Here is a 72,089-nt window from a genome sequence, read left to right as displayed (position 1 = left end):
GGCACGGGAGCCCGATCCTGGTGGGAGTCCTCCGGGGCGGATGTATGTGCCCAATGCTGGCGTGCTCGTGACTGCTGCAGTCGGCACATACCTCTTCACTCACCGGCCACCCTGGGGCCACCAGGACCCTGGAGTTTATCCGTAGGAGGTTCTGGTGGCCTACATAGGAGGGGGATATGCGTTCCTTTGTGGCGACCTGTCCAGTGTGCGCGCGTAGTAAGACCTCTCGCCGTGCACCGGCGGGTCTCCTCCGGCCGCTTCCTATTCCCAAACGTCCCTGGGCGCACATATCCCTGGATTTTATTTCTGGCCTTCCCCCGTCAGATGGGCTTCTCCAAGGCGGCCCATTTCATTCCCCTTCCCAAACTTCCTTCGGCTTGAGAGACTGCTGACATGGTGGTGCAGCACATCTTTCGGGTTCACGGGTTGCCAGTGGATATTGTGTCTGACCGCGGTCCTCAGTTCGCCTCTAGGTTCTGGAAGGCATTTGCCTCCGTCAGCCTGTCGTCTGGGTTTCATCCGCAGTCTAACGGGCAGACGGAGCGCGTCAACCAGGATCTGGAGGGGGTTCTGATGTGTTACGTTGCCGGTTGTCCGGCGACATGGAGTAGGAGGTTGGCGTGGGCTGAGTACATGCATAATACCCTCCTCTCCTCCTCTACTCGTATGTCTCTCTTTGAGTGTCAGTATGGTTTTCAACCTCCTGTTTCCCGAACATGAGCAGGAGGCTGAGGTACCTCCGGCTCCAGTTTTCCGTCCTGGGCAGCGGGTTTGGCTTTCCACCCGTGATCTCCCTCTCCGGGTGCAATCCAAGAAGCTAGCCCCCCGCTTCATAGGACGTTTGGGCTTCTCCAAGGCGGCCCACTTCATTCCCCTTCCCAAACTTCCTTCGGCTCGAGAGACTGCTGACATGGTGGTGCAGCACATCTTTCTGGTTCATGGGTTGCCAGTGGATATTGTGTCTGACCGGGGTCCTCAGTTCGCCTCTAGGTTCTGGAAGGCATTTGCCTCCAGCCTCGGCGCCTCCGTCAGCCTGTCGTCTGGGTTTCATCCGCAGTCTAACGGGCAGACGGAGCGCGTCAACCAGGATCCGGAGGGGGTTCTGATGTGTTACGTTGCCGGTTGTCAGGCGACGTGGAGTAGGAGGTTGGCGTGGGCTGAGTACATGCATAATACCCTCCTCTCCTCCTCTACTTGTATGTCTCCCTTTCAGTGTCAGTATGGTTTTCAACCTCCTGTTTCCCGAACATGAGCAGGAGGCTGAGGTACTTCCGGCTCCAGTTTTCCGTCCTGGGCAGCAGGTTTGGCTTTCCACCCGTGATATCCCTCTCCGGGTGCAATCCAAGAAGCTAGCCCCCTGCTTCATAGGACCCTTTAAAGTGGTTCGTCGGGTGAACCCTGTCGCTTACAGGTTACGGCTTCCGGTCTCTATGAGGATTCATCCGACGTTTCATGTGTCCCTGTTGAAGCCATTCCTCTCATCGCTCTTGTCCCGCCTCTTCTTGCGGTTCCGCCGCACCGCATTCTTGACGGTCAAACTGTCTACACGGTGCGGATGATCATGGGTTGTAGGCGGAGGGGGAGAGGGTTGCAGTTCTTGGTGGATTGGGAGGGGTACGGGGTAGAGGAGCGTTCTTGGGTGCCTCAAAGGGATATTTTAGATCCCAGCCTGATCGACGATTACCGGCGGCTGTATCCCGAGGCCCCTAGGTGAACGTCAGGTGCTGTTCGTCGGGGGGAGGTACTGTAACATTCTGGGTTCTTGTCTTAGGAACCCTACTGTCATTCTGGAGTTATTTCACCTGGTGGTTGGTATCTGCACACATTGTTGGTGACGCCCTATTCCTGATGTGTCACTGATTGTTCTGTCACCACTGGTTGCTGTCACGAGCTGTCAATTACCTGTCATTGATTGATGCATTGGAATGTTTGGTATTTTACTATATATTCACTTCTTGTTTCTCTCTGTCCTTGTCGAGGCTTCAGACTGTCGAGCGTGTGGAAGGAGCTGGAGAAAGTGCTGACCTTCTCGCTGTTTATTTATCTGCTGTTACCTTTCTCTCAGTTGACGCTCAGCGTCTTTTCCTGGTATCCCTTTTGCTCAGTGTTCTTATATTAAAAGACACCTCGAAGAAAGAATACAGAGATATAGAGACATAGAGGGATACATAGATATAGAGAGAGGGCGAGAGAGAGAGGGAGAGAGAGTGAGACAGAGATATAGAGAGATGATGAGAGATATAGGGGGAGAGAGGGATAGAGAGATATATAGAGAGGGAGACAGATATAGGGATACAGAGAGAGAGGGAGAGAGAGTGAGACAGAGCGAGAGGGTGAGAGAGATATAGGGGGAGAGGGATAGGGAGATATAGATATAGATAGAGAGAGACAGAGATATAGAGAGATACAGAGAGAGAGACAGAGAGAGAGAAAGGAAAGGATGCACTGGAGTAAGGGATGACAGAGAGGGAGGGTATGCACTGGAGCGAGGGATGACAGATGGATGAAAGGAACAATATAGGGATGACAGAGAGGGATGGGAGAAACGATATAGGGATGACAGAAATGGAGGATAGGAATGATAGATGGATGACAGAGAGGGAGGAGAGGAACGATAGAGGGATGACAGATAGGGAGGAGAGGAACGAAGAGAGTGAACAGTTTCAAGTACCTCGGAGCCCACATATCCGAGGACTTGACATGGACCACACACATTGACAGTGTTGTGAAGAAGGCACGACAATGCCTCTACTTCCTCAGGCGCCTAAGGAAGTTCCGGTAGCACTTTATAATAACACCCTGTTATAATACATTTATAAGGTATTTGTAGATAATGAACTAATCATGAACAAACCATTTATATACATTCATAAATGATTATTAAATCATTTATAACTATATTTGTATAACATTTACAGATTAGTTCTACATTATTTATAACTCATTATCAACATTGTTTGTACTTGATTTGTTCATCATTAAATAATGTTGTTTAATGTGTAGTAACACATTTGTAGATGCTTTGAAAAATGGATATGAAAAAACGACTATACTGTATCTCCATTTATTTTTCATGTTCAACAAATGATTTGTTAATACATTCATAAAACATCTATAAATCATTTGCAGATGCTATTGTGGGGGCCATCTGAAGTGAAGCCTATTCATCATTAACAAATGTCTAATACAGTTAATTATTTGTTAACTTTTTCATCAAATGGTAAATGGTAAATGGCTGCTTTTTTATATAGCGCTTTTATCCAAAGCGCTTTACAATTTGTTACTCACATTTTACCCATTCACTCACACATTCACACACCGACGGCAGAGGCAACCATACAAGGTGCCAACCTGCTCATCGGGAGCAATTAGGGGTTAAGTGTCTTGCTCAAGGACACATAGACACGCTGCCCGGGAGGAGTGGGAATCGAACCGGGAACCTCCGGATTGCCAGACGACTGCTCTACCTCCCAAGCCACTGTCGCCCCCTGTTACAAATGTTACAAATGTTGTAGACAGCTTTCGGATACACCCTTCTTTGTGACATCAAACAGTGACAGAATTAGGACTAAAGATAAATGCAATTGTATTAACATATAAAATACATGTGCATGACATATAGTGTAACATGGGGGGCACTAGGACCCAGGAGTACCCTGGCCAGGTGGGTATCTAGAGAGGAAGTCTGTGTGTTGCCGTCTGCCGTGCCGACACACAAGGGCAATAATTATTTGTATAGGCACGGATACAGCCTGAAAATACAAATAATTATTACCCTTGTGTGTCGTGTCATCATCACATACCGCAATATACTGAGCACACATTAGGAACAAATGTAACGTTAGCGCCCACCACATCAAGTACGTCTACACAACATATAAGAGTTGTTTGTAGATCGGAAATGGTGGAATAGATTTACAAACAAAAAAGGTGTTTAAACTGCTCATACCTTATTAAAAGCGTGGGGCAGGAGCAGCACGGATAACTTGTTTCTGCATGTATCATGCTTCCATTCAAACAGACGGCAACACACGTGAAGTCAAGTCTCACTCTCGTGAGACTTCCTCTCTAGATACTCTACCTGGCCAGGGTACTCCTGGGTCCTAGTGCCCCCCCACCCAGTTACACTATAATTATGTCATGCACATGTATTTTATATGTTAATACAATTGCATTTATCTTTAGTCCTAATTCTGTCACTGTTTGATGTCACAAAGAAGGGTGTATCCGAAAGCTGTCTACAACATTTGTAACATGTGATGAAAAAGTAAACAAATAATTAACTGTATTAGACATTTGTTAATGATGAATAGGCTTCACTTCAGATTGGCCCCCACAATAGCATCTGCAAATGATTTATAGATGTTTTATGAATGTCTTAACAAATCATTTGTTGAACATGAAAAATAAATGGAGATACAGTATAGTCGTTTTTTCATATCCATTTTTCAAAGCATCTACAAATCTGTTACTACACATTAAACAACATTATTTAATGATGAACAAATCAAGTACAAACAATGTTGATAATGAGTTATAAATAATGTAGAACTAATCTGTAAATGTTATACAAATATAGTTATAAATGATTTAATAATCATTTATGAATGTATATAAATGGTTTGTTCATGATTAGTTCATTATCTACAAATACCTTATAAATGTATTATAACAGGGTGTTGTTATAAAGTGCTACCGAAGTTCCAAGTCAGTCAGAAGATCATTAAGAACTTCTACTCATGTACAATAGAGAGCATCCTGATTGGCAACATCACCTCCTGGTTTGGGAATAGCACTGCACAAGACCGTAGCAGACTACAAATAGTGACACGTTCAGCCGAACGCACAATGGACCTGTCTCAAAACCCTGCCCTCTTTTCTTGATCCTCCAATCACAGCTGTCGCTTACCTCTGACTTCCTCGTACAAACAAAGTTTGTACGAGGAAGTCAGAGGTAAGCGACAGCTGTGATTGGAGGATCAAGAAAAGGGGCAGGGTTTGAGACAGGTCTATTGGAGGGGGGCTTCCCACCCTCCAGAACATTTACAACAAGCGGTGCAGGGGTAAGGCTAAGAGAATCATCAAGGACTCCAGCCACCCGAACAATTGCCTCTTTGAACTGCTGCGGTCAGGCAAGCGATACCGGAGTCTTAAGGCGAGCACAGAAAGACTCAGAAGAAGCTTCTATCCCCAGGCCATCAGGCTGCTCAACGAACAATAAACACTATGCAACAACCATCAAATGCACACAGCACACACACACACACCCATACGCACACACTCACTTTAAACAAACAACACACTACAGCACCCACTCTCCACACTTTAGATCACCTAAACACACTTTATATTTATTGGTAAAGGATTTGCACTACAACTCGTACACCTTACTGTAAATTGTACCTAAATTGTACCTCATCCCATTTCTGCTTTGCACTATATAGTATTGTATATTAGTACATTGCATAGTATATTGTATATTGTATGGCAACTCAGTTACTGCTATTCTGCACCGAGCATTGTACATATGTCTATACTGAACACTGTGACCTCTATTTTTACTTCTATTTTACATGCTATACCATTTTATTTCATACTTATCTTGTCTAGCACAGTCTCTGGAGCGTAACAGTAAGAAGCATTTTGTATAAAAGTATTCTGTACTTCTGTATGACAACTATTAAAGAAACTTGAAACTTGAACGATAGAGTGATGACAGATAGATAGGCGAGGAATGATAGAGGGATAACAGAGAGGGAGAAGATAAATGATAGAGGGATGACAGATAGGGAGGTGAGGAATGATAGAGGGATGACATATAGGGAGAAGATAAATGATAGAGGGATGACGGAGAGGGAGGAGAGGAACGATAGAGGGATGACGGAGAGGGAGGATATGAATGATAGAGGGATGACAGAGAGGGAGAAGATAAATGGAGGGGGGCTTCCCACTCTCCAGAACATTTACAACAAGCGGTGCAGGGGTAAGGCTAAGAGAATTATCAAGGACTCCAGCCACCCAAACAACTGCCTCTTTGAACTGCTGCGGTCAGGCAAGCGATACCGGAGTCTCATGGCAAGCACAGAAAGACTCAGAAGAAGCTTCTATCCCCAGGCCATCAGGTTGCTCAACGAACAATAACACTATGCAACAACCATCAAATGCACTCACAACACACACATCCACACGCACACACTCACTTTAAACAAACAACACACTGCAGCACCCACTCTCCACACTTTAGAACACCTAAACACACTTTATATTTATTGGTAAAGGATTTGCACTACAACCCATACCTGAATGAATGAATGAATGAAAACTTTATTTAACAGATTGCAGAATGGGTACAATACAGTACGGCTCAATACATACAATTGTTAAGGGGATGCAGACCTGAGAAAGACGTTTGTCTTGTTTCCATCAGGGTCCCCCATTTTCAATTCATATAGACATTTATGACATACACAACATACATGACATTTATGGCATAGGGACATATAGGTATTTAGTACTGATACATTTGTGACATAGGCGGTATTCAAATATACAGTACTGTTACCCCTAGATCCTGACAGAGTATATACATATGATGGGGAGGGGACTGTACATTAGGAGGGGGTGGGTGGGTGGGAGGGAAATATACATACGGCGGGGAGGGAATATATACATGCGGTGGGGAGGAGACTGTCTATTAGGAGGTGGTGGGGGTTTTGGGCATTTACGGTGGCCAGTTTCGAATTGCAGCCTCCCGTAGGTGCTCTTTAAGGGCGGTTTTGAATGTGGGCAGGGATTCACATTCCTTTACAGCTTTGGGTAGGGCGTTCCACATTGTTGTGGCATAATTGCGAAACGTGTTTAGTCCCTTGTTTGAGCCGAATCTGGGTTTAACATGATTTGTTGAGCTTCCTCTGGTACACCTTACTGTAAATTGTACCTAAATTGTACCTCATCCCATTTCTGCTTTGCACTATATAGTATAAAGTATATTGCATAGTATATTGTACAGCATATTGTATGGTAACTCAGTTACTTCTATTCTGCATTGAACATTGTACATGTATATACTGAAGACTGTGTCTACGTACGTGCCTTCTATTTTTTACTTCTATTTTTACATGCTATACTATTTTATTCCAGCGAGAGATGAAGGAATGCAATATCCTGTGCTTCACGGAGACCTGGCTGAAATCAGTGACTCCCGATCACAGCATCTCTCCCTCCAACTCCTTCACCATCTTCAGAGCGGACCGTACAGAAGCCTCCGGGAAGAGCATCGGCGGGGGGCTATGCCTTATGACCAACAATGGCTGGACTAGCCCCGGGGAAGTGAAGATACTCTCCCGTTCATGCTCTCCCGACATGGAACACCTCACGATCCAATGTCGCCCGTTCCATCTTCCGCGCAAATTCACTGCAGTGATCATGACTGCAGTGTACATCCACCCCCAGGCGAACGTCGGCAGGGCGCTAGGGGAACTACACGACCATCTGAACGCGCACCAGATCAAGCATCCGGACGCAGCCATGATCGTAGCCGGGGACTTCAATCAGGCGAATCTGAAGAAAGTCATGCCGTCTTTCTTCCAGCACATCGTCTGCTCCACAAGGGGAGGAAAAACACACTGCTACACCCCGTTCAGAGCCGGATACAAGGCTGTACCGGCTCCACCATTAGCGGGAGCAACAAACACGTCGGATCATGCCGCCATCTTTTTGGTCCCAGCATATAAACATAGATCACGTGACGCCGTCGTGTCACGTGAGGTAAAAAAATGGGACGACCAATCAGAGGCCACGCTTCAGGACGCACTAGACATCGCCGACTGGGGAATGTTCAGGAGGAGTAACAGTGACGTCAGCGATTACACAGACGCTGTGGTGTCATTCATAACAACACTGGCTGATAGTATCGTCCCCACAAAGAAGGCGAGGGTGTTCCCAAACCAGAAACCATGGGTGGACAGTACCATCAGAGCAGCCCTGAACTCTCGCACCACTGCTTATAACCGGGGCAGAGAGTCAGGAAACATGAAAGAGTACAAGACAACAGTCTACACTCTGCGCAAGGCTGTCAAACTTGCTAAGAGGGCGTATGCCGACAAGATGGAGGCACAAATGGCACAGAATGACACAAGAGGCTTATGGCAGGGACTGAGGGCTATAACTGACTACAAAGTCAGTGCCCCCTCAATGGGGAGCGACGACGCCTCCCTTGCGGACCAGCTCAACATCTTCTACGCGCGGTTTGGTGCAAACAGTGGCACTGCTAGCCCAACGGCTAGTGACGTCACTGGTGCGCCGGCTGTTGTGGAGGGGGCATCCGCGGGGGGGCGGGGACGCTCTCTCATTGACGGTACACAGTGTGAGAAGAGAATTTATGCAGGTGAACACCAGGAAGGCTGCTGGCCCAGATGGTATAACAGGACGCATACTTAAGTCCTGTGCCAACCAGCTTGCCCCGGTGTTCACCGCCATATTTAATCAATCCCTGGCGGAGTCGGTGGTCCCTGCCTGCTTCAAGATGTCTACCATCATCCCTGTACCGAAGAAACCCTCCCCAACATGTCCAAATGACTACAGACCGGTGGCACTCACCTCTGTGGTCATGAAATGTTTTGAGAGGCTGGTCAAGGACCACATTTGTGCCTCCCTCCCCAGTGATATGGACCCTATGCAATTTGCATACAGGACAAACAGGTCCACTGACGACGCGGCCTCCCAGGTACTGCACAGCACCCTCTCCCACCTTGACCGTCAGAAGGGGGGCTATGTGAGACTGTTGTTCATTGACTACAGCTCAGCGTTCAACACCATAGTCCCCACCAGACTGGTGGACAAGCTGATCGAGCTGGGTCTGAGCTCCGCCCTGAGCGCCTGGGTACTGGACTTTCTGAGTGAAAGACCCCAGGCGGTCAGGGTGGGGGGTCAGACCTCCAACACCATCACCCTGAGCATCGGGTCCCCCCAGGGCTGTGTTCTAAGCCCCCTGCTGTACTCACTCTACACACACGACTGTGTGGCCAAGTTCAGCTCCAACTCCATAGTGAAGTTCGCAGACGACACGGTGGTGGTGGGGCTGATCTCGGACAACGACGAGAAGGCCTACCGGGAGGAGGTTGAGGTACTGGAACGCTGGTGCCAGGACAACAGCCTGATCCTGAACATTGGTAAAACCAAGGAGCTGATCGTGGATTATATGAGAGGACAGCAGGAGACGCACACACCACTGATGATTAACGGGGCTACCGTGGACAGGGTGAGCAGCTTTAAGTACCTGGGGGTCCACATCTCAGAGGATCTGACATGGTCAACACACATAGACACAGTAGTAAAGAAGGCAAAACAGCACCTCTACCACCTGAGACAGTTAAGGAAGTTCAGAGTATCGGGGAAGATACTCCAGTCCTTCTACTCAGGAGCTGTAGAGAGCATATTGACCGGAAACATCACTGCCTGGTATGGAAACAGCATGGCACAAGACAAGAAGGCCCTACAGAGAGTGGTGCGCTCAGCCGAGCGTACCACGGGTATTGCACTACCTCCCCTGCAGGTTCTATACAACAAGAGGTGCAAATCCAGAGCCTGCAGGATACTGAAAGACCCTCACCACCCCAATAACAGCCTGTTCCAGCTGCTGAGGTCAGGCAGACGCCTGCGAACCCCAGCTACTAGGACAGAGCGGCTTAGGCTCAGCTTCTTCCCCCAGGCCATCAGAGCCCTGAACAATGAACATTGAGTGCCACAGAACACTGAACTATCCACACACAAGCACACATGAACACACACACGACACGCACGCTGTGCACGCTCACACACTAGCAGCCACTTAACACTTTAACATGAGCGGGCACACACTCATGCCGCACACTTATGGCGAAAAGGAAAGGCCACTTTAAATTAGAATAACAGGAACAGTGTATTGCACTACCAAAGCTACCTAGCACGTCATATATGCTCTGTAAATAACTATGTACAGATACCGAGATGTCACACCATGTTACCTGTTACCTGTTTATTGCACAATGTTGTTTTTTTATTGGATTCTATTATATGTTGTAACACTGTATTGCACATCGTTGCGGGCAAGACCACCCGCATTTCATTGTATACTTGTATGCCGTGACAATTAAAACTCTTGACTTGACTTGACTTGATTTTATTTCATACTTATCTTTTGTCTAGCACAGTCTCTGGAGCGTAACAGAAAGAAGCGTTTTGTATAAAAGTATTCTGTACTTCTGTATGACAACTATTAAAGAAACTTGAAATGATAGAGGGATGACAGAGATGGAGGAGAGGAACGATATAGGGATGACAGAGTGGAGAGACTCTCTGGGGAAACTGAGCAGAATTAATGTCCAATAAATGAAATATTGAATCTGTGGCGATATTTTATTATTCTGGATGTAATTGAAGAATAGAGAAGATAAACAGAGAGGCCATTTCACTGTAAACATAAGATGAGGAGAACACCCCAGTGCCTCATGGGAGTAAAACTGTGACAAATTAAAAGCCTCTGGTATGAAGAGAGAGAGAGAGCAGACAGATAGAGATAGAGAGGAGAAAGAGAGAGGGAGTGTAGACTTTGCCGTGAGGCCCAATGAAGGTTTTCTGTCATTTAATTTACAAACTGAATATTCATCGTTGTCACATTTTTCAAAGAAGCACGCATGCACACATGCACACACACACACACACACACACACACACACACACACACACACACACACACACACACACACACACACACACACACACACACACACACACACACACACACACACACACACACACACACACACACACACACACACACACACACACACACACACACACACACACACACACACACCTGCTGTGTCTGGCTGGCCTTGAAAAGAAAATTGTTATTTTATCTTTTTCTCCACCCCAAAACCAGATGACCTTTAAAGCAAATTCTACACTTTTGTGTGACTGTGTGTGTGTTTGTATATGCGTGAATGTGTGTGTGTTAGAGCTGTCCCCGAAGCCAGTTTTTGGGATTTGAACATTCACCAGCATTTTTCGAACGGACGTTCGAACCATTGTTTTTAATCAGGCAAAAAATGAGCTCCTAAATATTTTTTCTGGTTCAGTACTGTCGAGTCTTGACTTTAGGCTCGTAGTGCACATTTACGCATAACGTAGTGCAAATGCGCATATTGCTGCGGTTATTAAGAGTAGTAGTACCTACTCACTGATCACGGGATGCTTCGATAACGTTTAGATGGTAATCCCTTTTGTGAATCCATTTGTTGAAACAACATCTTTGTTGGCGGACGGCTCCTGTTATCTTAACGTTAGCAAGCTAAAGGGCTGCGCTCTGCAGAGCTTAATTAACGTGCATAACATACCTGTGTAACATTAAGTAACTTGTGGTTCCGCTGGTATGTTCAGCATCACTGCATACACTTGGTTTAATCCAAATGTCCATTCCGAAATGTTGTATTATGAATAGTGCTGTCAGGCGATTAAAAAAAGTTATCTAATTATTTACAGGATTTGTAATTAATTAATCTAATTAATCACATTTCATACACATAACCATTTTATGCCTGATATTCTATATTCTATAATTATATTTCAAATTGCTTGTGTCCGGATGGCAGAATTCAGTACTGTATCTACAAAACCTTCTGTTTAATCATCTTCCATCTATTAATTTGCTTAGATTTTTCAGGTCTGGTCAATTTTAGCATGGTGTTATTTACAGTCAAATATAAACAACATTTAATTCATATTCTCATTTGGTTCATTACAATTTACTCAACTTCAACTTCAACTTCAAATCACTTTATTTTCCTTTCGGAACTTCATTTGTGCAGTGGTTGAAAGACAAACATACAGTCACAATACATAGACACTCACCACTATATATAAAAAAAATAGTTAAAACTACAATACAAAGACCACTATATAAAAAAACACCAACTACATTAAAACTACAGTACTTAAAGCATGATATATTAAAAACCATGTGGAGCAGTTCTGTATATAAATAATAAATAATAGTAGTACAGGACAGGTACATAGTATATGTCCATCAGGTGGAAGGGGGAGTCTATTTTAAGTAGTCCAAAGTCCTTGGAGGGGGGGGGGGGGGCAGTCCGGCCTCCACCAGACCTAGGTGTTCAGCTGTCTGATGGAGGTTGGCACGAAGCTACCTAAGCCCCTTTTGTTCAATGATGAAGCTCTGTATCGAGAGCCTGAGGGCATTCGTTTGTAATGGGTGTGAAGGGTGTGTGTGTTATCTTCAACTATTTGGGAGGCCTTTTTAACTGTCCGTTTCTTGTGGATGCTGCTGAGTGGCTCCTGGTCCTTGCGAACATGATGGATATTAGAAAGTTTTTTTCATCAAAGCAGGCGCCACTAACTGCTGCAGACAACAACATCACCACCAATGATGAAACGGATGATGTTTCAGGTTTGTGAATCTTATTTGAAACTGAAAGGAAGGTGACTGCTGACATTGCTGCTGCTAATGTTATCTTAACTTAGCTATGCTATCCATCACAATATGTTACAATAAAAACTAAAGATTACAATGTAATGTTACCTTACACAGTAAGAATCCAAACAAGCCAGACATTTTAGTAGAGCTGCTTGTATGTATTATGGGCAGGGCCGTCTCAGGGGGTGTGCGAGCAGTGCGGTCGCACAGGGCCTCACGGGAAGGGGGGCCTCGCACAAATATTACAAATATTTTGTATTTATAATTTTTTTTATAATTTCCTTTTATTATTATTATTTTTTTTGCGATGCCCCCCTTCCCGCGAGGCCCTTTTTCATCACAGACCTAAAATCTAGTTTTGCTTATATGCTTATATATTTCACATTACACACGTTTGTAGAATGTGTCTGACTTGTTCCTGGCTCTGCGGCTCTGCAGCAGACATACTCATTATTGGAGCTCTGGGGCTCTGCAGCAGACATAATATTGGTTTCAACGAAGGGAGGGGTTACATGTGTACAGTCGGCCAGCGTGCGTCAGCTGCGTTTGACTATTTCGCGCGTGCAGCATTGGAGGTTATGCTTATGCCAGCCAAGACGAAGAGTACGGTCATTCGGCAGATGGACTGAAGATGAAAGTTGTTGCATGTTAGACAGTTCAGTCAGGCTAGCCATGTCGGCTTAGCTAAAGGCAGGGACAGCTAGTTAGCTTTAGCTACGTTATAATATCGAGTGCTAACGTGTGGTTCAGTCGGGATAGCCATGATGATGTCGGCTAGTAGCTAGCTTAGCTAAAGGCTAACTAGCGTTAGCTAACCTAGAGAGAGCGCGTGCAGCATTGTTATGCCAAGATGAAGAGGACGGTCATTCGGCAGATGAACTTCGTCAACTCCACGCGGTTGTCTCCATCCTCTTGGACGTTTGGTGAGTTTTTAATGCACTCTATTCTATTCCCGCCGTGGTTATCTCTCTCTCTCTCTCTCGGGCCGGCTAGCTATCGTGGCTAAGGCTAACGTTATGTTGGCTAACGTTATGTTGAGCCAAGCGGGCTGGCTAGCTAACGTAGCTAACGTTATATTGAGCCAAACGGGCCGGCTAGCTGTTGTAGCTAATGTTATATTGAGCCAAAACGGGCCGGCTAGCTAATGTAGCTAACGTTATATTGAGCTAAACGGGCCGGCTAGCTGTTGTAGCTAATGTTATATTGAGCCAAGCGGGCCGGCTAGCTAACGTAGCTAACGTTATATTGAGCCAAACGGGCCGGCTAGCTGTTTTAGCTAATGTTATATTGAGCCAAGCAGGCCGGCTAGCTAACGTAGCTAACGTTATATTGAGCCAAACGGGCCGGCTAGCTGTTGTAGCTAATGTTATATTGAGCCAAAGCGGGCCGGCTAGCTAACGTAGCTAACGTTATATTGAGCCAAACGGGCCTGCTAGCTGTTGTAGCTAACGGTGTGTACCTGGTGTCAGTACCTGGCTACTCTATTTGCAGTTAGCCTATTTAGCTGATGTCGGCCGTTGGCTCCTTGCTACTTTGTTTTCTCTGGTATAGACCCTCTTCTCTTTGGATTTAAGTGTTGATCTTTGTCCTTTTGGATCTATGTATATTCATGTTGCCTTTGTGAAGTTATCTTTTCCTTCTGTTTTGTTCTTCCATTAAAAGTTGAATATCCTTTAGGGGCTCATCTTAGCTGTCTTGCTTATCTCTCTCATACATGCTCTCTCTCTAACACACACACACACATACATGCTCTCTCTCTAACACACAAACACACATGCTCTCTCTCTCTCTCTCTCTCTCTCTCTTTCTAACACACACAGACATGCTCTATATCTCTCTCTAACACACAACATGACATGCTCTCTCTCTATATATTTCTCTCTCTTTCTAACACACATATACATGCTCTCTCTCTAACACACACACACAAACATACATGCTCTCTCTCTCTCTATCTCTCTCTTTCTAACACACACACACATATCACTCTCTCTTCAATTCAAATGGGCTTTATTTCACATTCTTGTATTTCTCCCAGTAGGTATGGGAGTTTTGAGTTTTTGTCCATGTTTTCAAAGTCTCTTTGGGTGTTTGCAATTTGTGGGAAGTATATGTCTTGGTATAGTGGGCAGGTTGTTAAGAAGTGGAGCTCGGTTTCCACCTCATCTTGTGTGCAGTGGGTCTGTCTTCGCTTGGGAGCCAGGTCTGCCTATGGCGGCCTTTCTGGATGGCTAGGCTGTGCTCGCTGAGTCTGTACCTAGTCAAGGATCTTCTTAGTATTGGGTCAGTCACAGTGCTCAGGTATTCTGCCACTGTGTACTCTCTGTTTAGGGCCAAATAGCATTTCAATTTGCTCTGGTTTTGGATTGTTTCTTTCCAATGTGTGTGTCTCTCTCTCTCTCTCTCTCTCTCTCTCTGGCCTTGCTCTGGTGGAGGGTCAGGGGCATTGCCGGGTCTGTGCAGCGATAACACTGTATATTGACTGTAGAACGGGAGCTCTCTCTCGCTCTCTCTCTTGCTATATGTTGACTGTATCATGCCCAGCCTCGGGCAGCGCTATTATTTAAGAATATGTTGACTGTATGTTTTACCTTTTAGGGGAGGAGGGGGGGCTCGCGTTTAAATCTCGCACAGGGCCTCGCATTTCTCCCAGGCGGCCCTGATTATGGGCATAGCTGTCAATGTGAATGTCAATAATTTATGGGGGGGTTTATATTGATGTAATGTGTATAATTTTGCTTCTTGGAGAATGCCACATGCAAGAGGGTGTTTAGGCAATTATCCTTCACATTCCTTTGTGGATTATATTGTATTATATATACTTGTTTTTATATGTGTAAATAAAGAAAATACAATTGTAAAGTGAATAACAGGCTGATGGTAATTGAAAAAGAGTGATAGCTTGTAAACATGGATTCTAAGTAACCACACTAAGTATGTATGTACGTACGTACGTATGTATGTATGTATGTATGTATGTATGTATGTATGTATGTATGTATGTATGTATGTATGTATGTATGTATGTATGTATGTATGTATGTATGTATGTATGTATGTATGTATGTATGTATGTATGTATGTATGTATGTATGTATGTATGTATGTATGTATGTATGTATGTATTGTAAGGGGCTGAGGGGAATGGTGATCAATGGATGCTATGTTCCTGCCTGTTGGCTCCCCCCAATGGAGAGAAGAAGACTGACAGCTGCACACATGCAGACACACACACACAGATGTCTTTCAATTAGCAATCAGCATGCCTCTCAAAGAGGACAGACCAAGAACATCAGAGTGTGTCTTGGAATGGAGAGTGGGAGAGCTGTGGGGAGACAACCAAACCGTGAGTTAAACAGCCGGTAAGCCGGAGAGCGGCCCGGCCTAGTTAAAGACTGGACTATAGCAAAGACAATTCGGTGCTTCACTGGGAGCCAGTATGATTTTTGTTTGTTTCTTAAATTTCTGTTTTGTTTAAATAAATGCCCCTGGCCATTGTCCAGAGGGGAGCTAAAGCTGTTTGACTGTGTGTTTGATTATTTGTACAACCATATTGCACCTTCCACGTGTGTGTGTGTGTGTGTGTGTGTGTGTGTGTGTGTGTGTGTGTGTGTGTGTGTGTGTGTGTGTGTGTGTGTGTGTGTGTGTGTGTGTGTGTGTGTGTGTGTGTGTGTGTGTGTGTGTGTGTGTGTGTGTGTGTGTGTGTGTGTGTGTGTGTGTGTGTGTGTGTGTGTGTGTGTGTGTGTGTGTGTGTGTGTGTGTGTGTGTGTGTGTGTGTGTGTGTGTGTGTGTGTGTGTGTGTGTGTGTGTGTGTGTGTGTGTGTGTGTGTGTGTGTGTGTGTGTGTGTGTGTGTGTGTGTGTGTGTGTGTGTGTGTGTGTGTGTGTGTGTGTGTGTGTGTGTGTGTGTGTGTGTGTGTGTGTGTGTGTGTGTGTGTGTGTGTGTGTGTGTGTGTGTGTGTGTGTGTGTGTGTGTGTGTGTGTGTGTGTGTGTGTGTGTGTGTGTGTGTGTGTGTGTGTGTGTGTGTGTGTGTGTGTGTGTGTGTGTGTGTGTGTGTGTGTGTGTGTGTGTGTGTGTGTGTGTGTGTGTGTGTGTGTGTGTGTGTGTGTGTGTGTGTGTGTGTGTGTGCAGAACATGGCTCAAAATATATCTTAACTAAGTTAATGTAAGTTAAATGGTGATATAGGCTAAATGGTGAGCACAGTCTGCCCTGATATATATATATATATATATATATATATATATATATATATATATTAAACTAAATAAGACTCGTGCACATCTGGTTGGACCCCGACTGGAGGTGCAGGTCAGCGCAAGAGAGATATTATAAACTAAAAGGAGAATACCTTCAAGGGAAAGAAGGGACCACACACTCCACAGGACTGGTTTTTGCTTTTTTATTGTTTACACAACGCGTTTCGCTATCGCTTCCTCAGGTGCTACCCTTGAAGGTATTCTCCTTTTAGTATATATATATATATCACACAACATGACTAGCCTCAGCCCATCAATTATGTTGTTTTATACAAATATAAATTATGGTGAATGACGTGTGTGTGTGTGTTTACTGTATTTTGTAATGCAGGTCAGCTGCTGCTAACCAATACAGCTGCATCAGCCTGTCCACCAACAAAAGATGTTTCAGGTTTGTGAATCTACAGGTGTCATTTTCTTTTATATTTGAGAGTATGGTTCTAGACCAGCTCTATATGAAAAGTGTCATGAGCTATATAAATACATTTTATGTTCACACAGATGAGTCAGCTACATGTAGGGAAGAGCAGCAAGGGGCAGCAGGATTGTTTGCTGATTTAGGCACACAAGAACATGGCCCTAAGCAGGTGTGCCTCCCCCAGTACCCCTTCAGCCATTTCCCAAGTTTGTCAATTTCCAGTGGGAGAGGGATACAAATAAATGGGAATAGAGCTGTCCTGATTAATTGATTATAAAAAATAATCGTTAGGGACAACCCTGAAGGGGAATAAAGGAGAATGTGAAGAAAATTTAGGCGGATCAAGAAAAAATACGTGAAAACAAGACACCATAAGAAGTTATGAGAAGGAGAGAGAAGAACAATGTATGAGAAGCCAGGAGGAGCATTGGTGGACATAAGAGAATGTCTGTATAAGAAGTGAGGAAGAGGGAACAAAGTGAGGAAAATAATGGAGAGAATTGGAAATTAGTCATACAACTTGTGCAGAAAAGCAGAGGAAGAGTGTGACACAAGAGATGAAAACGGAGTGAGAAGAAGGGAGTGAAGACGAGCAGTAAAGACGGCACCACATGTAAGAGAATAAGATGCATTCTATGTGTGTTTGTTTTTTACACATGTACTGTACAGCACATCATATGTACTATAAGAGAATAAGATGCATTTTATTTGATTGTTTTACATATTAATTATATGGTCAATCCCAATACCACTTTTGTTTTATATTTTATTTTCAGTGGATGTGAGGCATGTTCCCTGGATCATCTGAAGTGACTTCAACCAGATGCTGACTTTTGTATTTGTTAAGTTATTTAAGTTTTGTATTTGAGTGAGTTAAGTTATTAGTTTGCTTCATTAAAGGGTGTTAATTTAAGTGTTATCTAGTGCCTTGTGTCCGCTTTAAGGTGGTGGTTACGCTAAAGGTAACGCAAAAAAATATGCGGGCAAAGCCCCGGATCTCCTGCAATCCTAAATCCGCCCCTGCCGCTGATCTACCCAAGCTTAGTAACAGACACAGTATTTCTGACACTGGGAACACATTCCCTGAGATCCCTAGAATCAGATACCAAGAACATGCAAATGGACCATTTAAAAAAAAAAGTCTGTAAATGTGTATTCTACGTTCTTATGGAATTAAAGAAAAAAAAATTATACAAGCAGCCATACCACAGGTCTCTACTGCAAGCAGCCATACCACAGGTCTCTACAACGCTGCAAGCAGCCATACCACAGGTCTCCACAACGCTGCAAGCAGCCACAACACAGGTCTCTACTGCAAGCAGCCATATCACAGGTCTCCACAACGCTGCAAGCAGCCATACCACAGGTCTCTACTGCAAGCAGCCATACCACAGGTCTCCACAACACTGCAAGCAGCCATACCACAGGTCTCCACAACGCTGCAAGCAGCCATACCACAGGTCTCTACTGCAAGCAGCCATACCACAGGTCTCCACAACGCTGCAAGCAGCCATACCACAGGTCTCCACAACGCTGCAAGCAGCCATACCACAGGTCTCCACAACGCTGCAAGCAGCCATACCACAGGTCTCCACAACGCTGCAAGCAGCCATTCCACAGGTCTCTACTGCAAGCAGCCAGACCACAAGTCTCTACTGCAAGCAGCCATACCACAGGTCTCTACTGCAAGCAGCCATACCACAGGTCTCTACTGCAAGCAGCCAGACCACAAGTCTCTACTGCAAGCAGCCATACCACAGGTCTCTACTGCAAGCAGCCATACCACAGGTCTCTACTGCAAGCAGCCATACCACAGGTCTCTACTGCAAGCAGCTATACCACAGGTCTCCCCCCCCCCCCCCCCCCCACACAGTTTGCCAGTTGCAAACGGGGCCGTGCTCCAAACAAGCACGGCACTAGTGTTGATAAGATCAGAAGGAAGAAGCTCTTCAAGATGTCAAGAGGAGCTCATCTGAGCATCACCTGCATGGGAGACATGACATCATGACGACAGACACCACACACAGACACCACACACAGACACCACACACAGACACCACACACAGACACCACACACAGACACCACACACAGACACCACACACAGACACCACACACAGACGCCACACACAGACACCACACACAGACACCACACACAGACACCACACAAAGACACCACACACAGACACCACACACAGACACCACACACAGACACCACACACAGACACCACACACAGACACCACACACAGACACCACACACAGACACCACACAAAGACACCACACACAGACACCACACTATTTTCATCTCAACCTTGGGCATTTTCAATGGAATCAACACACTTTTGTTTTCATCTAGTCGCAGATATACCTTTTACTGTAGCTGTCTGGTTTTGCTCATACTTTTTTTTAATCACTCATAGTCAAGAACTCATAGTTCTGCTATTCAAGATTGTTTATTGTCATGTGCACAGTTAAACAGATAGTTTGCCATACAATGAAAATCGTACTTTGCTAGTCCGCCCTTCACACAAAATCACACGATACTTAACTAAAACAAGCGAGTGCTAAACAATAAGGTAGAAATTAGGGATGTCCGATATTATCGGCCGACCGATATTATCGGCCGATATCGGCAGTAAAATGTGATATCGGAAAATATCGGTATCGGTTTTAAAAAAGAAAAAAACAATAACAATTATTTGTTATATATATATCCAGTGAAATTATTAGTTACCTGAAATTATGCATATATCGGTATCGGTTGATATCGGTTGATATCGGTATCGGAAATTAAGAGTTGGACAATATCAGAATATCGGTATCGATAAAAAAGCCAATATCGAGCATCCCTAGTAGAAATAGATAAATATAAGATATACAGTGTGCAACATTTCCCCTTGTGGCGGCTCACAGGCATTGCACTTTATCCAAAGCGCTTTACAACGTACTGTATGCTTCACATTCACCCGTTCACTCCGGCGGAGGCCGCCAGCAAGGTGCCCACCTGCTCATCGGGAGCAGTTAGGGCTTGTGTCCATAGCGGATGTTTTATGAGTTGTCAGCTCCTTCCTGTCATTCATTTCTATGCTACAGGCGCGGCAGGCACACTCCTCTTCCCGGCGCCGCGCCTCGCGTTTATGAGCTCTCGGCGGCAGCGTTTTTGGGGCGGAGCGCTCCAAAGCACATAAAGTTGAAACTAGTTAAACTTTTGGAAAGGAGCGCGCTCATCAAGGTAATCGACATCGAGGAAGGGGCGGAGCCGCGGCAGTCGCGAGACCCAGGAAAACTCTGAGTTTTTTTTCCCTTTTTTTCAAAGCGGCCCGCCTTGAAAAAAACGTCCGCTATGGACACAAGCCCTTAGGCTGCTAAATAACCCATCCTGTATTCCATAGTGTAAATATTCAACACTGTATTTGTTACGAAGGATCAGATTAAACCGAATATATATATTTATTTATGGATATATATTGAATAGTATTTGTATATCGTTTGATATCCCTTGTATATTCCTTGTACATATACACGGAATATCCCTTTAGTCTACTATAGCCCATAATAGTTCATTCTCTTATTGGACAAGGACCTGGCGCCAGGGGACAAGCCCCTTGGAGCCAAGTTCAATGGTACCGACGAGACATGTCCGGACTAGCCCCGGCTCTGCGCAGGAATACGGCTACCGAAATGAGAATGGCACTATTTGTTCACCGTGCATATAAATAGGGCGCAAGTAAATGTAGAATTCCCTTAGTCCCTTACCCTCCAACCTAGTAACAGAACGTGAAGCCTCACCCACTATACGACGTGCGGTGCAGTATGGCCTATTTGGCCCCAGAATAGCATTGAGACCTCGTGCGAATTAATAACTGAATTGTCAGAGTTTGGCACTGTACCATCGAGTGCGACGTATTTCTATTAGGTTAATAATAGTCTATCGTGTATGGTGCATCGTGCGGTTAAAGTTCTAAAGTGACCAGCATCCCCATCGCTTCCTCGTGTTATCTAGAGTCTTATCCAGGTTGGGCCGACCACACATGGCGCTTTCATCTGAGGAGTTCTAGGCGAGGACCGAGTGGACCTGTACATTGGATTACCTACCCGACGACTGCTGAGCCCTATGCGGCTGGAATATATATTTGCTTTGGTACTATGATTTGTGGAGCGGATAATCGCCAACACCGGTGAGTGTTGGATTTACCCCCGAGAGGAGTCAAGTGAGACGGCGCTCAGAGAGACTGAGGTCGCCTCGCTTCTTCTTCATTGTGGAGCTACAGCTACAGCCTACAAGAGAGCCAAGGTGTATTCATCTGCGGATCAAGAGTCTACTGCACTGTCTTCTGTACTTGAAGTCTCTATAGATATCGTTGACCAGACGGGCTACTACCGACGGCTCTCCTACCCCCCCTACCGGCTTACAACCGGGAGGACCCCTTCAGTATATCCCGCTATAATCATTAAGTGTACCATCGATATAATTCCCTAAGAGCCAGGTTGTATACTTGCTTCCTGCGTAACCAGAGATTGGACATTCAGTGTTGATTTGCCTACGAATACTCATTTGCCTTACAAGTGCATTCAAATGATAAATGTAAGAGATAAATGTTCTATGTACCTTTTGCTGCATTAAATATTTGATTATTACCTTTGTCTGGAACCGGTTTCATTGTGGAAAGTGTTCATCATATTTAGATATTGTGTACTGTATGGCCAGTAGTTAAAGTACATAAAGCGGTAGTGGTTTAATGATACCATACTTATCAATACAGTCAGGGAATTGTACCCCTCAGTTACAATTGGTCCTTCGAGCCGGAGGGTAACTAGTGTAATATTAATATAGTGGTATTAATATTGAAATGGCCTATGATGAACACTCCACGAAACGGTCCTCCTAAAGTAGAACGCCCGCAGCGTAGACGGCAGCCACCTCAGTACTTAGAGGATTACGCTGTCAGTAAACTACCTAGCCTTCTACAGACGGTAAACGCAGTAAAAGTAGAAAGTAAAATTATGTCCGACCCTGACGACCAGGATACCCCGACCACAGAGGCCCTAGTGGGTTCTAATATAACTGACCAAGCTCACGGTGGGGACCAGGAGGGAACTGACACGACTTTACCCCCCGCCAACACCGAAGAAGTAGTCCCCGGCGAGCTCCGGGAGGAAGACAACCCTCCAGAGATAGAACTCTGCACGGTACAAGATGAGGAGAGCGCCGAGGAGATAGAGCTCCAGGACTCCCCGCAGGAGAATGCATCTCCAACGAGTACTGCCAGGAGCGGATCACCTCAACCAGCGTCTTCCCCCAGCGAAGCGGACAAGATGCTGGCAAAGGCGTTCCTCGCCAGCCTAGCAGCCTCCACAGAGCGCGATCGGCTCCAAGCACAGACGCTTAGTGAGCGCGAACATTCTACCATGGAAAGAGAACGCATTCAAGCGCAACAACGGAGCGACGAAGAGCATATACGTCTAGAGATTAGACGCCTTCAGACGGAAGAGAATATGGCAAGAGACCGGGCCGACGCCGAGCGCGCCGCTGCCGGTGCCCAAAGAGAAGTCGAGCGCGACAGATTACAATCGCAGCTAATGGAGCAGCTGATCGCCAAGGCAACACCCCCTCCCTCCGCAAGGGGTTCCAGGGCCTCGTCGAGACACGTGTCAAGGGCACCCTCCCCTAACCGATCAAGCGACCCTGAACTCGACCACCAGAGAGAGCCTATACCCCCCTCCGACCCCCTTCCCCGACCGGTCCCAGTGAGACCCAGCTACAAGGAAGGAACGGCGTACACCGCAGAGAGGCTAAATAGACGACTACAGGATCTAGAGGACCTGACAGAAGAAGAAGAGGGAGAGGAGGAGAGTCAAGCCCGACAGCAGCACAGTACTCCACCGGACCAGGAGGTCCAGTACAGCCCAGGCTATACCCCCGCGGCGCTGCGCTACAGACCCCCGACTCTATTCACGGGTGAGCATGACGCACGACCAGCCCCGAGGAATAGCACCTGGACCAGCGGGCCATGGTACCCTGCCGGTACCAGCCCACCGAGAGGCGTAAGAGGAGACTCGCCTAGGAGGCCTCTCTTCCAACGCTCACCGATGTGCCAGCCATCCACGGCGTCATACATTGGCACACCGACGTTTCCAGACTTCACCCATGAGAACCGAGCACAGTACACGGAGCTACGGATGTGCTTAGAGACAATGATGGTGGATGTAGCTGATGAACGCCACAAGTATGCTATCCTATTGAAGCACCTGAAAGTGCCCCGAGCGCACAACATAGCGCTAGCCTATGCCACCTCTACGACCCCATACACCGTGGCTCTAGCAGCACTGGACCAGAGATATGATGAGCAGTCGCAATTTTCTGTCCCGCGTCACTCAGCTGTTTTTCTTGTTTTTTCTCGGATCCAGAGCATTGCTGGCGTTAACCTGGGACTGCCGCTTCTGTCCGTATCTCTATTTACCTGTTTAAACTGTATCCCAGCCCTGTTACCCGTTTCCCCCACGTCCATTCCTTGTACTCTATTTGTTATTTTGTTTTCTACCGTTGACGCTGCTTGTCTCTCCCGTCCTCTCCTGCGCCCGTCCTGACTCTCTACAAACATTTCACGTCCTCTCTTCCCCCCCTGCTCTCTGGACCTGCCGACTGTACTCTCACCGTTCCCACCATCACTGGATCTCAAACTGGACTACAAACCTTGCCACTGGAAAACAAACTCCCGGATCTACACATTTTTCTCCCAGACAAAACCTTACCTGTCCTCCGGACCGGTCCTGTGCGTCTGCTCCTGGCTGCCTGCTGTCGGCTAAACCAGCCACCCGCTGCTGGCACTGCCTGCCTGGCCGTGCTATCCTACTACTCCCTTCCCGCGAGGGCGACACCACTCCCTCGCGCTGGTTTGCGGGTTCCCCATCTCCTCGGGTGAGTGTCGGCGATACTATACTACTGCCCTCACTCTCCTCTCGGTCTTGGCTGCTGGTATGGCACGGTCAGGTCGGCCCGCTACGCGGGCTTGGTCTGGAGCCGGCTACTACACGCTGCTTCAAAACAACAACACTCTCTCTCCCAGTATCCAGCTGCAACTCTGGAGTGCTCCCATTGTCCAGCTGCAGCCCCGGAGTGATCTGCTCAACATTCTACTCCAACTCTCCGCCCTCCAGCTACTACCAACTTTTAACCCACTCCTGCTCCTATTCTACACCCAACTTGGACTCCTGCTTCTCCTACCGTTTTCCCCTTGGATTCTCACAACCCCCCCTCCCCCCATTTTTCACTGCCCCCCCCCACCCCCCTGCCGCCTCTCATATACTCCTGCTGATCTTCACTCGCTCAACAACAACTACCGCCTCCCCGCTGCCACTGCCACTGCTGCCAGAAACGCTGGCATTCACTGTCGCCGTCGCAACATCCACAGAGGCCCCCGCCTAAATCGAAACCGGACTCTCCACCTCCCTGACGGCTCATACATCCCCTCTTCCTGGACTACCTCTCGCCCCCCTGCCACCCCCACCCGCCGCACCGCTAACCTCGATAACCTTCGCTCCTTCCTCCCTGCTCCCCCATCCATCTCCCTTGCTCTCCTCAACACCCGTTCTCTCTCTAACAAATCACCTCTGATCTATGAACTACTACTCGACAACAACCTGGACCTACTCCTCCTCACTGAAACCTGGCAACAGCCCTTGGACTTCTACTCCCTCAACCAAGCTACCCCCCCAAATTACAGCTTCATCGCCAAGCCCCGCCTCTCTGGCCGAGGGGGGGGTCTTGCCGTTTTTCACAAACTCTCCCTATCCATCACTGAACTGCACCTAAACCTCCCTCCCATGCTATCCTTTGAATACCTTGCCCTCTCCCTCCCCAACTCTATCACTGCACTACTCCTCTACCGCCCTCCAAAGCCTCATCCCTCTTTTTTAACTGAACTTTCTGATCTCCTGACCATAGCCTCCACTCTCTCCACCCGCCTCCTACTTACCGGTGACCTCAACATCCATGTTGACCAACCAAACTCAAACCTCACTCCTGACTTCCTCTCCCTCCTTGACTGTTTTAACCTCACCCAGCACATCAACTTCCCCACCCACAACAAAGGCCACACACTTGACCTTGTTTGCTCTGCCTCCCTACCCATATCCAATCCTCACCCCATCCCATTCCCACTCTCTGACCACTACTGCATCCTTTTCTCTGCTCCCCTTCCCCCACCCCACCACTCCATCAAACGCACCATCTCTTTCCGTAACATAAAATCCATTGACCCTCTCACACTGTCTCAATCCATATCCTCTGCCTTTCCCCCTGACTCCGCCCCCTCTAACCCCGACGACTATGCCCTCCTCCTCAACTCTACTCTCTCTGACTCCCTCGACTCACTGGCACCCCTGAAAACCATCACTGTCTCATTCACCACCTCCTCCCCCTGGTACACTCCGGAACTCCGCTCCATGAAGCAGACCGGCCGTCAACTCGAACGCCTCTATAAAAAAACCCGCCTCACCATCCACGCCGACCTCCACAAACAGCACGTCTCCTCCTACCGTGATGCACTCCAAGCTGCCAAATCTGCCCACTACTCCACCATCATCAACAGCAGCAACTGCAACCCTCGGACCCTCTTCTCCACTGTCAAGAAACTCTTACAACCCCCGGACAATAACTCACTCTCCTCCCCTGACCTCTGCAACTCGTTTCTCCTCTTCTTTAATAATAAAGTATCCTTAATCAACAGCTCACTGACTGCCCGCATCGCCAATTCCCCCACCCTCGCCCCCCCCACCAACATTTTTCCCCCACCTGACTCCATCCCTCCCACCCCTTTTACTGCCTTCGCCCCAGTTGACTCCTCCTTCATCATGGACCTCATGACTACCTCCAAGACCACTACCTGCTCCCTTGACCCCCTACCCACTACTCTCACCAAAGCCTGCCTCCCTGCTCTCATCCCCCACCTCACCGCCCTTTTCAACCAGTCACTATCCCTAGGCCACGTCCCCTCCCCCTACAAACTCGCCGCTGTCACCCCTGTCCTCAAAAAACCCACTCTCGACCCATCCACCCTCTCCAACTACCGCCCCATATCCAATCTTCCTTTTTTCTCAAAAACACTGGAACGTATTGCTGCCTCCTAACTCCACTCCCATCTCCAGTCCAACACCCTATATGAACCCCTTCAGTCTGGCTTCCGTCCCGCTCACAGCACCGAAACTGCACTGGTAAAGGTCATCAACGACCTCCTCATCTCCGCTGACTCCGGTGCCCTCAACATCCTGATCCTACTCGATCTCAGTGCAGCCTTTGACACAGTGTGTCACTCCATCCTCCTCCAAAGGCTGCACCAACTGGGTGTTGAGGGCACAGCACTTGACTGGTTCTCCTCCTACCTCACTGACAGACACCAATTCATCTCCCTCTCCGGCCACACCTCCCCCCCCTCCCCAGTCACACAAGGGGTCCCCCAAGGCTCAGTCCTTGGCCCCCTGCTCTTCATCTGCTACATTCTCCCCCTTGGTCACATCATCCGCAAATACCACCTCAACTTCCACTGTTACGCTGACGACACCCAAATATACATCAGTACACAATCCCCCCACAGCCCACCCCTCAGTCACATTGAATCATGCATCACCGAACTCCAAACTTGGATGACCCACAACTTCCTCAAACTGAACAGTGACAAGACTGAACTCCTCATCATTGGCACCAAAACCACCCTCACCAGATCCGGACCCATCACACTCACCATCAACGACTCCACCATCACCCCCTCCCCCCTAGTCCGCAACCTTGGTGTCCTCCTTGACCCCACCCTCTCATTTGACCCCCACGTCCGCTCCATCGTCAAAACATCCTACTTTCACCTCCGCAACATCGCAAAAATCCGTCACTGCCTCTCCCCCCCCGCTGCTGAATCCCTCATTCACGCCTTCATCTCCTCCCGCCTGGACTACTGCAACTCCCTCCTCACTGGTATCACCTCCCGCTCCCTCCATAAACTGCAAATGGTCCAAAATTCAGCCGCCCGCCTCCTCACTAACACCCGGTCCCGCGAACACATCACTCCTGTCCTCCACTCCCTCCACTGGCTCCCGATCAAACACCGCATTAACTTTAAAACACTACTCCTCACCTTCAAAGCCCTCCACAGCCTGGCCCCCCCCTACCTGACTGATCTCCTTCTCCCCTACCGCCCAACCCGTTCCCTCCGGTCCTCCTCCACTGCCTCCCTCACTGTCCCGACATCCAAGCTCAAAAACTTCGGAGATCGGGCCTTCTCTCGCACTGCACCCCGACTCTGGAACTCCCTCCCCCAGTCCATCAGAGACTCCCCTACACTCTCCACCTTCAAAGCTCGCCTCAAAACCCACCTGTTCTCCCTTGCCTTCAACCCCCCCCACCCCTAAACCCCCCCCCTCCCCTCCAACCTGATCTATATGTCTCTAGTCTTTTTTTTGTGCCATCAGGCTGTCTCCCCCGTTCCCCCCATGGTCTCATGTTCCTTTGTTTTTGTTTCTTTGTTGTTTTGTTTTGTTTCTTTGCTTTCGCCTCTTTGTTTGTACCCCTGCTCCCGACTACTGTCAGCGACTTCGGGTTATTGAGAAGCGCTATATAAATTAAATGAATTATTATTATTATTATATGGACGTATATGGGATTACGTAATACAAGAGATAAGGCATATTGACCGCCTACCCCCAGCAACAGACAATCGCTCACTAGACGACCTGTCTATCAAAGTACAATCCCTGGTAGGGATGCTGGGAGCGCAACGAGAAAAGGGTATGCACGAACTATACGCCAACTCTAACGTCGAGAGGATTTTAGAGAAGCTACCGCCCGCCCGACAGGAGCGCTTCAGGCGGCAAAGAGACCACCGTGATCCTAACGGTCCCGAGCCATCCCTCCTAGACCTAGCCGACTTCCTGGCGAGAGAAGTCAGCAGCCTACGATTGGATACGTTCGTGCGGAGCACACCAAGCTCCAGAGAGGGACCTAGGAGAGCAAACGATGGACGAAGATCGGTGACTGTCATGCACCAATCAGAATCAGTACCGAGCAGTAAGAACCACAGTACCCCCTCGATGAAAGAGAAGTGGAAGATGGTGTGCCCGTACTGCGAAAAGGAACACTGGTTGTCACAATGTGACCTGTTCAAGAAGATGACCGCTGAAGAAGTGAGTCACTGGATAAAGTCCAACAGGCGCTGTTACCGATGTGCGCGCAGTCACATGGCAGCCGAGTGCCGCCTAAAGAAGAGGTGTAGTCGGTGTGACGGAGCCCACCTAGATGTCCTACACGACAGTAACGGAAGAAAGCCTGCACCATCGAGCAGCACAAAGGCAAGTGTCATGTACATTGACCCCGCTAGCAGCGGGGGCGCCCAGGTGCTCTTAAAGGTGGTCCGTGTAACATTGAGTTACCAAGATAAGGTCATGGACACTTACGCCGTCCTTGATGACGGGTCAGAGAAGACCCTTCTCCTCGCGTCCGCTGCGGCCCAGCTGGGGCTGCGGGGGAGCGAAAACCAGATGACTATTCAGACAATAAGAAGAGATCTAAAGACGATAAAGGGCGAGAATGTCTCCTTCACTATCGCAGCAAGCGGGCAGCCAGAGAGACGGTATAGGATTACTAATGCTTTCACCAGCCAAGAAATAGGACTATCGCAGTACACCTACCCCATCGCCAAGCTGATGGATAAATATGTGCACCTGCGTCAACTACCTATCCCGCTCATAGACGGTGCCACCCCGACCCTGCTGATAGGCTCCGACCATGCAGACCTCATAGTCCCGATAGACCGGGTCCATACAGGACCCAGAGGTTGTCCTGCAGCAGTCGAGACCCGCCTAGGATGGACATTACAAGGCCCCCTCGCTAAATCTCTTAACCGAACAGCAGCCACTAGCTGCCTCCACTCCAGAGTGACAGAAGAAGACACCACCCTCCTACAGCATGTCGAGAGGCTATGGACACTAGAGACAATGCCCTTTAAGAACGAAAAGAAAGACATTCGTTCTAAAGAAGACATTTACGCTATAACCCTCCTCGAGCAAGGGACAAAGAGAGTCACAGTCAACGGAGTGATGAGATACGCAACTCCACTCCTGAGGCGAGAGGGAATGCCCACCTTTCACGCCACAAAAGAAGCTACGGAGCGGTATCTATTGAACACAGAGCGGCGCCTAGCCAAAGACCCCGCTCAAGAGACTGTGTACCGCGCTGAGATTGACAAGCTAATCACAGCGGGACACGTAAAGAAGATTGACATTAAAGAGGCCGATCAGAAGACCGAATCATGGTACGTGCCGCACCACAAGGTCCACCACAACGGCAAGGATCGCATTGTGTTTAACTGCAGCTACCAGATCGGATCACAAAATCTGAATAAAGAGCTCTTGCCCGGCCCAACACTCGGCCCCTCTCTACTAGGCGTGCTACTACGCTTCCGCCAGGACAAGGTGGCTATCAGCGGCGACATCAAAGGGATGTTCCTGCAGGTGAGACTAGTGGAGGAGGACAAGCCCCTGCTGCGGTTCCTATGGAGAGAGAGGATCGGAGATGAGCACCCAGCCATCTATCAATGGGAAGTCCTCCCTTTCGGAACCACATGCAGCCCATGCTGTGCTACGTTTGCACTACAGAAACTCGTCGCAGAGGACCCAGCAGCAGATGAAGAGGTCCGACAAAGTGTGACAAATAGTTTCTACGTGGACAACTGTTTACAAAGCGTCTCAACGCCAGAAGAAGCCGAGGCTCTTCTACTCAAGCTACGCGCCTCCCTGATCAAAGGCGGCTTTGATCTCAGGCAGTGGGCCAGCAGCGACCCGCAAGTATTGCGCAGCCTCTCCCCCGAGGACAAGGCAGCCAGTAGCGAGACCTGGATGGCGACCATCCCAGGAGAAGCCCAAGAAATGACACTAGGACTAGTCTGGCGCTTCAAAACAGACTCGCTCCATTATAGACACAAACCCCTGACCACGGAGCAGGGAAGGTCGACGGCACTACCGACCACCAGACGGAGTGTATACAGAACACTCGCTAGACAATATGACCCGTTGGGATGTATTCTACCTTACACCACCAGGGCAAAGATGATTGTAAGAGCACTATGGGACAAGGACCAGGGCTGGGACGATCCCATACCCGCACACCTTGCATCCACATGGAGAGAGTGGGAGACGGAACTCCGCTCACTCCCAGGTGTTAATATACGCCGCAGCTACTTCCCACCCACTGTGAGGCCAGAGACATGCAAGATGGACCTGCACGTATTCAGCGACGTCTCCGAAGTAGCCTACGGTTCGGTGGCCTACTTGCGTGCCCAAGAGGAGGGAGGAGAGATACATACTGCTTTCATCCTGGCTCGCTCAAGAATAGCCCCACGAAAGCAACAATCTATCCCGCGTCTAGAGCTCTGCGCAGCCCTAGCAGGAGCGCAGCTCGCCACGTTAATCCAACGTGAACTCACCATTCCGGTGCAAAGAACAATCTTGTGGTCAGACTCCACGACAGTACTCACATGGATCCGGTCTGATTCGTGCAGATACAAGGTCTTCGTGGGAGTCAGAGTCACAGAGATTCAAGAGTTAACAGAAGTAGCGAGCTGGAGGTATGTGGACACCAAACACAACCCAGCTGACGTCATCACCCGGGGAATGTCCCTGGATGACCTCACCCGTCACAACCTCTACAGTGACGGACCAGAGTTTCTCAAGCTCCCGGAAGAAGAGTGGCCTACACCCACCCCACGGGAGGCGAGTAAAGAGGAGGCAGAGAACAAGAAACCTATGTTCTGTGGATTGAACACACTCGTCTCCACAGACCCCGACATAGACGATTGCCTCACCCTACAGAGTGCGCAGCTAAAGACATTTCTGTGGCACCACCCAGAGATTCAGCCCACTACTGACATTTCAGCAGCTGACTACGAAGAAGCAGAACTTCTTCTACTACAACGAGCCCAGAGAGACTCGTTCCCCGACGAGCTAGACTGTCTACAGGGAGGAAAGCCCGTCCCATCAGACAGCAGACTGCTCCACCTAGCACCGAGAGCGACGCCCATAGTCTCATCAGAGTGGGTGGTCGTCTGCGGAGAGCCCCAGACTTACCGGATGACGTCAAGTACCCGATAGTCTTGAACAGCCGACACAAGGTCACAGAGCTGATCATAAAGAAATACGACGAGGATGTGCACCACGCAGGAGCAGAGAGAGTCTTCGCGGAGATCAGACGTCGTTATTGGATACTGCAAGGGAGAGAAGCAGTGCGGCGCTTCCAGCGAACCTGTCTAGACTGTCGTAAGTGGCGCGCGCAGCCCAGTATACCCCGGATGGCTGACCTACCTCCCTGTCGCCTCCGACTCGGCGACAAGCCCTTTCACTCCACCGGTATGGACTGTTTCGGCCCGCTGTATATAAAGAAAGGAAGAGGAACTGAGAAGCGGTGGGGTATTGTATTCAAATGCATGACCACCAGAGCGATACATATCGAACTCCTTCCAACCATGAGCACAGACTCATTCCTTATGGCCTTCCGAAGATTCACATCACGGAAAGGAAAACCGTCTACATTGTTGTCTGATCACGGGACAAACTTCAAAGGCGGAGAAAGAGAGCTGAGAGAGAGCTTCCAAGCTATGGGCCCAGAACTTAAGACCCACCTCGCTCCATCCCAGATTGACTTCCAGTTTAATCCCCCGAACGCACCTCACTTCGGTGGAACTTGGGAACGAGAAGTACGTTCCATAAAGACAGCCCTGTACGCCGTGCTTGGGGCCCAGACCGTGGCGGAAGAAGTCCTAATGACAGTCCTCACGGAGATCGAGGGAGTATTGAACTCAAAGCCCCTCGGTTACGTCTCAAGTGATGTAGCAGATGTCGACCCAGTCACCCCCAACACACTCTTGATGGGCCGGCTGGACCCCGCGCTACCCCAGACAATGTACAGGCCTGAAGAAGCGAACGGCCGAAGAATGTGGACGTACAGTCAAGTACTGGCTGACAAGTTTTGGAGCAGCTTCCTACTCCACTACCTACCGTCTCTACAGACCCGCCAGAAATGGGTGAAAGAGAGAGACAATTTGACAGAAGGAACAGTCGTCATGATTATCGACCAGTCACTACCCCGAGCTATGTGGCCGGCTGGCCGCGTAAGCAAAGTGATCACCGGTGCCGACGGAAAGGTCCGAGCAGCTGAAGTGCTCGTCCAAGGGCGGACCTACACCCGACCCGTGGCGAGGCTAATAGAACTGCCAAGGCTCCCAGATACTATCGATGACGACCATGACCCCATGACTTTGTGAGTTGACTGACCCTTACAGCGGACATTGAGTAGTGGACAGTGCGGTTAATCTGTCTCTGCTTAGCTAATTAGGTGGGACTAATTAGGGGGCGGCTGTTACGAAAGATCAGATTAAACCGAATATATATATTTATTTATGGATATATATTGAATAGTATTTGTATATCGTTTGATATCCCTTGTATATTCCTTGTACATATACACGGAATATCCCTTTAGTCTACTATAGCCCATAATAGTTCATTCTCTTATTGGACAAGGACCTGGCGCCAGGGGACAAGCCCCTTGGAGCCAAGTTCAATGGTACCGACGAGACATGTCCCTACTAGCCCCGGCTCTGCGCAGGAATACGGCTACCGAAATGAGAATGGCACAATTTGTTCACCGTGCATATAAATAGGGCGCAAGTAAATGTAGAATTCCCTTAGTCCCTTACCCTCCAACCTAGTAACAGAATGTGAAGCCTCACCCACTATACGACGTGCGGTGCAGTATGGCCTATTTGGCCCCAGAATAGCATTGAGACCTCGTGCGAATTAATAACTGAATTGTCAGAGTTTGGCACTGTACCGTCGAGTGCGACGTATTTCTATTAGGTTAATAATAGTCTATCGTGTATGGTGCATCGTGCGGTTAGAGTTCTAAAGTGACCAGCATCCCCATCGCTTCCTCGTGTTATCTAGAGTCTTATCCAGGTTGGGCCGACCACACATGGCGCTTTCATCTGAGGAGTTCTAGGCGAGGACCGAGTGGACCTGTACATTGGATTACCTACCCGACGACTGCTGAGCCCTATGCGGCTGGAATATATATTTGCTTTGGTACTATGATTTGTGGAGCGGATAATCGCCAACCCCGTGAGTGTTGGATTTACCCCCGAGAGGAGTCAAGTGAGACGGCGCTCAGAGAGACTGAGGTCGCCTCGCTTCTTCTTCATTGTGGAGCTACAGCTACAGCCTACAAGAGAGCCAAGGTGTATTCATCTGCGGATCAAGAGTCTACTGCACTGTCTTCTGTACTTGAAGTCTCTATAGATATCGTTGACCAGACGGGCTACTACCGACGGCTCTCCTACCCCCCCTACCGGCTTACAACCGGGAGGACCCCTTCAGTATATCCCGCTATAATCATTAAGTGTACCATCGATATAATTCCCTAAGAGCCAGGTTGTATACTTGCTTCCTGCGTAACCAGAGATTGGACATTCAGTGTTGATTTGCCTACGAATACTCATTTGCCTTACAAGTGCATTCAAATGATAAATGTAAGAGATAAATGTTCTATGTACCTTTTGCTGCATTAAATATTTGATTATTACCTTTGTCTGGAACCGGTTTCATTGTGGAAAGTGTTCATCATATTTAGATATTGTGTACTGTATGGCCAGTAGTTAAAGTACATAAAGCGGTAGTGGTTTAATGATACCATACTTATCAATACAGTCAGGGAATTGTACCCCTCAGTTACAGTATTGCTATTTTTATTCTGATTCGGGTATATACTTGAGCACATTGTGCACAATTGTACAGCCCTGGCCCATTTTATTAAAATGTTATAATTATATAATATTCTATTGTGGTTACATTTTTCATTTAGTTTATATTCCATGTTATTTTATTCTACCGTAATTGTCTGTCCGTTAATGTTGCATCAAAAACGACCAAATCAAATTCCTTGTATGTGTGAACTACTTGGCAATGAAGACCATTCTGATTCTGATTCTGATTGATTGATTGAATTAAGTTGATAATTCATAAAAGATACATATAAACCTGCGCAGCAGGAATACATAAATTTAAAAAAAAATCATCGAGGTTAAGAACACAATAAAGCCAAAAAGGCTTATTTCCACTCTGGGGGTAGGGGGTGGGAACAGTATAGCTCAGGGGTGGCCAACCCGCGGCTCGCGAGCCGCATGCGGCTCTTTGCCCGTCAATGTGCGGCTCTTCCATCCATCCATATTTTTTTTTTTTTTTTTTTTTTACTTTTTTTTTTTTTCACTCATTCCATAAGGACGTAGAATAAACATTTACAATTTTTTTTTAAATGGTCCATTTGCATGTTCTTGGTATCTGAATCTAGGTACATATATGGATCAGTGTCAGAAATAGTGTGTCTGTTACTAGGCTTGAGTAAATTGTAATGAACCAAAGGAGAATATCAATTCTATTTAAAAAACAAATTTTATCTTTGACTGTGAATAACACCATGCTAAAATTGACCAGACCTGAAAAATCTAAGCAAATGAATAAAGGGAAGATGATTAAACAGAAGGTTTTGTAGATACAGTACTGAATTCTGCCATCTTTTTTATAATGTAAATTTATCCACCATTTTTCATCATATTGCAACACCGTTTTTTGCAAGACGTTCACAGAAAGGTAGAGAAACTAACTGCGTTCTGTTTTATGGCAATAACGTTCAGGTTTGTGGGAGATAATCCCAAAAAATAAGAGAAATAAAAAAGTAAATCCAGAAGTCAGATGATTGACAGGGGCTGGTGTGAGCTGGGTAGGGTAGTTTTTCAAAATGTGAAAGCCCTGAGTCTCTTCCTTCAAAAGACTACACTCACTTTTGGATGTGCCACTTCCTCCTGTCAATATGCGCCGGTTTCCGACTCAATGCCCTGAGATTCCTATAATCTTTTATTTCACTAATAACAGTTAAAATAATTGGTAAACAAACGTAATGCTGAAAATATACACTTTTACTGTATATCTCGGGCTTAAGAGGTTAACCCTGTGAGGCCCAAATTAAAAAGACATTAGCAACTTCAGAGGCCAGAGGGTGGGACATATAAACACATTTACTATCAAATAGCATTGTGAGGCTGAACAACAGGACCAATTGACTATACATGTGCTTAAAGGGGAACTATCTTATAAATGGCCTTTTTCAGTGTTTACCATTGTTTCTTAGCTATGTGGACTTATATTAATAGGATCTATGTCTCTAATTCTCATATTGGCGCATTCTTCCAATTCTCCTCTCACAATATTCACCCTCACTGAACTGAGTCATCTGAAAATGTGCATATCTGTGATGTCAGAGATTTCTCAGCCGCATAATAATGTGGCAGTTGATGTGGCAGTTGGCACCAGGCCACACAGTGGTTGGAGCCAAGCCTCAAAACGGCTTAAGATCTTGAGGTAGAAAAATGCGGTTTTTAGTACTTGATTAGAAATACAAAACAATGCATTCTTTTTTTTGAAAATAGTCCATAGACTCACAGGAATTGTGTAAAAGTGCCCAAATAGTGAAATAAATAGTCAAATAGTTCCCTATTTTTTTTAAATAAACATTATTTTTTTAAATGGCTAAAAGTGATTTTGTAATTTTGCAACCGTGGGTCTCACAGGGTACTTTTAACCCTGTGAGGCCCAAATAAAAAAGACATTAGCAACTTCAGAGGCCAGAGGGTGAGACCTATAAACACATGAGGGGTGCCGTGACTGAAAAAGAAGGTTGAGAAACGCTGGTATATGGTGTGGCTCTTCTTTGTGGTACCACAGTAATTTTTGTGGCTCTTAGTCTCTGACTGGTTGGCCACCCCTGGTATAGCTACTCTGAAGCCCAAATACAAAAAATACAAAACATACCACACAATTTCACTACATTTTAAACAAGTAAAATCCAATGTATCTACAGCATTCCCCTTCAGTCCGTCTAATTAATAACACAATCTAATTCTGATTCTGATTGAGACGCCGTCGGGAGGAGCCAGAATCGAACCGGGGGGAGCCAGATGACCGCTCTACCTCCTGAGCCACTGTCGCTCCTCCCGAGCCAGTTAATGAATAAAAAATAACACAATTAATCACGTTAGCCTTTGTGACCCCGCCTGCCTCCCGTAGCTCCGACACCCAGCCACGGTGGCTCATCGCTCTCTGACTCTCAGAATAATGTGCGTCCAGACGTCCCCTGAACTTCTTATCTCATTATTACACAAAGTTTCAGAAGTGACTTTTGTATTAACCTTTGTGTGAACGATGCAGTGATGAGCGTCTTGTTCCCAGCGGAGCAGCAGCGACTCGTAAGGTTACGCTATGCCTGCTAATCGTTGTCCAAAGGAGTTGTCGGATATCTGCCATCAAATGTATCACCATTCACTGTTATTGAAGACTCCAGTGACTAGTGAGTAGGGATGGGACTTTCTAGCAAAAGTGCTATTCGAAAATCGCTGGTTCTTAAGACCGAATATTCAACCCCCCCGCCAACCACCCCCCAATTTGTTTTTATTATTTTCTTTTACATTTTTTATTTTATAAAAAATATATTGTTATTTACTGTTTCAGTTTAAATTCAGTTAAATGTTCAGTTTCAGTTAAATTCAGTTATTATTTTTAATAGAATGGATCATTACAATCAAAGGGTATTGCACATAAATAGGCACTTCAGAATCTCAAGTTCAGATAATCCTTCAGAACGTTGATCGGCTCAGCTGACCGACAATAAATAAAAATGACACCATTCACCATCGTAGCCTATAATAACAGCATTGCATTGGCCTATCAACCGGTTTTAATAAACAAACAGAAACACTAGCATGTGCATCTTTTAGATCAATTAGGCTATGGAAATTAGGCTGCCTCTAAATATAAAAAGGAATTAAATAAGAATGGTTTGCTTCAATTAAAAAAAAAAGTATTTTATATAAACAGATATTTTTTTAATATATACATTTTTTTTAATTCGACTCTGACATACAAATCGAATGTGGAGACTGGCATCGACTATTCGAAAATTTTTATATTCTATCTCATCCCTACCAGTGAGTACAGGTACTTGTGATTACTTTCCCTAACCATTTTCCTTTAAAAAAATGTCATGCTGGTGCGCCCGAGTGGCGTGCTGCGTCATGGCACGGCCGACCCGGGTTCGATTCCCCGACCCGGCGTTCTTTGCCGAATGTCTTCCCCTGCTCTGTCTCCCATTCTTCCTATCTCTCTCTCTCTCTCTCTCTCTCTCTCTCTCTCTCTCTCTCTCTCTCTCTCTCTCTCTCTCTCTCTCTCTCTCTCTCTCTCTCTCGGACTGCCCGGTAGTAAAAACCAATAAAAATCTACCAAAAACATAATAAAAAAATAAATAAATAAACTGTCATGCATTTCTTTATAACCACAGCCCGTACACATGCATTTAAAAAATATATAGAATTTATAGAATTGGTATAATATCTGCATTCAACTTCAACTTCAAACTACTTTATTTTCCTTTTGGAACTTAAGGGGAGACACTGCAGGTGAATAGGGTAAACAAATTAACTAATAGATATCACAATGAAACTTCCCCAGTTGATTACTTATATTAAGACAAGACTTTTTTGTATTACAAGTTTTCTGAAATTGTATGTTTAAATATGCAAAAGAGGCATGATCTACTTAAATATGCACTAATTTGCATATAATTCCAGGACAGAAATCTGAACATTGGATAAAGCAATTTTCAAAATTATAGTTTCATTTTGTTGACATATTAGAGCCAAAGGTTATTACAGAGGGGATTTTGGATATCTCTTTTTATCACTCCATAAATCAGAAAATACTCCATTCAGTCCATTTTTATGGTAAAATTCCATATTTCGCCATGTTTTTAGGAATAAAATGTGATATAAATCAGGGTATGAATGCGATATCAACAAACCCTTCTGTAAATACCTTCAGAACATAGATATGAATAGAACTGGAAGGTTTGGTGTATGTGAGTGCTACGGAAGTGGAGATTTCTGGCTCAGAGTATGAGGAAAAACTCTTAAAACTCATTTTTGGGAAAACACATTCAAAGTTCTGTATTGTAAAATGCCATACTTTTTTTTTTAAACAGATATTTACAAACACAATACCTAATCAAACCATTAGTAATAGACAACCTAAACACATGCCTGATAACTGAATAATAATAATAATGATGTTATTGAACTGAACAGAACTACACACAGGCTACAAACAGTGTAGTACAGTGTAGTACCCCCTAATAGGCAAAACATATTTGAATAGATATCACTATGAAACTTTCCCAATTTGTTATGTACATATAAACTAAGAAAAAATATATTACAAGTTTTCTGAAATTTATGTTTATATATGCAAATTAGGCACTTCCCCATTAAATATGTGCACAATTATGGATGCAATAAGGCAAAATTATGTAAAATAAACAACTAAATGTGTGTTATTGACGTTTTATTGTCACTAGTTTCATAGAAGACATGTTTAGGAAGCAAAATATAACAAAATCTCAAAATCAACAAAAAAAGTATATTTGACTATTCACCTGCAGTGTCTCGCCTTAATTTGTGCAGTGGTTAAAAGACAAACATACAGTCACAATACATAGGGGCAGCGGTGGCCTAATGGTTAGAGAAGCGGGTTTGTGACCGGGAGGTCGCCGGTTCGATCCCCGGGACGGCAGGAAAAATATGCCGCTGACGTGCCCTTGAGCAAGGCACTTAACCCCCAACTGCTCCAGTGGCCAATCCCAGGTATGAATGGAACTGTGTGAATGTGAAGCAGGGCGTAGCTGAAAAAGAGCATCAGTGCTCAGCGAACCTACCCTGGGTAAATAAAGGTTAAACATAGACACTGACCACTATAACAAAACACCAGCTTCGTTAAAACTACAGTAAAAAAAGACCACTATATAAAAAAACACCAACTACATTAAAACTACAGTACTTAAAGCATGATGGAGCAATTCTATATGTATATAAATAATAAATAATAATAATAATAATAATAATAATAATAATAATAATAATAATAATAATAATAATAATAATAATAATAATAATAATAATAATAATAATAATAATACAGGTGATATGTGTCCATCAGGTGGAAGGGGGAGTCTGTTTTTTAAGTAGTCCAAAGTCCTTGGGGGGGGGGGAGCAGTCCGGCCCCCACCAGACCTAGGTGTTCAGCAGTCTGAAGGAGGTTGGCACAAAGCTACCTAAGCCCCTTTTATTCAGTGTCGAAGCTCTGTATCGACGGCCTGAGGGCATTCGTTTGTAATGTGTGTGAAGGGTGTGTGTGTTGTGCTCAACTATTTGAGAGGCCTTCTTAACTGTCCATTTCTTCTGGATATACTCCTGAGTGATTGATCATGAATAATCACAACCTATCATGTGATAAGTCATTTGTGGCAGCCCTAATTACAAGACGACAGAATATTATAACACATCCTCGGTCCTGTTGGGCTCGCTCCCCTCGTCCACGGACCTCTGGGCCCCGTTCCCCGTACCTGGATAACTGAGTTAGCCGGATAACTTTCGGTCAAGTCTGACTTAAGCCGGACCTTCCTGTTCCCCGAAGCTGGATTGTCTAAATCACCATGACAACAGATCAAAAAGTTTGAGCCTGGTCGAGAGCAGGGTTTAAGTTCAAGTTAGCCGGATGAACCATCGCCACGCCCCCGCAAAGAAATGACAGCCCGTTTCCTGAAATTATTCCCACAGTCTACGATCTGCATTATACCATTCTGAATTACGTTTTTGTGCTCCATTCTTCCAGAGGGGGCTTTTGAAATGTAAAATAGACCCAAAATGCTGATACTAAATTCACTTTGTCCTAAATAATGCACGTTATATACCGTGGCGCTCGCTCGGTGCGATGTACACATTATGTGGTATATTTTAACAACGCGCAGCATTGCAAATGTGAATCCCGCGGGGATATCCTTAATGATTGAAACCTATCGCTCGTTTGGCTCTGATTCCTTTCATATTCTCCGCTGTGGATGAGGAGCGAGGAAGGAGAGGAGCGCCTGGATTTTGTTTCATTCAAGCATAAAATTGAAGTGTCTATGCGTGGATTGTGGATTTTGTGTGATATTGTAACTGGGATTAAGATGTCTGATGAGATGCGCTGTTTGACGGATTTGAGAAATTGAATGAGCCGTTGACGTCACATTAATGAATGAGAATAAAGAGATGAAACTTCATTCAAAATAAAGAATATTCTAAACACGGGTCTCTCGTTCATTAATGTATAAACAATGTATTTATCCCATCTGGCACAGTGGCGCAGCGGTAGTGCTCAATCCTGGCAACCCGGCGACCGGTGTTCGAAACCCCGTGTTTCCAATATAATTTTTTGGAATATAATATTAATGATTATAAGCAGAAGTAGCCTAGTTTTAAGTTAAAATATTATAAATCTACATGCATTGAGGATGTCATTCTTTATATAGCTCTCAACGTGCACCAAATTGAATTATTCCTACATTGCAAAGAGAAGGAAAAGACTAGGTTTCGAACCCCGGTCGTCTGCGTGAAAGTCAAAAGAAGAACCCGTTACACCACAGTGGAGATAAGTAAAAGATCGACCATACATCAATCAATGGGTAAGAGAGCCGTATCGTTATTCTGTATAACAGTTTAACTAATTATTTTCGCTAGCAAGATCTCATTTGATTATTCAATCCAGCAGGCAAGTTTAAAGGAATATAATCTGATTGATTGAGGTAATGAGGGACTTAAAATTAGCCTATAGATAACGCATTTAACTTGTCGGCGAGGCGATTGAGCCGTACTGCAATATGTTAATAAAGTTTTAAATCAATTAATCAATCAATGCCGCTAGAGAATCAGGATCTCTGCTATCGATACGTGCTGGCTTTTCAACTGAAGCGGCCGCGCGCACTTATCCTGGGTCTCAAGTCTGGTTTGAGTTAACGAGACTGAATCCACCTTCGAGGAACAGGAAAATCCCGGCTTCAAACATCGGGTTAACTGAATCTGGATAATGTGACTCTTGATCGACTTAGTTGAACCAGGTACGGGGAATAGGGCCCTGGTCCCTCAGTGGCCCAGACTGCAGAAACCTAATCTGAAGCTCCAGTGAACCGCTCTCACCTGACTACCGGTTTCCTGCTTCCCGCTCCCCCAGGAGAGAGAGGGGGGGCCAATCACACCCGATTATCCCTATTCGCTGAAACGTAAAAAACGTTTCATCACCCCTTTACATCACCTCCACCGCCTTCTCTCAGTCTCCCCATCACCGGAGCGGATCCCCCCCCCTCTCTCTCGGCAGGGTGGCAGGGGGGGGGGGGGGGTTAACCTCAGTGTGTGAACGACGGAGGACCCCACGCTGCCTTCCCTGCGCCTCCAGCTGTTCCCATGTGCCTCTCAAACCCTCACCGCGGTAGATATCCCTCCCCTTGCCCTCCTTCTATCACAGCGTGTGTGTGTCCCCCCCCTCCTACCCTCCACTAGTCCATGCCCCCTGTAGCACGTAGGCAGCCTGAGTCAGCGGGGGGTCAGGCGCCACTTCCCTGCTGCCTGCCCTCGTCTACTGGTTTCACCCTCTCTGTCTCTCTCTCTCTCTCTCTCTATCTCTCTCCCCTCTCCCCACTCTGTCTCTCTCTCCGTATCTCTCCCCTCTCCATCTCTCTCCCCTCTCTGTCTATCTATCTATCTATCTCTCTCTCTCTCTCTCTCTCTCTCTCTCTCTCTCTCTCTCTCTCTCTCTCTCTCTCTCTATCTCTCTCCCCTCTCCCCACTCTGTCTCTCTCTCCGTCTCTCTCCCCTCTCCGTCTCTCTCCCCTCTATGTCTATCTCCCCTCTATGTCTATCTCTCTCTCTCTCTCTCTCTCTCTCTCTCTCTCTCTCTCTCTCTCTCTCTCTCTCTCTCTCTCTCTCTCTCTCTCTCTCTCTCTCTCTCTCTCTCTCTCTCTCTCTCTCTCTCTCTCTCTCTCTCTCTCTCTCTCTTATCTCTCTCTCTATATATATATATATATATCTCGCTCTCTATCTCTCTCTCTCTCTCTCTCTCTCTCTCTCTCTCTCTCTCTCTCTCTCTCTCTCTCTCTATATATCTCTCTCTCTCTATATATCTCTCTCTCCGTCTCTCTCCCCTCTCCGTCTCTCTTGCTGTTAGGTTCAGGCCGTGTCACGACGGGGTCACGACGGGGTCACAATGGGGTCATGGCGGGGTCACAACGGGGTCATGATGGGGTCATACACATTCTTGGAACAGGGCCGACCCCCTCAGCGACCTCAGGTAACCCCCTCGGACGGCAGCCTGGTGGAACCAGACGAGGACACGTTCCCGCTGCGCTCTGCAGAACAAAAGGCCCGGAACGCTTTCCCAGGAGCGAGCAGGAGACGCAGTTTAGAGCAAAACTGCTTTTTCTTTTTTATTAGATTAATTATCTGTCGCCGTGTTCACTGTAGCAGATATGCGTCTGTGAGATTTAATTTGGTTGGGGAATGCTGGGTATATAATATTAAGAAATTCCCATGGAAATACATTTATCCCTGCACTGTGTACCTTTTTAACTGTGTTTCAAGCTGCATCACAGACGTTGGGCTGAGCTGGGCTGAACAATGAATGAATGAATGACTTTTATTTATATAGCACCCTTCACAGCACAGGCTTTACACTACAGCTTAGTATATAAAAAACACAACAAAACAAAATCAGAAATAAATTACAACAACAACAGACAGCAGTTAAAAAACAGTGAAACCAGATAAAAAAGTTGAATCAAATAATTTGGATAAAATCACGAGTCACTAATTAAAAAAACAAAACTATAGGAACAGTGAGGACAAGTATGACCAAAGGCCTGTCTGAACAAATGTGTTTTTAGTTGTTTTTTAAAAGAGTTCTCAGAGGGGGCAGTTCGCAGGTTCAGGGGGAGAGCGTTCCAGAGCCTTGGTGCCGTCACCTCGAAGGCTCGATCACCCCTTGTTTTCAGCCTGGACCTGGGGACCACCAGGAGGTGCTGATCGGCAGATCTGAGTGAGCGGGTGTTGGTGTAGGGATGGATGAGTTCAGTGATGTAGATAGGGGCCTGACCGTGGAGTGCTCTGAAAGTGAAAGTGAGGACTTTGAAGTGAATTCTATAGTGTACCGGGAGCCAGTGCAGGGATACCAGGATGGGAGTGATGTGACATGATTTTTTTGACCTTGTGAGTAGCCTGGCTGCAGTTTGTCTGTGGATGATTTGGTGAGACAGGTGAAAAGTGAGTTGCAGTAGTCAAGCCTAGAGGAAATAAAAGCATGCACGGACAGTTCTAGTTCAGAGTGAGATATGATGGTGCGTAGTTTTGCAATGTTTCTGAGGTGAAAGAAGCAGGTGCGTGTGAGTGTTTTGACATGTTTGTCTGGTTCATGGCCTGGTCGAAGACAACACCCAGGTTTATCAGGAAACAACAACAGGGAACTCTCCCAGTATAGATGCGTGACTCACAGTGAAATTGGCCACACAAGATCTTCTGTGCCGTGAAATACGTAAAAGGCTATAGTTGAGTTGAGTTGAACCTTTATTAAGGTTTTGATGGCACGGCACGGCGGGTGCTGCAGTGGGTATCACTGTTGCCTCACAGCAAGAAGGTCCTTGCTTCAAAGACCCAGCAGGGGGGGGCCTTTCTGTGTGGAGTTTGCATGTTCTCTCCCCGTGTTTCAGTGGGTTTCCTCCCACACCTAAATGTTTCCTGCCATTGGCCAAATTCGTTCTCTGGCATTCGACCCATACTAACCATTTGGGAGGAGCAGGCCGCCACACACAGCGCGGCGCCCAGGGGAGCAACTCTGCAGCCGTAACGTCAGTACCTCGGTCGAGGGCAACGGCAGGGAAACTTAACATGCGTGTGTTTTTGGTGTGGGAGGAAACCGGAGGTACCCGGAGGAAACGCACACGAACGCGGGGGCAAACTCCACACAGAAAGGCCCCCTGCTGGGGTTTGAACCCAGAACCATCTTGTTGTGAGGCAGCATTGCAAACCACTTCACCGCCCTCCACCGTGCCATCTAGGTCTCATCTCAAGCATAAAGTGTGAACAATACCAATGTAAAGCGGTGCTCAAAGTTAACTTACAAGAAATATGTATTTATGTTGTTGCGTTTTTCTCTTAAATATAGGCAATAAAGAATAAATAAATAACTGTGTTGCTTTTGAGGCTGTTAATCCGCCACATCTAGCCATGCCACAAAACCCCCAGATTACAGCTTTCATGTTAGCGTCTGCCCGGGTCATCCCTATGTTCCCCGGGTCCTGTTCCCCCTCCCGAAAAAAGGTCTGATACTGTATCTAGGATACTGTTCGTTACGTTGGCATTCTAATTCTAAATCAACATTCTAATTTTGTATTTTTAATAAAAAAAAATCTAAATCAAAATTTCTTTTTTTCCCCTATTCATTCTGGTTTCTCTTCACATCTGCATATAAAGATTAGGGTACACTAATATTATAGTATTAAAATAAACTGATGAGTTATATTCATTAAAGATAATGATTTAATTTATTTAGTTGGGCTGGGGCTTCTTCCTGGGCTGGGTCTGGGGCTGGAAAGTTGATTTAATAAGATAAATCAATAAGTTGATTTAGTTTGAGAATATATATATATATTTTTTAATAAATATATATTGAAATAAAAAAATTAAGAAATTAGTTTTTATTAAAAACCAAGGTTCGAACGTCCGTTGGAAAAACCCTGACGAAGTTCGAATCCCAAAAACAGCTTTCATGTTAGCATCTGCCCGGGTCATCCCTATGTTCCCCGGGTCACACTGTCATCTCCTGTCCTTTTATGTCCCCTCACGAGCCCTAAGGTCCTCCACAGCTGGTCTTTTAATTGTTCCTTTGGGGCATCTGCTTTTAAATTCTATGCACCACAGCTGTGGAACACAATCCCAAAAGATATTACAGAGGCTGGCTCAGTGGACATTTTGAAAACAGTTCAAAACATACCTCTTTAATATTGCTTTTAGTTAGCAACTCTTTTTATAATTTTTCTTTAATCTTCAATTTGATCCATTTTCTTTACTTGTGATTTTAGACTGTGTGGTTTACTTTGTTATTTTTTAATCTGTTATTATTATTCATTGTTTTATCTTTCTTTTATCATGTAATGTGAAGCACTTTGGGCTGCATCTTGTATGAAAAGTGCTATATAAATAAAGTTATTATTATTATTATTATTATTAGCCTACCTTGTTATTACGGGATCCGTGGGCAATGACATTGTCTAAGATAATGATAAGGAAAAATTTGTTCTAGATAATTTTAGATATACCATAAACAGTCACTGCACCAACCAACAGAATATTTGGTGGCGGTGTTGGAGAGGAAACTGCCACGTGACCAACATATTTGATGTAGAGGAAGACAAGAACATAGGACCCGGGGAACATTGGACCCTTTTTATCGGGAGCGGGGGACATAGGACCCGGGGAACATAGGACCCTTTTTATCAGGAGCGGGGAACATCGGACCTGGGGAACGTAGGACCCTTTTTATCAGGAGCGGGGAACATAGGACCCGGGGAACATAGGACCCTTTTCATCGGGAGCAGGGAACATAGGACCCAGGGAACATAGATACGCTCCCTGTTAGAATGGGCATGTTTAGACAGCATGCTGGTGTGTAGAACCCAAATGCAGAAATAGACACGAGAGGCAGTTCTTGATTTCTCGAATATGAACACTGTTCCTTTAATTCGAATGCGTGTGGCTCAAAAACAACAAGAGAGAGCATGTCCCCAAAACATGCTAAATACTAGGGCTGTCTTAAATACTTCGAAGCTTCGAAGCTTCGTTCGATGGCACAAGCTTCGAACATTAAAAAAAAATCGAAGTTAAAAAAAAAATTCTTCATTTTTTTTTTTTTTTTTTACTTCTGTGTGTGTATGTGTGTGTGTGTGCATGGGGCCATTGGGTGGAGCCGGGGGACAAATACACTGGAGGAAAGTAACCCAGCTCAGCACTGCCCAAATTATATCATCACTATTGCCTGTTTGAAGGATATCATCCTCAAACACATATACACCACCTACACGCCTATTCTCAGTCCTTGCTCCACAATGGTGGAATGAACTACCCACCCCAGTTAGGACAGCCAAATCCCGTCCAATCTTTCGCCGTCAACTAAAGACGCACTTCTTCAACCATTATCTGAAATAAAATTTAAAAAATCTAACCCTAACTAACCTTACTGTCATGCACTTGTCCTAATAAACTAACCTACACTGTAACACGCAACACTTTGATGAATATTGTTACTCAGCTGATAGAGTTGTATCCTTCCTGGGCCCCGTTCCCCGTACCTGGATAACTGAGTTAGCTGGATAACTTTTGGTGAAGTCTGACTTAAGCCGGACTTTCCGGCTCCCCGTACCTGGATTTTCCAAATCACCATGACAACAGGTCCAAAAGTTTGAGCCTGGTCGAAAGCAGGGTTTAAGTTCAAGTTAGCCGGATCAACCATCGCCACGCCCCCGCAAAGAAGTGACAGCCCGTTTCCTGAAATTATTCCCACAGTCTACGATCTGCATTATACCATTCTGAATTACATTTCTGTGCTCCATTCTTCCAGAGGGGGCTTTTGAAATGTAAAATAGACCCAAAATGCTGATACTAAATTCACTTTGTCCTAAATAATGCACGTTATATATACCGTGGCGCTCGCTCGGTGCGATGTACACATTATGTGGTTATTTTAATTGTAACTGCGATTAAGATGTCTGATGAGATGCGCTGTTTGACGGATTTGAGAAATTGAATGAGCCGTTGACGTCACATTAATGAATGAGGATAAAGAAATAAAACTTCATTCAAAATAAAGAATATTCTAAACACGGGTCTCTCGTTCATTAATGTATAAACAATGAATTTATCCCATCTGGCACGGTGGCGCAGCGGTATTGCTCAATCCTGCCAACCCAGCGACCGGTGTTCGAAACCCAGTGTTTCCAATATAATTTTATGGAATATAATATTAATGATTATACGCCAAAGTAGCCTGGTTTTAAGTTAAAATATTATAAATCTACATGCATTGAGGATGTCATTCTTTATATAGCTCTCAACGTGAACCAAATTGAATTATTCCTATATTGCAAAAAGAAGGAAAAGACTAGGGTTTCGAACCCCGGTCGTCTGCGTGAAAGTCAAAAGAACAACCCGTAAGACCACAGTGGAGATAAGTAAAAGATCGACCACACATCAATCAATGGGTAAGAGAGCCGTATTGTAATTCTGTATAACAGTTTAACTAATTATTTTCGCTAGCAAGATCTCATTTGATTATTCAATCCAGCAGGCAAGTTTAAAGAAATATAATCTGATTGATTGAGGTAATGAGGGACTTAAAATTAGCCTATAGATAACGCATTTAACTTGTCGGCGAGGCGATTGAGCCGTACTGCAATATGTTACTAAAGTTTTAAATCAATTAATCAATCAATGCCGCTAGAGAATCAGGATCTCTGCTCTCGACACTTGCTGCCTTCTCGGCTGAAGCGGCCGCGCGCATTTATCCTGGGTCTCAAGTCTGGCTTGAGTTAACGAGACTGAATCCACCTTCGAGGAACAGGAAAATCCCGGCTTCAAACATCGGGTTAACTGAATCTGGATAATGACATCTTGATCGACTTAGTTGAACCAGGTACGGGGAACGGGGCCTGATGACCTGTCGTACAGAACTTGTAAGTTGCTTTGGATAAAAGCGTCAGCTAAATGACTAAATGTAAATGTGAATGTAAATGCCTTGTAGAATTCCACACATAAGAAAGAAAGATACTGGAATGAATAAACAAAATAGGAAATAAAATGTAGAAATGCATGCAATACATAAATAAATATGAATCTCCATATATGAAATAGAACATTTAGATAAGGTGCTACTGAGATGTTTTGGTGAGTTCTTTGTTTTTTTGTGGAAGTAGCCCTTCTTAAAAATGCATGAACATTCACTGATAATTGGTCTGTAGTGGAGTCTACAAGGTCTACATTGCCGGACCTTGTAGACTGACATAATTCTGTGCATAGTTTAGTCTACACAGGCCATATTTCAAATAATCAAAATCATTCATCTTAAACATTCTTGATTTGGGGGATTGGTAGTTCCCATGAAATCTGAAGTTGTTCAAATGACAACAGCGATCCACCTTGAATTAAATCATACAGCCGTGTTGGCTGCGTCACAGTCACGAAAGGGGCTACTTAATTCATTAATCCAATACACTTTATTTATAGAGCACATTTAAAAACAACAAAGTTTACCAAAGTGCTGTACAAGTCCCACAACATAAGAGAAAAAAATAAAAAAATAAAAATTAATGAATAAAAAATGTTTTAATTCGAAGCTTCGAATTAAAATCGAAGCTCGGCCCCCGAAGCTTCGATTGCCAAAATAAATTCGAAGGTCAGCCCTACTAAATACTTTATAATAATGAACATGGTGATAATACATTAAAGGGGAAAATAAAGTAAAGACAGCAAGTCTCCAAAATGCACTAAATAGAAAACACTTTAAATAACGATTGCAATAAACGGAAAACAAAATACTGCAATCACGGCACCGACCGCAGTGCCACAATTACCCTCCAAGTGGGAGCAATAACAAATGCTAGGATAAGTTTCAAGTTTCAAGTTTCAAGTTTCTTTAATAGTTGTCATACAGAAGTACAGAATACTTTTATACAAAATGCTTCTTTTATACAAGTAGTCACGACCGTGGACAGTGACACAGAGAGCTGGGAGACGAGAGGGAACAAGGGGACGCGGAAGTGGAGGGTTGTTGTTGCTGCTGCGAAATCAATTGAGATTAGTTTGGAGAGGAAAATTGAGTTTGGTCGTAGCAAGATGCCTAAGAAGAAGAAGAAGTCTTTGGTGGAGAAGGAGGCAGAGTCATTTATAAGTTTGATTGATGGCTCGAAGGGGAGTGATAAGTGGTGGGAGGCGCACAGGTCAGTTTTTGAGACGTGTAGTTTCCATGGTTGGCCCCAGCCCGTGGAAGATTATCCGGGGTTTTGGGTGGATGAAGATGGGAACAAGTTCAGTGAGGACTTGATACACAAATGGAGTCGCAAGGAGTGGGAATTGCGCCTGGATAGATGGTTCATGGATAGATATGTCGAGGAGGAGAGGAACAACAGAGATGGGGGTGAGAATAGCAAGGGCAAGGATTCGGGTGGTGACGGTATGGAGTGTAGTGGGGAGGAGAGTGGGGGAGAAGGGTGAGCAAAGGTGGATAAGAAGAGTGAGGGGAAGGGGAGTAAGAGGAAGAAAGAGAGGGGAGATAGCATGAGTGGGTCAGAGGATGAGCGTAGAGGAAAGGGTTTTGGAGGGTTGAATGTAGTGGTGCGTTTTGAGGGAGAAAATGGAGTTGGGGATATAGAGCCGAAACAGCTGTCGAAGCTCATTAAAGCGCAGTTAGGTGAGGTAAGGTACGGGAGGGTGTTGGGGGATGGGAACTTGTTTATAGGGTGTGTAAGTGTAGTGCAGGTAGAGAGGGCAAGGGAAATGGAGAGCATTGGAAAAGTGAAGGTCTGTGGAGTAGGGATAGTAGGGGAGAAAAGGGATAGTGGGTGCAAGGGGGTGATCGGGGGAATTCCAATTAAGGTTAGTATGGATCAGCTGTTAGGGGATTTGAGGAGTGATGAACGCAATGGGAAAGTTAAGAGTGTAGAGAGGATGAAGAGAGGAGCAGAGAAGAGGAGACAGGGACCATAGTTATTCAGTTTGAGGGTGAGGTTAGTCCGAGAGTGGTATTTTTAGGGTATTTGGCATATAGGGTTAGGGAGTTTGTGCCAAATCTGTTGATGTGTTATAGGTGCCAGGAGTTTGGACATGTAGCTAAGTGGTGTAGGAAGGGACAGATATGTGGTAGGTGTAGTGGGGAGCATAGGTATGGGGAGTGTTAACTGGGAGTGGAGCCGAAGTGTTGTAGTTGTGGTGGGAAGCATAGTGTAGCGTATTGGGGTTGTGAGTAGAGCTGCCGCGATTACCGCATTACCGCGGTATCGCTGTTACATCACGCCCACCGCAAGAGTAGGCTGAATACCGCGTCACCACTGTTTTTTTTTTATAATAATAAAGTACCCTTCTCTCGTTGGGCTTGCGGCTCTGCAGATATACCCTACTCCTCTATCGAGGTTCCAAGCGACCCTATTGGGTACCAGAAAAGTCATGTGAAACATTGCAGACCACTGATTGGTCAGAAGATAGATGCGTCACACGATGGATCGTCTTGCAGTGCTTTTACTTCCTGAATCTCAGCCATTGATCAGAGCTCAGTCACAACACGGCTAATATACGTTAGCTCCCACCGGAGACCGGAGTGGATTACCGACGTACCGTCGCTCCTCAGGGAACGAGGCATAATGATTTTACTGCAACGAAATGTTATAATAAAGGCCCTTCGTTCTATACACTTGTCTGATTGAAAACTTTATTAACAGACCGCAGAATGGGTACAACTCTGCACGCTCTGAGCAAAGAAAGGAACTGAGATATGAATTGAGTAACGCTTGCCTTGCTATGGTCCGGTAAATACGAACGTGTAACTATATAACGTAATGCCACAAAACGAATGCCTTTGTAATCATAAGTAGTAACGTTATAATAATAATAAGAAGAAGAAAGGGTCGGGGTTTTTTTTTTTTTTTTTTTGTCTTTTTCCCCCTCCATTTTCCTCCGATTTTCTCCCATCCCAATGTTAGTCGTATGCCAATTCCCAGTCCCTTCCTGGTCGCTGCGCTTTACCCCCCACAGTCAGATCATATGGGAGAGTGGAGGCTACCACGTGCTTCCTCCGACACACGTCCAGCCAATCACCGCTTCTTTTCACCTGGCAGCGCGGATTCTCATTGAGAGGGCGTAGAGTGTGGGAGGACCACACTATCCCCCTCACGTCCAATCCGCGCTTAGCAGGCGCCCCGACCGAACTGTAGGAGTCGCTGTTTACAACGACCCGGACCCACCCCGCCAGCTTCTCCCACCCTCTGATACAGCCAATTGTATCAGTGCAGACGGCCAGCCAAGCTGGTGACAACCCCGGAGCTGTGAGCTGGATTCGAACAGGCAAATCCAGCTCAGCTCCGGGGCTGGTGACGAACGCAATCTCCGCTCGACCACCTAACCGCCTCGACGTGTTTCACTTTTAACGAATGCGTGCTTGCCGAATCCCAAACAATATTCATGCTGCAAAGTCATCCTCTAAAGATAGACATTTAGACTAGAGGCAGGCTATATGCTATAAAGAGTAGACTACAAAAAAAAATGCATTCAAACTTTTTTTGTGTGTGTGTGTGTGTGTGCGGTAATAACCGCAGCGGTAGGAAATATTTCGCAAATTTGTGCGGTAAGGAAAACATCAATACCGCGGCAGCTCTAGTTGTGAGGCGATGAAGCGAGAGGTAGTGGTACAGCAGGTGAGAAGGGAGGATATGATTTCATATGCGGAGGCAGCTAGGAAGGTAGGGCAGGGACAGCAAGACAAGGGACAGGGGTTTAGGGAAGGGCAGTTGGCAGTAAGGATAGTGCAGGAGGATCAGGGAAAGCAAGTTAGGGGGCAGGGTTTTGGGATAGGGCATCGGGTGGTAGAGGAAGTTCAGGCGAAGAAAGAGAGGGTGTTTAGGGAGAAGTTAGGTATGGTGGCCTTTGTGGCAGGAGTAGTGCACACGACGGCGACAGTTAGCAGTAGGACAGAGAGGACTAGGTTGATAGTTTTAGCAGCAGTGGGACACTTGGGTATGGAGGGGTTGACAGTGGAGGATGTTTTGACGGAGTTAAACAGGGTGGCTGGTCAAGTAGCGTTAGAGAAGGGGGGTGTGAGTGAGCGAGTAGGTCAGAGTCAGCCCACAGGAGGCAAGGGGGGACTCTTAGATTAGGTTTGGATAGGGTGGTGATGTTAGGGATGGATTTGTTGTTTTGTGTGTTATGGGGTTGAATGGAGTGAACAGTAGGTGGCGGTATGCAGCTTTTGTGGTCGCAATCTGCCACTATTCCCAGTGAAGAAGAAGGTTATTGTGGAATGGTGTGTGCAGTAGCATAGATATATATCTATGTGCAGTAGGTGGCAGTGTGCGGCTTTTGTAGTCGCGACCCGCCATAATTTTGTTTTTACAGTGATCTCACTGTCATGGGGAGGGCGGCAATACGCCTAGATGCGTAGTCCGCCGGAAACTTAAACGAAGAAGAAGAAGAAGTGACACAGAGACAAGGGTAACAGGAGTAATGACCAAGCCTATCTCCACCACCATGACACGCCCCTTTTCCAAGATGGCAGCTCCATGTTTTTAGGCTGTGAGTTTTATGAGATTTTATGTCTTTTAAATGTGTTTTTTATAGCTTTTTATCGGTTTTATTGCTAAAGCTGGCTTGATATTGCCTTCATTTATATACTGGCCGGATTTAGTCTGGAAATCTGCTTGGATTACCTGCTTGGATAACAAACAAGCCTGCTAGGAGCAGCCAGCTACCACCAGGCCAGGCCAGGAGCAGCCAGCTACCACCAGGCCCAGGATCCAGCAGCAGCCAGTCACCACCAGGCCAGGCCCAGGAGCAGCCAGCTACCACCAGGCCCAGGATCCAGCAGCAGCCAGTCACCACCAGGCCAGGTCCAGGCTCTAGCAGCAGCCAGCCACCACCAGGCCAGGCCCAGGAGCAGCCAGCTACCACCAGGCCCAGGATCCAGCAGCAGCCAGTCACCACCAGGCCATGCCCAAGAGCAGCCAGCTACCACCAGGCCCAGGATCCAGCAGCAGCCAGTCACCACCAGGCCAGGCCCAGGAGCAGCCAGCTACCACCAGGCCCAGGATCCAGCAGCAGCCAGTCACCACCATGCCAGGCCCAGGCTCTAGCAACAGCCAGCCACCACCAGGCCAGGCCCAGGAGCAGCCAGTCACCACCAAGCCAGGCCCAGGCTCTAGCAGCAGCCAGCCACCACCAGGCCATGCCCAAGAGCAGCCAGCTACCACCAGGCCAGGCCCAGGCTCCAACAGCAGCCAGTCACCACCAGGCCAGGCCCAGGAGCAGCCAGCTACCACCAGGCCAGGCCCTGCAGCAGCCAGTCACCACCAGGCCAGGACCAGGAGCAGCCAGCTACCACCAGGCCAGGCCCTGCAGCAGCGCAAGCCAACCAGGCTGCACCAGGCCAGCAGTAGCCTAGCTGATACCAGCCATTACCACCAGGCCAGCCCCAGCCTACAAGCTACCAGCCACCAGGCCAGCCCCAGCCTACCAGCTACCAGCCACCAGGTTAGCCCCAGGCTACCAGTTAGCACCACCAGGCCAGCTCCAGGCTATACACTCTACTTTTCCTTAATCTTTGTTGGTAATTTGTAAATAGTGTTTTGCCTGCTACAAGGGACCTCTTTGCATATTTGCCGCTAGAAAAGTGTACTCTCACTACCAAAATGGCTGTACTAGGCCCTAGGCGTTTGATCACTGTGATTCTAGTCCTATTAGGTAGAATGTCATTTACTCCAGAAAACTACAGTAATCCAAGCCAACTGGAGGACAAAACATGGCAAACTGAATCATCTGTGCTAAACTATCAGTTAAACTATCAGCCCATTGTAACCAGCAGAATGCTTACTCTGTTATACCTTGACAGTATACATACTAGATGCTTTCCTACAGGTCGAAAAGTTAAACTAAGCAAATACTCCATTGATCCAGTTCAGCAATGCCTGTTTGTGATCCTAGTTTTAAGTGGGGATATCCAAACAAACCCTGGTCCTTCAATTGATACTTGTGGGTCATGTTACAAGCACATCCAAACAAAACAAAGAGGTATATGCTGTGATGACTGCAATAACTGGTATCACCCAAAATGTATCAATATGTCTGTGAAAGAATACAACCACTTAGCTAAATCAGATCTTAAGTGGTTTTGCAATCTGTGTACACTACCCATGTTCAGTGATTCATTTTTTAATGATAATCTGTTCACAGAGGACTGTTCAGCCTCCAATAGACCTACAAGTCCAGGCCAGGTCTCACCATCCTCAACAACCCAAAATGATCCTTTTGAACACTTTAACAAAAAGGGTTTGCATATCATTCATCTGAATGCACGCAGCCTGATACCAAAACTACCTGAAGTGTAAATACTAGCAACGAAAACAAAGGCATCTGTGATTGCAATAACTGAAAGTTGGCTTGATGATAGTGTACCGGACAATGAAATTGAAATACCTGGATTTGTTGTGACTAGGAATGACCAAAATAGGGAAGGAGGTGGGGTCTGCCTCTACATACGTGCCGATATTGCATTCAACCCCAGGCATGATTTACATAGAGATGACTTAGAAACAGTCTGGATCGATATACTGCTACCAAAATCACAACCTATTCTGGTCGGTTGTTGCTATCGACCCCCGAAATGCTCAATTTTTTTTCATCTTCTCGAGAAGTCCAGTGCAAATGCAGACCGTTTTCTAGATCAAGAGGTTATTGTCACTGGTGATTTTAACTGTAATGTCCATCCAACTAGTCATTTAAACAATGGTCTACTTGCAGATTTTATGAATTTTTGCTCAGTTTTTGATTTTACACAATTGATTGATGATTTTACCAGAATTACTAAGACTAACAGATCTATCATTGACCTGATCTTGTCATCTGACAAAGAAAAAATATGTCAATCTGGGGTGCTACCTTTAGGAATCAGTGACCATTTTGTCACATACTGCACTAGAAAGATCTGTCACAGCCAGATAGGCAAACACAGCACGGTTAGGATCAGGTCAATGAAAAAGTACAACCTGGAAAATGTCCAACAACTATTGCAGTCTGAAGACTGGAGTCAGGTTACAGAGTGCGACAAAGCTCAGGAAGCTTGGATAATTTTTAATCGGTTTTAGACAAAGTATGCCCCATCAGGCTTGTCAGAGTCAAACAACGTTCCAAACCCTGGATGGATTCAGACATCATAGAACAAATTCGGTTAAGAGACAAAACTCTGGCAACATTTAGAAAATGCGGGGATAGCGCTCTATTCGATGAGTATCGACACATGCGAAATAGAGTAACCAGCCTGGTAAAAAAGGCCAAAATAGAATACTACAAAACAAAATTCCAATAAGTGAAAAACTCCCCCAAAGAACTTTGGCAAACTCTAAAAAATCTGGGGGCTCCCATTAGAAACAATTGTTCAGCTTCTTCAAAGATTGGGTTGGATATTGATAATGAAATGTGCTTTGACAGTGCAAGGGTGGCCCAAAAATTCAATGATTTTTTCACTACAGTGGCATCAGCACTTGTGAAGAAGTTACCCGAACCCACTGGACAGTTTGGTAGTAGTCATGTATTTAATTATTATTCAGATAAGGTTGCACAGGATTCCTTCAAATTACAACCAGTGGACATGGCCCTGGTTGAAAAAACGATCAATACCCTAGGCAAGGATAAAGCTACTGGAATAGATGGCTTACCAGTGAGGTTTATCAAAGACGGAGCAAACCAGATTAGTGAACCTCTAACACATATCATCAACCTATCACTGAAACAGGGTATCGTACCCGATGACTTAAAATGTGCCAGAGTGGTTCCACTACACAAAAAAGGAGATAGGACAAACGAGGGAAACTATCGTCCAGTTTCTATTGTCAGCGTCATCTCCAAAGTTCTTGAGAAGGTCATATTTAATCAAATATCAGATTTTCTTAAACAGACAGATCTCATTTATCAATTCCAGTCTGGCTTTCGCCCTGGGTATTCTACGGATGCTAGCCTGATTGATCTCACTGACCATATTCGAACCCAGATGGACTGTGGCAAACGAACTGGCATGGTTCTGATTGACCTGCAGAAAGCGTTTGATACTGTTGACCATCAGATCCTGCTTGAGAAGCTCAAAGCCTCTGGGATGGACGATGGGTCGGTGAGATGATTCAGGTCGTACTTGACTGGGATGACCCAGGTTGTGAACATAAATGGTGTCGCATCTTCATATAATGAAATAACATGTGGGGTGCCGCAAGGCAGCATCCTTGCTCCATTGCTATTTTCACTATATGTTAATGACATGGTGTCTGCAGTATCCTGCAGACTCCTACTGTATGTTGACGACTCAGCACTGCTGGTGTCTGGAGACGACACGGCAGAAATACAAGCCGGTCTCAGTAGGGAGCTGGAAAACCTTCACAAATGGTTAGTTGACAACAGATTATCGATTCACCTTGTAAAAACTGAGTCAATTCTATTCAGCCCAAAACATAAATTAAATGAATGTTCCCGACTTGAGATAAGCTGTAATGGCTTCAGTGTCGAGTCTAGAGACTGTGTTAAATACCTAGGTGCAGACCTCGACCAAACACTCTCAGGGAAAACAATGGCCCTGAAGGTGATCAAAAAAGTTAACACAAGGGTGAAATCTTTGCACAGAAAAAAGAGGTTATTATCACTGGAAACTATGAAACTGCTTGCCAACTGCATGATCCTCAGCCAATATGACTATGCAAGTACGTACTGGTATAGTGGTGTTACAGTGGAAAGTAAACACAGGCTACAAACCAACCAAAATAAGACCATACGATTGGTCTTAAATCTGCCACCTCGAACCCATATTGAGCCATGTCACTTCAATGAGGTGGGATGGCTCCCTGTGGAGCAGAGGGTCTCCTTTCTGAAACTGGTATAAATGTATAAAATGTTAAATGGATCTGCCCCCAGATATTTATGCTCTCGTATTGTCCTGCGTGGCCAGGTCCACGGACGACAGTTACGGTCTGGACAGCTCTGTTTATGAGCCTAGAAAGGGTTCCTATTCACAGAATGGCTTTCTGTCTACAGCCTGCCGGCTGTGGAACTCTCTGCCCAAGGCCATCCCAAACTCCCCCACTATTGCTGTCTTCAAGAGGGGTGTGAAGCGACATCTGCAACAATAGGTTGCAGAGGGTGCTTGGCCACCACTCTTGAAGAACAGGAACATGACATGCTGTAATGAGGCTCTTAGAAAATTGTTTTGTCTATTTTATCTACTTGTTGTATCTATTTTATCTTAACTCTTTCTTTGTGATTTAATGTATTTTTCTTGGGACCATGTTGGAAACAAGTCGACAAACTTTCACATGTTATCCTTGTATCCCTTGTTTTTATACTATTGTATAAATTGTATGTACTAAATACAAATCAAATCAAATCAAGGAAGGCAGGGCAGACAACACTTATATACAGAGACTAAGGCCATGTCCTCACGTATATGGATCTTTTGCCAAACGGTTATTCTCAGGCTCCGTTTAAAATAAAATCCCCGTCCACACGACAGTGTTAAAGAAAAACTCCATCCAGACACAAACACATAAACGCATATGAATTGCTCCAACAAGCATGCAGGCCAGCAGGTGGCGATAAGCAATATCCAAAATACCATGGTGGTACGAGCGGTCAGGATGACAGAGAAATGATAGGAATTGTCCATTGGTTCACCCAGCCCACTTCACCACTCCTAGCATTTCCATTGGCTATATTGACATACATACAGTAGATAATAAATAGATAGATATAGCGGTGGATTAGATGCAGTCCAAAGGAAACAACCAATCTAGATATGTCACGATTTAATGCTTTACTTCTGCGCACTGGGCGACGGAGAGATACAATGTCAATGTATTCAACGGATTCTGAAACTAAATATGGCGAGTCCTTATCACAAACTATATATATATACTAATTACAACAAGACATTAATTAATTTTATTGTATACTGTTCACGTGCCGTCGCATATATAAGTAAGGATAGTTTGAATGACATTTCAGCACGCAGGCGCTGTCCACCGAAGTTATTATTACTTCAAAGCGCTACTGCCTATATGGATAAAACAAGGTGTAATAAGGATGTTTTAGGTGGTGGTAGTTTCTCTGTTAGGACATAGTCGGTCTGATATATATTAGAGAAATAGTAAAGTAATATTCGCCAAACAATCTGACGGGCAAGATATTATTATGGCCCGCCATAGTCTGAGCATGCGTAGTGAGCTGATTTTCATTGGCGCCGGCAACTACAAATTGAAATCCTGTAGTGACAGAAAAACCTCTCAAAAAAATAAGTTATGGCGAAACAGACAGCAAAACGTGATTCCTTTGTATGGACAGATGACGAGGTGGAGTTGCTGCTGAGTGTAACTCTACAGTACAAGATGACCAAGACACAGGAGAACGTCAACTGGGAGTCGTGCTACAACAAATATGTCGAGCTGTTAATGCGTATGAATGTCTGTGTCCACGGGCAAGCTATATTCACGTAACTCACATATTCAAATGATTCCTGTAATTCCTGTACAGTAACTATTCAACTAATAATGTTAAGTTATTATTAGGTCATTCTGGGACCACTCACGCGTGATGCCATCATGCCAACATCCTCAACTATCCGCAACATCAGAGCGCATCAGGTGCAGACCTCTTCTGTCGTGAGTCTTTGAACTGAATTTAGAATGCAATTTGGCTTTTAACTGAAGCAGGGCCCAAAACTAGACATGTTTAGCAAAACATTAAATATATTTGCTACAGTTTGTGATAATGCCTCGCCTTATTTTGTTTCGGAATCGCGATATTGTGATCTCAACTAAGGTCTCAACATGACATTGTATGATATCTCTCGAGAAATAAGCGGACGAAAAAAACGCCACTCGCCACTTAAATAAATCAAAAGCGTGTGTTTAACAACCTCAAAAACGTTCGAAACGCGGTTTATATTAACTTAATAAATAAACAGAAACGGAAAAATCTACTTATGTAAACGAAAATGTCCAGTATAACTAAATAACAGATACATCCCTATATATTACATGCAAGCAGCGTCTGATGGCCGAATCTGTCGGCACTGGAGTATACAGTAGCTGTTACATCTAGACATTCATGAATGATATACAAGATATACAAATATACAGTACGGCAGAGATCAATAAGAGAAAATATATACATTCGAGGGGGAAGAAATTACATGCTATTTCTGTCTGTCATTTCAGCACCAGGCGCTGTCCATCTTATTGCCTCTGTGCGCTTCAAGGCTACGGGCGCCTATTGTATTGCCATGGATGGAACAACAGTCTGAGCATGCGTAGTGACCTGTGGCGTCATCGTTTATCTAGAGTCAGACAATGCGTTTACAGTGAACGGATATTTTGGAAAATCTTCACTTTAAAATGCGTTTAAGAAAGTCTCCGTTTATGTCTCTGAAAACACCCTTTACGTGTGGATGAGAGGCCCAATCGTGGAATAAAATGTGCGTTTGGCAAAAGATCCATATACGTGAGGACATGGCCTAATTGACACATGAGGGTGATTGAGGATGAGACACAGCTGGGTGGAACAGAGTGAACAACCTGGGGTAAAATACTGAAACATGACACAACTAAATAACACATAGATACAGACACAGGGGAGACATAACTATACTAGACAATGGGACACAGCACAGACAGCAGATACACAGACAACAGATCAGTGATGACAGAAAGGAAATTCATAAATACAAAACAACAAAGATGCACCAAGTGAATTAGGCCACCTGGTGGTTGTAGAGCATAGTTTAGGAGATGTGGGGGAAGTCCATGGACAGATGGGAGTTGTGAGGCAGGACCGGGGGGAACGTAATAGCTCCCTTTCTGCCATGATGCGGGGGTTGAAGCTAACCCAGGCTAAAGCTCCATGCTACAGCTTCTTTCATGTTAGCATCTGTTAACCTGTAATGATGAGGGGGTTGATGCTAACCCAGGCTAAAGCTCCATGCTACAGCTTCTTTCATGTTAGCATCTGTTAACCTGTCATGATAAGGGGGTTGATGCTAACCTAGGCTAAAGCTCTGCGCTACTGAGGGCCTCCTTTGATCCTCCTGTGTGAAACAGCTTTATCTGGCTCAGACGACCGGCTGTGGGCTTGGTTATATATCTCCCACTAGGGGTGGGGGAAAAAAATATCGATACGTAGTGGTATCGCGATACTTTGCGTGGCGATACTGTATCGATACAGGGACGCCAAGTAACGATATTTAATTATTTATTTATAATTTTGTATTTTTTTTGTATAAGGAAGTTGCATTGTTCATTTCAATACCTGTAATAGTACAATAGTCCACACACACACACACGTGTGCGCATTCAGTTAAGTTGGAATATGACTGTAAGGGTGCTTTCACACCAGAGCTGTTTGGTCCGAACTATCGGACCAGAGTTCGTTTTCTCAGATAGTCCGCTTTTTTTGGGGTGGTGTGAATGCTCAGTCGAACTCTGGTGCGGACCAAACACGCAAACTCTGGTCCGCCTGAAAACGTAGGTCTCGGTTCGCTTCATCGGACCAAACACGGACCAAATATAGGAAGTGAGTCACCTCTCACGAGCAGAGCGCTAAATTACTACCTAACCAATCAGATCTGCGATATGAGGTAGCGTCACGAGCAGAGCAATGTGTGTGGACAAGAGGCGGGTTGCCTGTAGGGAGGGGCTTTTAGACCAATGTATTTTTTTTGCTTCGAAAAGAGCAAATATGCGGGATGCGGGACAGTCGGTCAAATCCGCGCCTGCGCGCGCACACACACGTTAGGGCTCGCAGTCACAGTCACACACACACACATTTCCACTCTCTATTGTGTCCAATAGACGAGTGCCCTTTTCGACCCCGTGACATTGTTCAGAAAGTTTAGTGCACTTGACAAATTGCAATGTGAATGCAGACGAACCAAATGAAGAATGCAACAATGTTGCAACTTCACCCCCGGTTCGCACAGAGTCCACCAAAACTATATGTGAAAGCGCCCTAATACAAACTGTTCAGTTTGTCAGGTACATTGTGTCTGATCAAATTCAAATACTTCTGGCACTCATTTGCTTCCATAGACATCTGTCTGCTTGAGAAAATACAATGTTCTGCAATCAAAATGATTGAAGTGAGATGAACAGACTGAACTTTATTTGATTAGATACAACATGTTGACAAGGTTTTACTTTGCAGTTGAAAAAAGGTAATACATCGCAATATATGGCAATATTAATATCGCAATACTCAGCATATCGCAATATATTTTGTATCGCAATACTATCGTATCGTGACTCAAGTATCGTGATAGTATCATATCGTTAGGTCTCTGGTGATTCCCACCCCTATCTCCCACGTACTGACATTATATCCACTCTGCTCGGGAGAGAGAGAGAGAGAGAGGGATGAGGACTAAGTTACTGCACTCTGCTAGAGAGTGCCCATACAGACACGTCTTTCACACAGATTTATTGGATCACAAAATGAAACTACGCTATCCCAAAAGACCAACGTATTGTCACTCAAATATGTTGCATTCAATGGACTGCATTTATATAGTAGCTTTTATCCAAAAGCGCTTTACAACATGTGTTTCACATTCACCCGTTCACTCACACATTCACACACCGATGGTGGAGGCAGTCAATGCAAGGTGCCAACCTGCTCATCGGGAGCTGTTAAGGGTTAAGTGTCTTGCTCAAGGATACTTCGACACGCTGCCGGGAATAGCTGGAATCAAACCGGGAACCTTGTGATTACCAGACGGCTGCTCTACCTGCTGAGCCTGTTGCATTAACCTAATTCCATGTAGCTTTCTTGATCATCAGACTGTACCTCTCAAGAAAGCAAGGCCAACAATGTATTCAGACAGATGCTGATCATTTGAACTCCCCAAAAGTATCTTAAAGGAATAGTTGTGATTCTTGGAACCCTAGTTGTATTTCTTACTTACCAACAACTGATGTTGTTGACAGGTAGAGTCCTTTCTCACAACCCATGCTGTTCCTCACCAGGTCCAGCTAGTTGGACACAAACTAATGCAACGTCAATGGGGTCAAGCTCCTGTCTGTACAGGGCTCATTGAAATTGACTTTGTGTCCACTGTGGAGTGGATTTCAGTGCACTTGTACAGATATGAGCTTGACCCCATTGTCTGTACAACAAATCATCTATACAATAGTGCTCACAATAGTGTTCATTGTGCTGAGGAAAGACTATTTTTTAAACTAAAATAAACAAAACTAAACTAAACTAAACCAGAAGAGAAAGGAACCCAACCCAACCAAACCGAACTAAACTAAACTAACTAAACTAAACTAAACTAAACTAAACTAAACTAAACTAAACTAAACTAAACTAAACTAAACTAAACTAAACTAAACTAGACTAGACTAGACTAGACTAGACATAACTAAACTAAACTAAACAGATCCAATCAAGTAAGTAGGGAAGACGACTAGGGTTCCTAAAATCAGAACTATCACTTTAATACGATCATGATAGTCTCATCAATAATTCCGTCAATGAGATGAAGGGCGTTTTACAGTGTGGTAACATTGACTGTGTATTTCATAACTAATATGTGTGAATAATTAGAGAACCATAATGTAAAAGCCAGGTGTACCTTTCAACAGCAAAATTGATTTTCAGTGCTAAAGAAAGGAGCTGATACTGGTGTCACAGAGACAGCCACTCAACCCCCACTCGTGACTAAAGACTGTATGCAAATGTACCCCACTAGAAACAGAGGAACTGAAAAGTCACACTCAGCGCCTAACAGATTACAGACAGAGAGAAACAGAGGTCTGATTATAGACCTAAACTACTTTTGAGATTAACCAAAAAGTTCATGGAAACTAATTCACAAACAAGATCTATTAATCAACTGTTTAGTATCAAAATGTAAGCAAAAGAGTAAAACTGTGATAATACTGGAAGAGTGTAATTCATATACACTAGAGATATTTGGGTAAAATGTTTAAATAGGAGATGCCTCTGTAGAAGAACGCGACAGTCTAAAAGGAGGGGGGCCATCTGAAGACCCCCGCTGTTGACATACTGGAAGAAGACACAGACGAGGAAATCAGAGGGGCGGGACCGCCTCCCAGAAGACAAATCTAATTGGACCAAACGTATTATTAGACTGTTATTATTGGTGGAAATTAGAGTATTTAAGAGAGAGCGCGGTGGTAGAGAGATAGGCCAGACAACTCACCAGGGGGGTTTCTGTGTCTCTCAACCGATCCATCCAGAGACTGCTGATTTTCATGTGAGTAAATCATGGGAGAAACCAATGTTGTTTAGGTTAGAGTAATGTACAGATCCCTGATCTGTAAACCAGGTTTACTCATGTGAAATGCTCAGTAAGACTCTCTATTTCATTGATGTTAACATGAATACTGTTTTATGTGCATACTAGGTTTGATGTGCAAACCTTATTAAACCTTTTGTACAAACATGTGTTTGATGTACCATGAAATAATCCTTGTATGTAAAAAGCAACCTTCTAATTCACTCTGAGCCCTTTGGCAAAATAAATCAGACTTGAGTTGAACTATAGTTCCTTCTTTGCCTGGCCTGCACAGTTTATTTCTCCACTCAGTGGAGAAAGACCATTCTATCATTATGACCTTCTCCTTTTCCAGATAGCAACCTTATTGTACTGCAACATAACCTTAGATATTGATTGATAATATACGACAACAGCTATGTACCTCTAGGTGTCCTCCAGTAGTCACATACAGTATCTCTCTTGTAGCGTAGTGTGATGGCAGAGTAACAGCCCTGACACACCAGTCGCGCGCGAAGGCAGGCGGGCGGGCGGGCGGGCGACCAGCGCTTCACTTTCGCTCCCATGTTAACGGACGTAGCTGTGCCCACCGGCCGCAAGCGGGCGCACGACTCGCGGGGTGGAAGCGATCGTTTGGTTGGACTCAGAGGCGTGCGCCGCCACGCGCATTCTCACAGAAATACACTCAATATCTGCATTATTACCACACATATATGTTGTTCAACCAGCTAATGTGTCTGTATCTTTTCCCAATACAAATTTAACCCTATTACTATACCTTTTCAGGAGTACAGTCACACTGATCATCATTAAAAAAAAATCTAACATTCTAATTAATTATATAATAACTGGTTATACATGCAAAATGGACAATAGAACACTGGAACTGGAAATCTTTAAAAAAATCTTCAAACGGGGACTGCCTTCGCATAGACTAGGCATTTACAGCTGTTCCAATGCTTTCCTCCGTGCACTTTCGCCCGCTCTGAAGTCGGACTCGCTGCCAGGCTACGCGCGCTATCTCGTACGGAACCCGCGAGTGCTTGAGTGAGCGACTGGTCTGTTTGCGCCATATTACACAGCACTCACCCTCTGTGGGCTTCCTGGTCGGAGCAGGACGGGCCTTGGCTCCTGGCTCTCCCTGTCTGGCAGGCCGGGCTTCTCTCTCTGCAGAACAACCAACAGAAGCAGCAGCTTTACAACCACAAGCAACACGTCATCAATAATCAAGAATCAATAATCAAGAGGTTTATTTGTCACATACATACCAGGGCATACAGTGAAATGCGGGTGGTCATGCCCGCATCGATTGTGCAATAATACAATAATAAAATAGACAAAAAAAACAGGTAAGACATAAGATGTGCATGATAAAAAAATAGACATGCTAAATTCCTGAGAAGGCACTGGGTCCTATGTACACTACTATACAATATACAATTTTAACTCTGTCATTATGTTATACTTAATATATCTAAACTATACTATACAAGAGCCACATCTGTTCTTTCCTTAAAGTTACTTTTATATTCCTCATTCCTTTAAAGTGACTTTTCCATTATTTAAAGTGACATTTTGTTTAAAGTGATTGTTTAAAGCGGTTGCAGCATGTGTGTTGTGTGTGTGCGTGCGTGTGTGTGTGTTGTGTGTGTGTGCGTACGTGTGAGTGTGTTGTGTGTGCGTGCGTGCGTGTGTGTTGTGTGTGTGTGTGCGTGCGTGCGTGTGTGTGTGTGTGTGTGCTCATGTGTGTGTGCTCATGTGTACTTGTGAGTGGAGAGTTCAGTGTTCAGTGTTCTGATCCACCTCTGTAGCGAGATTACGACTCTTCAGCTCTGTTTCAGCTCTGTTTCAGCTGTTTCAGCTCTTTAAATTTCACTTTAATAAATTTGCCTTTGACATATTGGCTTTTAAAGACTTGCTTTTTGCGCTCTGGTTCAGACCTTTAATAAAGGTAGAATCTGTAATGCGGCCAAACAGTGACTTCTAGGCAAAAGAGCCCCTCTTGTTATTGCATTTTGTTTATTTATTATTTTTTGTTTATGTTTGATGTGAGTTACACATGACTGTCCTGTATGTATTTATGTATATATGTATTTATTGTGGGGATTGGGAGGTGGGAGGGGGGCGTTTGATGTTTGATGTTTGATGTCTGATGTTTGATGTTTGATGTCTGATGTGTCATGTTGATGTAACCAGTGCTTAACAAATTGTACCGCAAACAATTACCACCAACCATCGTTGTGTGGCATTAAAGTATCTTGTATCTTGTATCTAGAGTTGAATTTCAGTGGGGAGAGGGGGGAGGGGTTGATACTAAGGCTGGGCGATATGACCAAAAACGTTATCGCGATAAAATTATAAAATTATTTTCATATAATTCGATATGGATAATTATCGTCGATATAATGTCTGTCAAGTTTAATTAACTTCTAATATGCTGCTGCGAATGTCTCAAGTTGAGTTGATGTCGTCATCAGTCCTCGCACGTTAGCAGTTAGCCGACAAGCGGAGTATCTCATGACAATAAATATGACACTAAAATACTCTCTTCCGCCACAATATATTGAAACGACGTCCACTCCCACACTACTATAAACGTGGCCTCAGAATTCAAAACACACACATACTCGGCACGTAAATATATAAAACAGTGCCGTGCAAGCTAGTTAACCTAGCCAGCCTGTTGCTTCTACGCGGTGTATTCCATGACAATGTGCTAAATATCACACTAAAATACTCTCTTCCGCCACAATATATTGAAACGACTACCACTGTATACCCCCACTACTATAAACGTGGCCTCAGAATTCACCACACACACATACTCTGCACGTAAATATATAAAACAACGCCGTGCAAGCTAATTAGCCTAGCAAGCCTTGTTGTTGAGTGAGTCCTACCGCTCTGGGTCTCCTTCCGGGTCTCCGTCGATCTCGGCCATCTCCTTCACTGATTGGTTGTTAGCTGTTGTGCGTAGCACGTCATCACGTAAGGTTGGTTGTTGTTAGTGAGTGTGCTGAGCCGAGGCTGAACGGAGCCCATCTATCTATCTATCTATCTATCTATCTATCTATCTATCTATCTATCTATCTATCTATCTATCTATCTATCTATCTATCTATCTATCTATCTATCTATCTATCTATCTATCTATCTATCTATCTATCTATCTATCTATCTATCTATCTATCTATCTATCTATATATCTCTCTCTCTCTACAGCACCATGCCCATCTCTCTCTCTCTCTTATCTCTCTCTTCTCCCCCTCTCTGTATCTCTCTCTACAGCAATGTGTCTCGCTCTCTCTCTCCCCCTTCTCTCTCTCTACAGCACTGTGCCTCTCTCTATCTCTCTTCTCTATCCCCTTCCTCTCTCTCTCTTATCCCCCCATATATCTCTCTCTACAGCACCGTGCCCCTCTCCCTCTTCTCTCTCTCTGATTCCCCTCTCTATATCTCTCTCTACAGCACCGTGCCCCTCTCCCTCTTCTCTCTCTCTGATTCCCCTCTCTATATCTCTCTCTACAGCACCGTGCCCCTCTCCCTCTTCTCTCTCTCTGATTCCCCTCTCTATATCTCTCTCTACAGCACCGTGCCCCTCTCCCTCTTCTCTCTCTCTGATTCCCCTCTCTATATCTCTCTCTACAGCAATGTGCCTCTCTCTATCTCTCTCATCCCCCCCTCTCTATCTCTCGCTCGCTCTCTCTCTTTCTCGCAATTCTACATCACATTACATCCCTCTCTCCTCTCCCCCCTCTATCTCTCTCTTCTCTCACCCCGCTCTCTCTCTACAGCACCGTGCCTCTCTCTTCTCTCCCCCATCTCTCTTAGTTCTACATCACTGTGCTCTCTCTTCTCCCCCCCTCTATCTCCCTCTCTACAGCACCATGCCTATCTCTCTTCTCCCCCCTATCTCTCTCTCTCTCTCTCTCTCTCTCTCTCTCTCTCTCTCTCTCTCTCTCTCTCTCTCTCTCTCTCTCTCTCTCGGCAGATAATGGGGTCTGGCAGGAGGGGGGAGGGTTACTGTCCTTTTCCACCCCCAGTTTGGGGCAGTTTAGCCTGGCAAGTGGCAAGGCTCTGTACATAACATGCATGAAGGTCAGAAACATCAGGTCCCTGCAGGACGTCAGGCAGCATCAGTGGCAGGGGGTGCTGGGTGAGGGCAGCTCTGCTAGCTTTAGGTGGAGGGTGTTTTACAAGCAGCCACTGCCTAAGAGGTCGGGGGACTTACAGTGGAGGATAGCGCATGGGGTGTTGGGAACAAATCGGTTCCTGGCTCGGGTGGATCCAGGGGTGGGTGATGGGTGTCCCTTTTGCGGAGTATCTGAGACTGTAACCCATGTTTTCCTAAAGTGTCAACGGATTAATAGGGTGTTGTGGTTCCTAAAAGGGTTGTGTGTGAAGCTGGGGGGTGATGTTCTGTGTGGAGAGTTTCATCCTTGGCCAAACATATTCATTACGTAACAAGGTTGTGAGCGTTTTACTGAACTTTGTTTACGGGCAGGCTAAGTTAGCCATTTGGCTGACCCGTAGGAATATGATCAAGGGCGTTGGTCCTACGGAATCGGTGCCTATGCTGAGGGGTATGATTTCTGCACGCCTTAGATTAGAGTTCATGTATTTCTCACTGAGACATAATGTTGATGCGTTCGTGAATGCTTGGGGATTGGGGAATGCAATGTGTTCTGTGGGGGAGGAGGGGCTGAACATATGCATTTGAAGGTCAAGTGGTTTTATGTGCTGAAGGACGTTTTTGGGGTTTGTTTGGGGTGTGTGTGGGTGTGTGTGTGCGGGTGTGTGTGTGTGTGTGTGTGTGGGTGTGTGTGTGAGGGTGAGTGTGTGGGTGTGTGTGTTGTTTTTATGAAGATGTTGTGAGATTTTTGTGTCTCTACTGTTTTTAGTTGATATGTTTTAATAAAGAACATCGAAAGTCTCTCTCTCTCTCTCTCTCTCTCTCTCTCTCTCTCTATCTCTCTATCTCTCTCTCTATCTATCTCTCTCTACAGCACTGTGCCCATCTCTATCTCTCTTCTCTCTCTCTTCTCCCCCTCTCTATATCTCTCTCTACATCAATGTGCCCCTCTCTCTCTCCCCCCTCTCTATCTCTCTACAGCACTATGCCTCTCTCTATCTCTCTCCCCCCTCTCTCTCTCTCTCTCTCTCTCTCTCTCTCTCTCTCTCTCTCTCTCTCTCTCTCTCTCTCTCTCTCTCTCTCTCTCTCTATCTCTCTCTCTCTCGCTCTCTCTCTCTCTCTATCTCTATATATCTCTCTCTCTACAGCACCATGCCCCTCTCTCTCTTCTCTATCTCTTCTCCCCCTGTCTATATCTCTCTTTACAACACTGTGCACCTCTCTCTCTCCCTTATATCTCTCTCTACAGCACTGTGCCTCTCTCTATCTCTCTTCTCTCTCTCCTCCCTATCTCTCTTATCCCTCTCTTCTCCCCCCTCTATCTCTCTTATCGCTCTGTCTCTCTCTATCTCCCTCTCTCTCTCTTCTCTATATGTCTCTCTCTCCCTTCTCCCACACCCCCTCTCTATCTTCTCTCTATCTCCTCTTCCCCCCCCTCTCTCTCTTCTCTCTCCGTCTCTCTCCCTATCTCTCTATCTTCTCTCTCTGTCTCTCTCTCTCCCTTCTCCCACATCCTCTCTCTCTTTATCTTCTCTCTCCTCCCCCTATATATCTCTACAGCACCTCTCTCTTCCATCTCCCCCCCACCCCCCCCCCTCTCTCTCCAGCACTGTGCCTCTATTCTCTTCTTCAGAGAGAGAGAGCGCAGAGAGAGCAGAGAGAGAGAGCCCGGGGGTCGTGTCTGTTGATACCGAGTCTCTTATTTACGATGTGGCCAACAACAAGCCATTACAGGCGGCCGGTAAACAATGAGGAGGGAGCTGCATGAGAATGAGAAGATATCTGTCTCTTCAGTCTGACGGCTGTTACATTTAATTAAGTTAAGTTATTATCCCTTTGGGGGGGACATTCGTCCTCTGCATTTGACCCATCCTGACTACGTAAGGAGCGGTGGGCCGCCACAGTGTGGCGCCCAGGGACCAACTGCAGCTGTAGATGGGTCATTGACGGTAGGCTTGGGCGGTATGACGGTATTACGGTATACCAGGATATTTCGAAATCCCGCCGGTATGATTCTCAATACCGTGACGTCACAGACTGCTGACACGGAGTTGATTGTAGTGCACAGCACGCGCCAGCAGAGGGTTACGTGGCTATCGTTCTGGGAGCTAACGGTAGTACCTGGCTGGCGCTGGCTAACTAACTGGCTATCGTTCTGGGAGCTAATGATAGTACCTGGCTGGTGCTGGCTAACTAACGTGGCTATCGTTCTGGGAGCTAACGGTAGTACCTGGCTGGTGCTGGCTAACTAACGTGGCTATCGTTCTGGGAGCTAACGGTAGTACCTGGCTGGTGCTGGCTAACTAACGTGGCTATCGTTCTGGGAGCTAACGGTAGTACCTGGCTGGCACTGGCTAACTAACTGGCTATCGTTCTGGGAGCTAACGGTAGTACCTGGCTGGCGCTGGCTAACTAGCGTGGCTATCGTTCTGGGAGCTAACGGTAGTACCTGGCTGGCGCTGGTGAACTAACTGGCTATCGTTCTGGGAGCTAACGGTAGTACCTGGCTGGCACTGGCTAACTAACTGGCTATCGTTCTGGGAGCTAACGGTAGTACCTGGCTGGTGCTGGCTAACTAACGTGGCTATCGTTCTGGGAGCTAACGGTAGTACCTGGCTGGTGCTGGCTAACTAACTGGCTATCGTTCTGGGAGCTAACGGTAGTACCTGGCTGGTGCTGGCTAACTAACGTTGCTATCGTTCTGGGAGCTAGCGGTAGTACCTGGCTGGTGCTGGCTAACTAACGTGGCTATCGTTCTGTGATTTGTTTACTTCGTAACACGGGTTGCTAAGGAATTTAGGTTCGAGGTTGAAGAAAGTGCACTTAATGTCAACGTGTTTCAATATAAGCGTTATGTATGATGATAACGAGTATATTTTTATATTGTTAGCTCCGTAATGCAGTTACAATATCCATTTTTGCTCTAAAAACCATAAAACTGATTTAAAATGTGTACAGATAGTATCCACTTAAGCATAGTATACCAGTGATTCATATTTGAGACTAAACTGATGGATATTCTATTTTGAATTTAGTACCTTGGTCAAGAGACCAACTCCAGTTGTCAGACTAAAGGACAGTCAGTCTGACGTACTGGTGAGCAACACCGGCGCCCCCCAAGGAACTGTGCTGTCACCCTTCCTCTTCACCCTCTACACCTCAGACTTCTGCCGCAACTCAAGCGGGTGCCACCTGCAGAAGTTCTCAGACGACTCCTCCATCGTAAGCTACATCACCGACGATGAGGAGGAGGAGTACAGAGCCCTGGTGGAGAGCTTCGTTGGGTGGAGCGACAGCAACCACCTCCAACTCAACACCAGTAAGACCAAGGAGCTGGTGGTGGACTTCCGGAGGGGCATAAAGAGGCCCCCCCCCATTTCCCATCTCCATCCGAGGGGTGGATGTGGAGATGGTGGACTCATACAAGTTCCTTGGGGTACACCTGAACAATAAACTGGACTGGTCGGACAACACAGAGGCCCTCTACAGGAAGGGACAGAGCAGGCTGTTCTTCCTGAGGAGACTCAGGTCCTTCAATGTGTGCAACAGACTGCTGCAGTCTTTTTACCAGTGTGAGGATTTGCCTGTTCCCTGGACCTTTTTTCCCTGTCTCCTCACCTCACCAGCCCCCACCCTTGTGAGAACTTCTCCCTGTCTACTCTCCTTCACCAGCCCCCACCCTTGCGAGAAATTTTCCCTGTGTCCTACTCTCTTCACCAGCCCCCACCCTTGGACTTTCTTGTTCCTCTACCTTCACGCACCTGTTGGGAGTTTGCAATCTGCTGGGGAGAGTACTTAGGTTGCAGGCTCCCCTCCAGTCCTGGTCGGGTCGTTCTGTGTTCTGGACTCTGTGTTCGTTCTGTATCTGTATCTGTGTTCACTCTGTGTTCATGGAGTTCTGTACGTTACCATCCTGTACGTTACCATCACTGGCCGCATCTCCGGCGTGAGACGACGTGCCAGCCATCACCACCTGTCGCCGTTTGCCTGGAGTGGGACACCGTCTTCGCTCACTAATTCTCTACGGGAGGTTTTCCAGTGTTCCCACTCCAGACGTCAAGCCGGCGCGTCATTGCTCCCTATTTTCCACGGGAGGATGGCGTCTCTTCGCCCCGGTCCCCTGGGACCCCTTTGTTCTGCGCTGCCCGTCTGCAGCACCCGAGGTGGAGGAAGAGGTTCTCCGTTCCTGGAGTGGGACACCGTCTTCGCTCTCTAATTCTCTACGGGAGGTTTTCCAGTGTTCCCACTCCAGACGTCAAGCCGGCGCGTCATCGCTCCCTATTTCCACGGGAGGATGGCGCCTCTTCCCCCCGGCCTCCGCTGTCGGGCCCCTGTCTCCGTACCAGGCCTCCGCCGTCGGGCCCCTGGCCCCGTGCCAGGCCTCCACCGTCGGGCCCCTGTCCCCTTGCCAGGCCTCCGCCGTCGGAACCCTGTCCTCATCCCTGTAAGCAGCTCTGGCCCTCGCCCTGTCCAAGGCCTTAACCCTGTTCTCTGTCCCTGTCTCCAGCCCGCCTCTCCGGGCCTCTGTCCCTGTCCCCCTCTCCAGTGCCCCTGGTCCTGGTCCTTGACTTTTAGCCCTGGCCCTGTCCCTTAGCCTTAGTCCCTTAGCCTGTTCGCCTCTTAAAGGCACAGTGCCGCATTTTCCTTATTTCTTTGACTCTAGTGTTTTTGTGTTCTCCCTTAAAGGGACTGTGCCGCCTTTTGTTATGTAATAAATAAATGCCCTGTTTTGGCTTA

Source organism: Notolepis coatsorum, assembly GCF_963971535.1.
Source record: "Notolepis coatsorum genome assembly, chromosome: 16".
Classification (NCBI taxonomy): domain Eukaryota; kingdom Metazoa; phylum Chordata; class Actinopteri; order Aulopiformes; family Paralepididae; genus Notolepis; species Notolepis coatsorum.
This window is presented reverse-complemented; position numbering follows the sequence as displayed.